This window comes from Heloderma suspectum, chromosome 1 (assembly GCF_057233095.1).
Source record: "Heloderma suspectum isolate Gila_16-S chromosome 1, 16-S_ref, whole genome shotgun sequence".
Taxonomy (NCBI): domain Eukaryota; kingdom Metazoa; phylum Chordata; class Lepidosauria; order Squamata; family Helodermatidae; genus Heloderma; species Heloderma suspectum.
The window spans coordinates 245,717,179-245,789,267 of NC_139458.1; the positions used below are offsets into that span (position 1 = coordinate 245,717,179).

The 72,089-nt window shown below is 45.9% G+C and overlaps 1 protein-coding gene across 2 annotated transcripts; it reads left to right on the forward strand.

Moving 5' to 3' along the window:
• The first annotated feature begins 36,559 nt into the window (after positions 1-36,559).
• On the forward strand, positions 36,560-53,292 carry LOC146358901 (cysteine-rich venom protein helothermine-like). 2 transcript variants are annotated; one of them, XM_084822790.1, is made up of 6 exons: positions 36,560-36,679; positions 44,866-44,953; positions 49,423-49,571; positions 50,209-50,306; positions 52,077-52,165; positions 52,894-53,292. In XM_084822790.1, the coding sequence occupies exons 1-6, from the start codon at positions 36,584-36,586 to the stop codon at positions 53,016-53,018; spliced, it is 645 nt and encodes a 214-aa protein (XP_084678916.1). In that variant the 5' UTR covers positions 36,560-36,583; the 3' UTR covers positions 53,019-53,292. The 2 variants fall into 2 exon arrangements, with proteins under 2 accessions (XP_084678916.1, XP_084678906.1); XM_084822780.1 differs by lacking the exons at positions 36,560-36,679; positions 44,866-44,953 and adding an exon at positions 45,557-45,653.
• The last annotated feature ends 18,797 nt before the right edge of the window (positions 53,293-72,089 follow it).

Consider the following 72,089-nt stretch of genomic DNA (forward strand, 5'->3'; position numbering starts at 1 on the left):
GAGCCCTTCAGGTCGGAAGGTGTCCAATATATTACTGGGGAAGAGCAGAGGGTATTTCCAAGTAGCGCCAGAAAGAGTGAAGCGGCTGGGCCAAAGCCTAAAGGACACTCAGCTGTGGATGTGTTTGATGGTGTAAAGAAAATCTGACGCTGTAAAGAACAATATTGTTTAGGAACCTGGAAAGTAAGCTCAATGGATCAAGGTAAGCTGGAGGTGGTCAAACATGAGATGGCAAGATTGAACATCGACATCTTGGGAATCAGCGAACTAAAATGGACAAGGATGGGCGAATTTAATTCAGGTGACCATTATATCTACTACTGTGGGCAAGAATCCCTTAGAAGAAATGGAGTAGCACTCATAGTCAACAAAAGGGTGGGAAAAGCAGTACTGGGGTAAAATCTCAAAAACGATAGAATGGTCTCAGTATGAATCCAAGGCAAACCATTCAACATCACAGTAATTCAAGTCTATGCCCCAACCACTGAGGCTGAAGAAGCTGAGGTTGATCGGTTCTATGAAGACCTACAACACCTTCTAGGACTAACACCCCAAAAAGATGTCCTTTTCATCCTAGAGGATTGGAATACTAAAGTAGGAAGTCAAGAAATCACTGAGATAACAGGCAAGCATGGCCTTGGTGTACAAAATGAAGCAGGACAAAGGCTAATAGAGTTTTGTCAAGAGAATACACTGATCATAGCAAACACTCTTTTCCGACAGCACAAGAGGCGACTCTACACATGGACATCACCAGAAGGTCAATATCGAAATCAGATTGATTATGTACTTTGCAGCCAAAGATGGAGAGGCTCTATACAGTCAGTAAAAACAAGACCTGGAGCTGACTGTGGCTCAAATCATGAGCTGCTGCTTGCAAAATTTCGGCTTAAATTGAAGAACGTAGGGAAAACCACTAAACCATTCAGGTATATCCTAAATCATATCCCTTATGAATATACAGTGGAGGTGATTAATAGATTTCAGGGATTAGACCTGATAGACAGAGTGCCTGAGGAACTATGGACGGAGGTCCGTAACATTGTTCGGGAGGCAGCAACTAAATCCATCCCAAAGAAAAAGAAATGCCAGAAAGCAAAGTGGCTGTCTGATGAGGCTTTACAAGTAGCAGAGGAAAGAAGGGAAGTGAAAAGCAAAGGAGAAAGGGGAAGATATATCCAACTGAATGCAGAGTTCCAGAGAATAGCAAGGAGAGACAAGAAGGCCTTCTTAAATGAACAATGCAAAGAAATTGAGGAAAACAATAGAATGGGAAAGACTAGAGATCTTTTCAAGAAAATCGGAGATATCAAGGGAACATTTGGGGAAAGACGAGCATGATAAAGGATAAAGAAGGCAGGGACCTAACAGAAGCAGATGAGATTAAGAAGAGGTGGAAAGAATACACAGAAGAACTATACAGGAAAAATCTTAATGTCCCTGATAGCCATGACAGTGCGGTCATTGAAATGGAGCCGGACATCCTCGAGAGTGAAGTCAAGTGGGCCTTAGGAAGCATTAGTAACAACAAAGCAAGCGGAGATGACAGTATTCCAGCTGAGCTATTTAAAATCCTAAAAGATGATGCTGTTAAAGTGCTGCACTCAATATGCCAACAAATTTGGAACACTCAACAGTGGCAACAAGACAGGAAAAGGTCAGTTTACATTCCAATTCCAAAGAAGGGCAACACCAAAGAGTGTTCAAACTACCATACAAATGTACTCATTTCACATGCCAGCAAGGTGATGCTCAAAATCCTGCAAGCTAGGCTTCAGCAGTAGGTGAACCGAAAACTACTGGAAGTACAAGCTGAGTTCCGAAGAGGCAGAGGAACTAGAGATCAAATCGCCAATATTCGCTGGATCATGGAGAAAGCAAGAGAATTCCAGAAAAATGTCTATTTCTGCTTCATTGACTACGTTAAAGCCTTTGATTGTGTGGATCACAACAAACTCTGGCAAATTCTGAAAGAGATGGGAGTACCAGACCACCTTACCTGTCTCCTGAGAAACCTGTATGAGGGTCAAGAAGCAACAGTAAGAACCAGACATGGAACAACCGATTGGTTCAAAATTGGGAAAGGAATACGACAAGGTTGCATACTGTCGCCCTGCTTATTTAACTTATATGCAGAGTACATCATGAGAAACGCCGGGTTGGATGAATCACAGGTCAGAATTAAGATTGTCGGGAGAATTATCAACAACCTCAGATACACAGATGATACCACCCTAATGGCAGAAAGCGAAGAGGATCTAAAGAGCCTCTTGTTGAGGGTGAAAGTGGAGAGTGCAAAAGCTGGTTTGAAAGTCAACATTAAAAAAACAAAGATCATGGCATCTGGCCCCATCACTTCCTGGCATACAGAAGGGGAAGAAATGGAAGCAGTGACAGATGTTATTTTCTTGGGCTCCAAGATCACCGCAGACGGTGACTGTAGCCATGAAATTAAAAGACGCTTGCTCCTTGGGAGGAAAGCGATGGCAAACCTAGACAGCATAGTCAGAAGCAGAGACATCACCTTGCCGACAAAGGTCCGTCTAAACATAGCTATTGTTTTCCCAGTAGTAATGTATGGCTGTGAGAGCTGGACTATAAGGAAGGCTGAGCGCCAAAGAATTGATGCTTTCGAACTGTGGTGGTGGAGAAGACTCTTACGAGTAGGGATGGCGAAGAATTTCTCCACGAATCTCCGGGAGGCCGAATGCTAACGCATTCGGCCCCCCGAAATTGGTGGGGAAATTCTCCGCCGGCCCCCTGCCCCCCCCCCGGGATGGGACTTACCTCGTGCGAATGTCCCCCTCGGCGGCAGGTCCTGGCGGCGGTTCGGTGGCGTTTCGGCGGGGGCGGCGGCCGGTCTTCTGACCAGCTGCCGCTGCCGCCATTGCAAAATAAAAAAGGAAAGTTAAAAAAAAAACACACACACCAGTGAGAGGCTACGTAACGATTTACGTAGCCTATCACGGCTAGATTTCCAAAGTCAGCCGTGATAGGCTACGTAAATCGTCATGTAGCCTATCACGGGTGACTCTGAAAAAACAAAAAGTGTGTACGCAAATGGCGGCGCCCATGGGGCGCCGCCATTTCGATCCTTAGTTTGGCATGTCTAGTCTATGTAAAGATTTACGTAGACTACGGCGAAAATAAGGGCAACGCAAATAGCGTTCCCTTATTTTCGCCGTAGTCTACGTAAATCTTTACGTAGACTAGTTGTGCCAAACTAAGGAACGCAAATGGTGGCACCCCATGGGCGCTGCCATTTGCGTACATGCTTCTTTTTTTCCCCCCAAAGTCACCCGTGATAGGCTACGTGACGATTTACATAGCCTTTCACGGCTGACTTTGAAAATCTAGCCGTGATAGGCTATGTAAATCATTACGTAGCCTTTCACGGGTGTGTGTTGTTGTTTTTTACTTTACTTTTTTTTTTCGTGGCCGGGTAGACGGGGCGCTCCTCCCCGGCCTGAATTTCGGCGGAGAGGGATGAGGTACCTCCCCCCCGGCCTGAATTTTGGCCGGGTGAGGCGGGATGCCTCCCCCCCCTCGCCTGAACTTCGGGGGGAGAAGCGAAGCACTTCCCCCCCACCGCGAAGCAAGCTGCGGGACCAGGTAAGTCCCTTTCGTCCATCCCTACTTACGAGTCCCCTGGACTGCAAGGAGGTCAAATCAGTCAATCCTAAAGGAAATCAACCATGACTGCTCATTGGAAGGACAGATACTGAAGCTGAAGCTCAAATATTTTGGCCACCTAATGCGAAGAGAAAACTCCCTGGAAAAGACCCTGATGCTGGGAAAGACTGAAGGCCAAAGGAGAAGGGGACGGCAGAGGATGCGATGGCTGGATAGCATCACCGATACAATGAATATGAACTTGAGCACACTCCGGAAGAGAGCGCAGGGCAGGAAGGCCTGACGTGTTATGATCCATGGGGTCACGAAGAGTCGGACACGACTGAACAACTGAACAATGGAGATTATGAAAAAGGAAGTTGTGTTCTGATCAGGGATGCTTTAGGGATGGGCAGCACGCAACCTGTGGGCCACATGTGCCCCCCTGGCCTTTTGTGCAGCCTCCACTCCCCCACTCACACACACACACACACACACACACAGCCACTGCTGCTGTATTTGCCATGGCAGTGGCAAGAAAGCAGAGATTTTGCTTAAAAATGAGAGACATGGAGAGCACACACCTTGCTTGGGAAGCAGATTCGCATTCCTAGAAGCCTCCTGAGAGTATGATTTTGCATCTAAACAAGGTGCATACTCCCCCACACAACTTGTTTTCAAGCAAACCCATTGCTTTTTGCCCACCACCACCCTGCTGAATTTCATAGCAACATAGAATAGTAGCGTTGGAAGGGGCCTACAAGACCATCCTGCTAAGTGCAGGAATCCAAGTCAGAGCATCCCCGACAGATGGCTGTCCAGCCTCATCTTGAATGCCTCCAGTGTGGGAGGCCCACTACCTCCCTAGGTAATTGGTTCCACTGTCGTATTGCTCTAACAGTCAGGAAGTTTCTCCTGATGTTCAGCCAGAATCTGGCTTCCTGTAACTTGAGCCCATTATTCCGTGTCCTGCACTCTGGGATGATCGAGAAGAGATCCTGGCCTTCCTCCCTTTTACAACCTTTCAGGTACTTGAAGAGCGCTATCATATCTCCCCTCAGTCTTCTCTTCTCAAGGCTAAACATGCCCAGTTCTTTCAGTCTCTCATAACGTTTTGTTTCCAGTCCCCTGATCATCTTTGTTGCCCTCCTCTGAACCCTCTCCAGCTTGTCCGCATCCTTCTTAAAGTGCTGTGCCCAGAACTGGACACAGTACTCCAGATGAGGCCTAACCAGTGCTGAGTAGAGGGGGACTAGTACTTCCTGGGATTTGGAAGATACGGTTCTATTAATGCAGCCCAAAATAGCATTGCCTTTTTTGCAGCCACATCACATTGTTGGCTCATATTCAGCTTGTGATCTACAACAATTCCAAGATCCTTCTCGCTTGTAGTGTTGTTGAGCCAAGTATTCCCCATCTGGTAACTATGCATTTGGTTTCTTTTTCCTAGGTGCAGAACTTGGCATTTATCCCTATTAAATATCATTCTGTTGTTTTCTGCCCAGTGCTCTAGACTATCAAGATCACTTTGAATTTTGTTTCTGTCTTCAAAAGTATTAGCTATCCTGCCCAATTTTATGTCATCTGCAGATTTGATCAGCATTCCCTGCTCCTCCTCCAAGTCATTAATAAAAATGTTGAAGAGCACTGGGCCCAGGACTGAGCCCTGTGGTACCCTGCTCATTACCTCTCCCCAGTTTGAGAAGATCCCATTGATAAGCACTCTTTGAGTCCGATTCTGTAGCCAACTGTGGATCCACCTGACTGTTGTTTCATCTAGCCCACTTTGAGCTAGTTTGCTCATCAGGATATCATGGGGCACTTTGTCGAAAGCTTTGCTGAAGTCGAGGTATATGATCTCCACAGCATTCCCACATTCCACAAGGGAGGTTACCTGATCCAAACATGAGATTAGATTCATCTGGCAGGATTTGTTCTTGACAAATCCATGTTGACTTTGAGTAATCACTGCATTGTTTTCAAGGTGCTTACAGATGGATTGCTTTATAATCTGCTCCAGAATTTTCCCAGGGATTGATGTCAGACTGACTGTTCTGTAGTTCCCAGGTTCCTCCTTTTTACCCTTTTTGAAGATAGGGACAACATTAGCCCTCCTCCAGTCATCTGGCACGTCACCCGTCTTCCATGATTGCTCAAAGATAATAGACAATGATTCTGGGAGTTCTTCTGCCAGTTCCTTTATTACTCTAGGATGCAGTTCATATGGCCCTGGAGATTTGAAATTCAAAGTAATTAACTGTTCCTTGACCATATGCCTATTGATCTCAAGCTGAAATCCTGCCCCTTCGGTGACAAATTTGATGGTCATGAGAAAAGGCAACATCTCTGGCCCCTAGAAGTTGACCACCCTTGTTTTACATGGAGAAATTCCTACTGTTTTGGGACAGTAATACGAACTAGGTGATCCATTGACACTTTCCCAACATTATTATCTGATGGTTCCCCTCCTGGTTTTGCAACATCCCACATGGTCATCTCTCTCAACTCCTGAAATAGGTTGCCTATGGCAGGATGTCAGCAACATTGATGTTCCCATTTGAAAGATGCTTGAGCAAAGGCCCCTCAGTGTCCCAACCTTTAGATCTGGAATTGAGCCCAGTATTCCTGTTCTGATGACTATACCAAGTTAAGTGGATCAACATTAGACAATGGTACCCCCAAAATCCTATATGAAATGCATAGTATGCTTATCCTAAGGACATTTGTGAGAGGTTTTATTACAGCACTATGTATGACTGCCCTATTCAGCTTCATCCTTTAATGGAACAATAGTGTTGACTTAACATTTAATCAGATTGTTTGCTTTAATGTTATATGACTAAAGGTTCCACCCAAACTTTCAGTTAGGTGTGTGATCAATGGTGGATCCCATAAAAACAACAAAGGATCTTGTGACATCTTAGACATGAACAGATTTGTTATGGAATAAGCTTTTGCAGACTGGAGCCTGCTTTGTAAAATACATGATGTGTTATCCTCAGTTGACAGGTATACATGGGAATAGAGAAAAGAATTATAAACAGTGGGGGCAAAAGGCCACAAAATGCCTCTGACATTTTGCAAAGCTCAAATGTACACAAGTTAGGCTCAGTGACCAGTCACACCAGCAGTAACACGGTCTTCCTAGCTTTGCTATGTTAACAATAGGAAATGCTTTTACAATGAAGGCCTGGGTATAAATGAATAACATAAAATAGACAACTAAATGATCATAGCAAAACTATGAAGGTCGTTACTGCTGTTGTGAATGGTCACTGTAGTTACCTTGTATACAGTTGAACTTTGTCAGAGGATATACCTATTGGATTTCATGGCCTTCTGGACCCATAATAAATTAGTTTTTAGGTTGCTTTTTGGACTGTTGCTTTTGTTGGCAGTATCCAATGCGACACGAGCACTAATGTAAATGATATTGCACTAGCGTAAGGGACCTCTAGCACAAAGCCAACACTGTTAGCTGGTATGATGGCATTTCTGGGGAATCCCATTGTGCAAGCTAACACGACTGGTGTTACACTAGAGTTCCCTCACGCTAGTGCAATGGATAATAGTGCTTGTGTTGCATTGGATGCTGCCCTAGCACAGCTTTCAATCTAGCAGTTTCCATAGAATCAGATGCTAATAAAGTAGTATGGGATTAAGTTCCTTTTTCACAGAGCATGAATTGAATAAAAATGCTTTTATTTGGGCCATGTGTTAATGGAAGAGAAACCAAATTCCTTCCACTAGAGAGATCTGCTTCCATTCCTGACAATGTAATGAAGTGGCAGAGCTAATTATCTGCACTTCACTTTTGTTCCCTGAGACAGGGCAAAACACTCACCGCTGGCACGGCCCCCCTTGCCCCCACAGCTGATGCCTCATGTCTCAGTTTTGCTGTGCAAATACCAGTTGAGCATGACAGTCTCCCTTTGTTAGGAATCACTGGGTATACCTTTCCCCCTATGTATTTGCCTAAATCAAGGCCCTGTTTTGCTTCTCTAAAAGCTTGCATTTTCAGTGGGTATATGCAAGTCCTCAAATGCCTTGAACAGCAGTTTGATTTGTAGACATTAGCAGGTGACAGTAATGCTTATTTGCCATGAAAGGCATCACCTTCTGATTTCTGCAGGTTACGCTCTTGTTACAAGCACAGAAGCGGACAAGGGCAAGGTTGTCCAGGCGGGGTCACTTGGAAACCCTATTCCAGAACTCATATCTGGATGGGTCGTAGAGCAAAGGTGGGCAGTGTGTGAGATCGACTTTATTTTGTATTGGCATCCCAAGATCTATTAAATGGAGATGGGTGCAAACGAGTGGCAGGGAGCATGGTAGTTCCATGTTGGGCAACACACAGCCCACAAGTGGCACAGAGGTCCCCTTGCTGTTTTTGCAACCCACAGTGTGCTCCACCACCACCACCACCACCACAATTTGCCATGGCAGCAAAAACTGCACCCTCAGCAAGGAGACAAGGCACACGGGGAGCATGCAGTTTGTTTCCAGGCAGAACACTCCCAGAAGCCTCGCAGCAGTGTGATTCTGCTTGGAAATCAGGAACGTGCTTCCTGCGGGCCTTGTTTCCCTGCTACGTTGGTGCTATGTTTGCTGCTGCTGCAGCCAGTGCAGCCGTGGGAGTGGGGTGCAGCTCCCAGTGGGTTCCAGGGGAGCAATGTGGCCCCCAGATCCCTGGATGTTGCCTAGCAAGAGGCAAATGGTGGCTGAAAGGGTGGAATGTCCCCTGAACATTGTGAGCCATACACTGGGATTGATTACCCGCATTTACAAATACAGATGTGCATCAAATTAGGAATTTCAGCACCGAACTATAAAGCCAGGCAGCAGCAGATAAGCAATTAACACAAGGCCAGCCAGAGCAGATAATTTTGTTTTATCGGCAATTTTGCTTGCTTCTGTTAAATTAATGGGAATTAGGAACTATTAGGAACTAGTCTATTACTGCAAATCACCCAGAGATCTACCAGCCCGTCCACCCACTGCTGTCTCAGATTCTGGTTCCATGTTATATTAATCACATTAAAAGTAATTACTTGTAAGCTACACTCCTTGTGTCTTACCACATATGGCACAATACATCTGTGATCTCCTGACTTTTTTCTTTGTTTTACTTTAACAAGCACAGGGGGGTTCCAAATTAGACTGGATCATCAATGCTGAGAGAAGGAATTTTAACCCTTTTCTCACCACCATTTCCCCACTCTAACCCTTCCAGATGTTACTTTCTCCTGGGGGTGCTAGTATCTTCAGGGGAATGGGGGGTGGGATAGATCAGGGAATTGAGGGATAGAGATAAATAACTCCACCACCACCCCAACACCACACTGCTCCACTCATAATTAGAGCCCTCTGTACTTGCCTTCAAATTAAAACACACACAAATATATTAGGGGATATGATCACAGATCTCCCACATTGTGTGGTTTTGCCCAGAAAATCCTGGAGACCAACTAGAAGACCTTTGCAGCAACAAAGGTAATCTTCAAGCCTAGTCTACTTATAGCAGCATTCCCCAGCCTGGTGCCCTCCAGATTTGTTGTACCAGAACTCCATCATCTCCTGGCTGAGGCTGATGGGAGCTGTAGTACAACATATCTGGAGGCCATCACAGTACCAGATCAGCTTGACCCCATAACTACTTACTTAGGGCTTCTACCGCTACATAAGCATGCTTTCTGATCCTGCAGATACTTACCTGTGTTTTTGTGTTGGCATTCACCGTGGTCCTACAGCTCCTTATCCTGTTCCTTAGGTGCTCATCCTGATCTTGCAGCTACTTACTAATATTGCTCTGTGGACATTCCCCCAAATCCTTCCGCTGCTTAACTGCTCTGTGGGCATTCTGCAGGTACCATATTGCCCTGCAAGCAGCTATCCTGGTCCTGCAGCAACTTACCTTACTCCATGAGCCTTCATCCTGCTCCTGCACGTATTTGCCAGTATTGTTCTAGGGGCATTTTGCCTTATCCTGCTCCTACTTACTTTGGCCCCTAAGAAGGGATTCTGCTCCTGCAACTTCTAACTTGAAGGATCCTGTGCTGTAACAAGGATTAATAAAGTCTAGAGTTTCTGTATTTATGTTGTCATGTCGTTCCTTTTGGTGGAAAGCAGGGGAAGTGACAGGCCCCTCCTGACAGAGGGGGCATCCCTTGTGACACACACATACACACTTCTTAAACTCCAGAAGCAAGTTTGTACTATGTATATTTTATGTCTTAAAGTTGAACTGTTTGTGGTCTCAAAGCACTGCATTCTTACACAAATGCAAACTCTTTCAGAATTAAAAAATTGGAAATCACAGCATTTTACAAACTGAATAAAGAAATGTATTTAGGTGATATTTTCTAATGTTATGTTAGCCTCTAGTACTGCCATCCTCCCTTTATTTCTTCCCTATTAGCTGAAAACCCTAGTTCTTTTTCGTTCCTGTTGTTGAGAAGGAATTCAGAAGGACACATTTCCACTCCTACATTATTATAATTCATCCAACAGTTTACAAGCTTCTCAGTGGCCTAGCTCAGGGGTGGAGAACCCCATGAGTGGGGGCCAAATCCAGCCCTCCTGGGGTTCCCATCTGGCCCTCCTGGGTTTGTTAGATTGCCACACCCCCTCCCCGTGCACCCTCCAACTTTCCCCCAACCAAGAATCATTGGGTGGTTTCCTGGTTTTGTGTAGTTTTTCCTCCATTCTGAAAGGTGAAAATACATCTCCTATGGCTGAGTTATTGGCAGGCAGAGCTTTAAATTAAAATAGTTGTTATTTTGGCCCTTCCCCTTTTGCCTTTGGCCCTGCCCACCACTGGAATGTGGCTCCCAGAAGCTTCTCTGAAACGGAATTCAGTCCTCAGGCTGAAAGAGGTTCTGTAACCCTGATGTAGCTGAAGGAACATTATTACCAACACCAATGAGGTGGCTGTTTGTCTGTTTCTGAAGTGCAAATATGGCTATGTCTGATAAGGCCACACTGGAATGGAATTGTTTTGAAGGGAGTCAGTCAATGGTCTGACTTAGGATATAGGGCTTAGGGTTTAGATGAACACTTGGGCACCTGGTACTTAAACTCTACTTCAAATTACCGTGTAATCCCCTGCGTGTGTGGTTAGAAGTAAGTCCTATTGTGTGCAGTGGGGCTCATTTCCAAGTAAGTGCCCATAGGATTGCAGTAGCACAAGCAACTTTAAGCATATCAGACATATATTTAGTCATATATTTTTGCTGTTCATATTTCGGTTCATATCCCCACCTTTGTATCTTAGGAAGATTCCAAAAGTGGATTTTTCAAAGATCAGGTTTTTAAAACGTTATGGGCCCAACCATATCCAGACAGTCCCCAGCCTCCAAAACTGGAGGCTGCTGACTATCCTATGCAGGGCAGCTGGAGCACGGAGGGGATCCGCTCCTTTGTGCTCTGGCTGCCCTGCATTTAGGGATGCCAGAGAATTCCGAGATGGATCTCAGTGAGGCCGAATGCACTGGCATTCCCCTGAAATCCATCACGAAATGAAGCCCCCCAACCCACGAAAGGTGCGTGGGACGAAGTCCCCACTGCCCCCAACCCACAAAAGGCACGCAAAACGGAGCACTTACCTGCTCCCGTCCGCGCTGCTTTGCGAATGGCGGCCGTCCTGCGGCCACCATTCGCTTCCTCTTCTCTTCATAGCCGTGATAGGCTACATAAATACTTACGTAGCCTATCACAGCTAACGCAGGGATGCCATTTGCGTCCCTGTGGAGGCCATGATAGGCTACATAAGTATTTACGTAGCCTATCACGGCGGGGGGAAAAAATCCAGTGTACGCAAATGGTAGCGGCTACCGCCATTTGCATACGCTGGGTTTTTTTTCCCCCTGCCATGATAGGCTACGTAAATATTTACGTAGCCTATCACGGCTAAATACAGGGACGCAAATGGCGGCAGCTACGACAGCCGCCATTTCCGTCCCTGCAGGGCTGCCCTACAGCCGGATGTCCGGCTGCAGTTGACCGGAGCTGGCCGGCGGCTCCACAGCTTGGCCACGGAGCGGAGCCGGCCAGGCAGGATTCCGGGGGCAAGGACCGGATCACCTCCCCCCCTGTCAAGGATTCCGTGGGGAGGGACGGAGCGCCTCCCCCCCCACCGCAGAAACAGAATGGAACGGAAGGTAAGTGTTCCATCCATCCCTACCTGCATTTTGGCTACATGGGCAATTTCATCCATCTAGCCACGACTTCGGGGAGGAGGAGGAAAAGAGCCTGGAGAACCAATAGGAAGCTCCGTGAAGCAGCTTCCACAGTCTCCACCCCTCCCTAACCCGGGACCGCCCCCTTTTCCCCATCTCTGCACTCCATTTCTGAGCACGCAGATGTAGCTGGTGCAGAGAGAACTGTGTCAGCTACAAGGTGGAGGGGGCGAGGGCAGGGGGCACGGTTTCTGGGCTCCAAAGTCAGAGCCCTAGTTCTAACCTCAGATCCCAGAAATTGAACAATCCTCTGTCCCTCTAGATGATGTCTAGGGGTCATTGGATTGCTCTCTCTTTATAAAGTATTTAAACAAAATTTGATACAGCAGCCAGAAAGAAGAAAACAACTTCCAAAGAACAAGTTCAAAATCACATTCAAAAGACTCACATTTTCACTGCTTGCTGAAAATCCAGCAGTAATAAGAGGGCTTTCCACAGCTGCAATGCCATGATAAAACACAAGCCCTTAACTAAGCGATGACCCTCAGACAGCAGTGGGCCACAGCGGAGGGAATCTGATGTTGACCTAAGAGATTTTTGGATAGGTTTATATGAGAAGAGATGGTTCTTCAGATATCCTGGTCCCAGGTCATTTAGGAATTAATGGTCAAAAACAGTACTTTGAATTGAGTCCAGAAACAAATTGGTAACCAATGAAGATGAAAATATACCAGAGTTTAACTGTGGTTAAAACTCCGGCAGTTGCATTTTGAACCAACTGAAGTTTCCAAACACCTTTCAAAGGGAGCCCCACATAGAGCTCATTATAGTAGTACAGTATAGATGTTGCTAGGGCATGAATGGCTGTGGCCAGATCTATCTCCTCCAAAAGAAATGGCAGAGCTGGCATACCAACCTAACATGGTCGCTGAACTCAATGGGCCTTACTTTTAGGGTGGCCATGTGTCCTACTTTACAGAGGGCAGTCCTGTATTTGAAGGGCTGTCGAGTCCAAGCCTGGCTCAAAGAGAAAGAACCACGAGACAGGAGAGCCACAGGGGCCTTGAAGTGGCCCGTCCACAGTGAGCACCTGGACAGCAGGCTGAGCAGGCGCAGCACAGGTCACCTGGTCACAGTCCCCCCCACTGTGGCAAGATGTACTTTAAAAAATTACAATAATTATTTCTAATTTTGCCTCTGTACATATAAATCAGGACATGTAGTTTGTCCTCTTTTGGCGGGAAGCATTTCCTCTTTTTTCTTGGCAATGCATAAGGAGCCCTCTTCATGCATTACAATAAGTGGTGAAACTCACCACGTGAGCTGGGACAAAGCCCTGCCCAGTCACCCTACCCCTGACCTCACATCGTACCGTACAGCATGAACACCTGCAGTGGGGAGGCCTTTGCATGTGATTCAAAATCCGGTGCGATTGGGGCCGTTTTGTGTATATGTGAGGAAAGGGGATTGAGTGGAAAGGGGCCATTGTAACACACAGACACACACAACCATGCTGCCCATCTGCTTAGGCACCCCTGAGATGTGGAGCTGAACCCAGCTTGGCTCCATTTTGCTCCTGTCCCTCACTCGCTTTTTTGCCTTCCCCCAAATGTCAAGCAGGTTGAGGGTTTCCTGGTGTCGCCAAGGAAGTCCACAGACATTACAGGTAGGCGGAGCGGCAGCTGAACTAATGCAGTGCTGCTCTGCCGGGAAACTGAGGAATGACAAGTAGGTGGAAGGGTGCAGGCTCGGCGGAGTGACCATCATCACTGTCAGCGTCACCATAACCACACACCCTGCCAACATCCACACACAGCACCTAATTTTGCCATCGCACAAGTACACAGTCTGGTGCATGACGCGACAAGAGAAAATACTGCATTTTCCCCATTATGAAATAGTATGGGAATAGAGGGGGAAAGTGCAGAACAACAGCAATGTCACATAAAGGAGCCAGAAAATAGTTTAGGAATGAGGAACGCACAATACACTGGGGTAGCGATGCCCTTAGTGTGAAGTGGTTTTGCATCTATGGATTTCAGGTTGTGTCTTATTCATCAAAATCATTTGTTTGTCACTATTGAACACCGCAACTCTTTTAAATAATGGTTTCCTAAAAGAAGGGGCTACTAAAAGCAACATAAGTTAATTAGAGATAAACAACAAATGGTAGCCAGCAGCTCTTGTTCCCTGATCCTCTCTATTTTTTATGATCCTCTCTATTTTTTTCTGTCTCCAGGGATCTTTTGAATACTCAACAGCCGGAGCCTGGCTTACAAAGTTTTGCTGTGTTGAATGTAATGTGTTGTCAAATTCTAAATTTTTATAGCATCCAGACGTGCATGTTGCATTTTCAAATTGTGTCTGTAAGAAGAAAGAAGAATTGTGTCCAATTACTAGCAACAAACCAGAAGTATTTATTGTGTATCTTTTTTTTACACATTGTGTTGTGAAGGCAATTGCCCTGAAAGGAGGTTTTAGACATCTTTAATATATACATTTTTAAAGCACCAGATGAAGCTCTTTCATTTACAACGCATAGCTGATGATATTTCAAATTCAGATCCCTTATTGTACCTAAAGATCAGATATTTTAAAAGTTCCAAATTGCATCAGAGTTGCGGAGCTTTTAAAAAAACAAACAGCAACAACAACAACAACAAAACAAAGAGGCAAAATTTGGCACTAGAGACTTTAGAAACTACAATGCGTCAGAGATCAAAACTGAACAAACAGAGGATGGGGTGTGGATATATTTCAAGATGATCCTATTATCCCTTTAAGCTCATGAAAAACAAATGGAAATTATTTCTTTATTTAAAAGAGGTTTGCTGAATTATCTCCAGATTTATTAGTCTTTTGTCCTGAGAAATGGCGAAAGCCTCAGCCTCAGGCAAAGCCCAAAGGATAGATTTAGGCCATTGTATAACTCAGGCTTTTGGACTTAATGATGCTGGTTTGTGCCTTGGAATTGGTACTGAACTTGGATTTGGTGTCAGTGGTGCAGCCAGGTCATTCCAGACCCTGGACCTAATGGCCTTCCCAGCGTGCGGGGCGTGAGGGCGGGGCTTCAGGTAGGTATGTGTGTAATAACTTCAGTTGTGAAGTACATAATAAATATTTCTCTTCCTCCCACCACCTACTGCCATTCCATGCCTTACTACTGCTTCTACATTCCTGCTTCTACATTCCTGGTATGTTAGAGCAAAATAGTAACAGCAGCAAAATTGTTTGCCAACCCTAATTCTTTTTAGAGAAAGAGAAATGCTCTAAGCATGTATAGTTTTGCATTTATACTCACAGAGGGAGCAATCCTATGGCCGCTAGTCAGCGCCTAGACTGCCAAGGGTTATCTGGTTTTCCGGGAACCGACCTTCCCCCCGCCCATTCCATGCTGCCTCGCAGGCAGTGCAAAGCCCCATGCTCAGCGCTCACAAGAGGAGTGCAGAGCAGCCGAAATGGGGCATTCTGGGGGGCGTTCCAGGGTGGGGAGGGCAGAGATGCCGGTACAACACATCCAATGTGTCATCCAGCAGCCTCCCCCCGCTCTGCCGTCCCACAGCTAGACATCCGAAAGCAGCTGTTTAGCTGAAAATGCAGGGGAGGAGGAGCGCAGAGGGAACGATCCCCTCCGTGCTTCTCCTGCCCTGCATTGGATAGGCGGTCACCTCCGAGTTTGGAGGTGTCCGCCTGTCCCCATAGGATTGTGCCCTTAATCTTTGCACCATCATGACTACAGCAGGAATAAATGGAGTTTGCTTATGCTATCCTGGTGCTAAACACATTGACCTCATTGCCTGTTCTGGATGGGGTTGCACACACTCTGAGAGATCAAGTTTGCCATCTAGGGGTGCTCCTGGACCCATTTCTGTCACTAGGGGCCCTAGTGGCAACAGCAGGTCGAAGTGCCTTCCACCATCTTTGATCTCTCCTGGATAGGGATAGATTGGCCACAGTTGAACAGGCGCTAGTAACCTCAAGATTGGATTATTGCAACACGCTTCATATGGGATGGCACTTAATATTGGTCCAGAAGCTGGAGCTAGTGCAGAATACACCAGCTTGGCTGCTGTCAGGAATGGCCCCATTTCTGCATATAACTTCTTTGGTGGTGGAACTGCATTGGATTTGGCTGCCTTTCTGCGACCGGGCCAGATTTGAGGTTTTGTTACTGGTATATAAAGCCCTGAACAACTTGGGACCAGGATGTTTCAGAGAGCACCTTCCTCCTCACCAGTCTGCCTGGCCACCAAGGTCATCAGATGAAGTGCTCTTGGTGGTTTCATTTGGAGCCCACTCCGAGTGGAGCCTTCAGTGTACTGGCTCCCTGTCTGTGGAACTCCCTGCCTCTTGATGGCAGGCAGGCAGGCATCAGCATTGTTTTGTTTTCGGTGCCTGAAGACATTTTTATTGAAAAGTCTTTCTTTCTGAATTTTTAGTTTAAGCTACCATACATCTAGGAATGTAGTAAGCTTTCACTACTATGGACTGTGGGCATTTTAGGAGGATGCAATTTAGGGCTTGTAATATACATGTTTTATAGGTAGCTGCTTGGTTATATTCCTAACCTGGGAGTAGCCCCATTACATTCCATGGGATTTACTTCTGAGTAAACATGCATAGGATTGTGCTGCTCATTTATTATTCTTGCATAAATTGCTGCTGTTATATCCCTATTGTATTATCTTGTATCTTAATTTTCTATTATTCTTGTATTTATAGTTTATTTTACATCCCCCCACATCAAATATTACATGCATCCCATATTGTATGTTTCCACTTATATACTAATCTGAAATCTTATTGATGAGTCTGTATGTTGACTCTGCAACATAGCTAAAATGTGAACCTACTTTCAGGTGGTACTGGGTGACCTTGGCTCTGCCTGTGCTCTTTCACATGGATTTGCTCCCACCCCACCATCACCCACATGCTGTTTAATATCTACATGTAACCACTGAGAGCAGTCACCCAGGGATTTGGGGTGAGGCGTCATTCATATGTTGATGATACACCTAGCATTGCTTTTCCTTTTCATCAGATTCAGGGATGGTGGTGAATGTGTGGAACAAGCATCTGGGATCAAACCTCAATCCCCAAAAGATGGAGGTGTTGCTGTTGGTGCCACTAACAGGGAAGAAGCATTCAACCTGTTCTGGACTGGGTTGCACTTCCTCTTAAGGAACAAGTTCACAGCTTTGGGCTTCCCTCAGATCAAGCTCCTATTTTGGACTCCCAGGTAGCATCCATGGCACAAAGTTTCATCAGTTTAGGCAGCTACATGAGCTGCAGCATTGCCTTGGTCATCCAGCCCTATTAACTCACAGGTTGAAGTATTGCAATGCATTGTACATGGGCTGCATTTGAAGATTATTCGGAAACTTCAGGTTTCAGAATTCAGAAGCTAAACTGCTGGACAGGACTTGTCAATAGGAAAGTATCTCACCAGTGTCAAGAGAACTTTGCTGGCTTCCAGTTTGTTCCTAGGCGCAAGTCAAAGTGCTCGTTTTGGGAATAAGATACCTGAAGGACTGCCTGCTCCTCTATGAATCTTCCCACTCCCTGAGATTGTCTTTAGAGGCCCCACTCCTGGGGTCCCTGTCTTCAGATGTTAGGCTGGTGGCAACTGGAGCGGGGCCATTTCTGTGGTGGTGCCTTATTTATTTTTCTATCAACCGTTGTTTGTTTTAACTTAATGTAATGTAATGTAATTTTGCTTAGCTTGTCTGTTAGCCACCTTGGAATCCAGGGTATATATACATTTTTGAAAAATGAATAAATGATCTGACTTTTAATGCCTTGACAGAGCACTGGTCAAATCCTAATGTAAGTTGCTTTCTACGTATTTGTTATTCCAGGACAGAGAATACATAGAATAAAAACAGCAGCAGCCTACCTGAAGGCTGGTAATCAGTGTATACATTTGTGTAGGTCAGAGACTCTGATCATTCAGTAAGGTCAACCAACCATTAGCTCAAGTAGATGTCGGTATTAACCTGCTTCCATGACTTCTTCCTATGATGCAAATAAGGAAACTGAAATACCACTTGAAGGCACAACAGAAAACAAACCCCTGTACAGCCCATTAGAGCACGGTGTGCCACAAGGACATTCATGTTTGTCTTTCTGTCTTTTAACTATCCTATGAAGCAGCCAGCTCAGCCGGCTCAGTGTTTGTGGACAGAGGAGGAATAAAGAGGCAAGACACCAGTGAATTCAGGTCACGTTTATTGACAGTAGAGCAGAAAGTGCCAGATGACTGTGCAGAAGGATGACCATAAGGTTCCTGCAGACCACTAGCTGTTCATCGTTCAGGCGTGCCTGGCACAGCTCATGTAGAGGGAGGGGAATGTTCCCCCATCCTTTCCCTTAAGCCACACCTTACAGGTGCATAGGGGAGGCTTCCTGAATCATCCTCTGCTGGTGCCCCACAATACCAGGCAGATGAGCCAGGATAGCCCCGAAGGCAATCTGTCACCTGCCCCCAGGTCCCACAGTCCAAAGCAGCAAGTTGCTAGTCACCATAAAGGTGTCTTGAGGTGCTCACCAAATATCTTCCCTACCTGATAATTCCCACACATCCCTGCCAAATGTGATGGATTGTCCTGTTTAACAGCCAAACCCATCAAACTAACACATCCCTGAGGTTTCAGTGCAATTTTTTTTTGACGGGGGTGGTGGGGACAAACTTGCCTGGCCAATTTTCAAGACAAATGCCTACCTGGCTCTGACAAAGGGGCAATCAGCTAGGCCTGCCATGAATTTACGGAGAAGGCTCTGAAGTGTGGTAGAGGAGGAGGAGCTGACTTATATAGTCCAAAGCCCCTATGTGTGATATTAGCAGAGCTGAACGTGTCCCACCTCCATCCCCCCAGGCTGCAAAATTCAATTGCCCTCCACCCAATGCTGTGCCAGATGGGTGGGGTGGAATTATGGAAGTACAGATGGTGTTAAATCCATTCCTTCTGTTTTTCAAAGATTGTCAGGTGCCTTTCATTCTGTCATCCACCCATGCATGGAATCAGATTTTTTTTCTGATTTTGCACGAATGCGCATGCGCACATATTCCCCCCAAATGTGCATTTTCACGTTTTAGCGTATGGGGGGAAATGCACATTTTTGGCCAGGATTTTTAAATTTTGTGTATTTTTCTCTGACAAAATTTGCACAACATTTGGGAAAGTTAGAAAACCGGTTCACGAGTCCGTGCAATCCATCCGACAGGGGAAGAGTTGGTCCGCTGTGGAATCTGTGGGTCAGATTCATGAAAACCCAAACTCATTTGGTTCCATTGTGGATCTCTCCAACATCCCTAGGTGGAACAGCCATATGCTAACACTTCACTATCCATAACACCACCAAAATGCCAGTAGCCAACATAGAAGATCCTGAACAAATGCCCAAATGTGCTTTAGGTCTCACAGTTTATCTCCAGCACTGTTCACACTGGAAATGTTTGGCAAAATCACATGACAGTAATTCAGACTGCTGGTGGATGAGGGTTGCATTTTTAAATGTTCTTTCCTGTTAAAAGCACATACAAAACAGGCATACCAGTAATAAGGCCAGGCTAGAACCTTTCTCCATTATTGTTTTAGTTGTCTACGCACTGCTCCCAAAAATAGCCAGTAAGGAGCTTTGCTTACCTTCAGAGCTCTCTTTCAGTGTTGCTTTTAGAAATGTAGGTGAAGTGAGCTCCCTCTCTATTGGACATCATCCTGTGATGACATCACCAGCTGACTTGTCTGCCACCATTCTCCTTCAGCAAAATGTGTCCCTCCATACGCTTGATACTTTATCTCTAATAATGCTTTTCCCCAATATACCTGACATAGACATTAAGCTAACCCACCTAGAAGTATGAGAGGAGTTCCCGTTCTGAATCAGATGGCTGTGTTTATACTGAAGCCAGTCCTCAAGGATGATGGAGAGATTAGCGAAGGGATTGAAGTTTGAATACAAGGAGCTTGAGAAGTTCGAAACTGGAGTGAATGGTATGGAGGAGTGTGATCTTTAGCAAAGAGTGAATGATAACTTCAGTCTCAACATCTGAGGTGAGCAGTTTGAGGAGTGCTGAACAGGCATCTCCAGATAATTGTTGCCTATGCAAATAAATACACTGACCTCCTTGAGTCTAAAGCAGGGGTGGGCAACCTTTTTTCTGTAAGGAGATGCATTCCCTGATGGGTAATCTGTTGAGGGCCACATGTTGGTTGTGAGTGTGGCTGAAGCCAGGAGTAGGCAAGGCCAGAACCAAAAGTGGGTGGGTTGCCTCTTTCCTCTTTCTGCTACTCCCTTTTCTCTTTCCCCTCTCTTCTTCCCCATCCAGTGGGCTACCAGGGAAAGGAACTATAGCTTTTGCCAGAGGTCTGAACTGGTTGCATGCAGAGGGCTTCTGAAATTAGGCTGAGGACCGCACGGAAATAGGCAAAGGCCACATGTGGCCTTAGGGCCACAGCATGCCCACCCACAGCCTATAGGGATCTTCAGCCATGGGTCACTGTCATGATAACATTGAGCCCCCGATCCTGCTGTGCTGTCAAAGCTATGTAAAAAGGCCATCAGAGCCATCCCCACAATTTCACAAAGAGGACCTTGAATGAACTCTCCAGAATTGTCACAACTGTACATTTTGCCTATATCACGCTCAACAAGTCATCTTAGCCCTGGAAATTTAAGTAATTATTATACCATATTGCAGAGGACAAAATAGTGCTGCATTGGCAATTGTGTTTTAAGATAAAATTAACATATGTTTTTTATAAATGATGCCCCATAAAACTGAGCTTGGCAGCAGCAGAACAGACATAAGCCAAATGCTGAACTAATCCAGATCCTTTTGGAAGAATAAAATTCAGCTATTGTTATATATGAAAAGAGGTCACACCTATTCCTAAGGCCTTGCAGTTTCCATTACAGGAAGAATTCCTCATCTACAGCACAGAAGGTCCTTTATACCCCCATTCTGATTTAGCTGAAAACTAGTAATCAATATTAGCTTTTCAAAAAGCTATTTTAAATATTTTGACACTCAGAAAATAGGGGTACTTCCGGATGGAGAGTTCCTAGTTCCTACCATTCAAAAGGCATTGTGCAGCTACTCCACCTTTCCTTTTTTAATGTATTTTTTCCAGTAAGAAAAAAGAAGGAAGAAGCAGTGAGAAAACACAGGAGGATTACAAATGGAGGATGATGTAAAATACCATGAGGGAGCCAGGGTGACTGCAGGAAAAAAACCCATCTGGAAGCACCCTTGATCTCAACATTTTGCACTGCAAGCACTCCCCCCTTCCTTTGAACAGTTAACTGAAATAAAGAACACAAACCCAAAGCAAAAAGTAACAGAAAATAAATAAAAACTGAGGAAACCGAAAAATAGCCTCTACATTATTATTTTTTTTTAATTCAACCACTGTTTTCCCTCAGTAATCGCCTTTTGCTGAGGACAAGTGGTTCCTGACAATGTACAACCTTAGGATGTTAACAGACTTAACTTTTTTTTTACAGCCAGTGAAGCCAGAAATATCTTAGGAAATGAAATTTATTGCACAAAACGATTCCATACTTTGACTCAAATCCCAAACCCATAAATTCCCAATCATAAAGTCCCTGTGTGACTCACCTTCCAAAGCAGGAAGAAACTGAGGTGCATATAAACTTCGCTTGATTAAAGCAAGAACATCCATTCTCATTCAAAGAAACCGTCCATAAAGGTAGAAAGAATTCTTCTCATCTTCTTCAAAATATCCAGGTAAAATTCAGACATCTTTTAAAAAAAACTCCCTGTTATGACTTATGAGGAAGGTCATGAACTTGTTTAACTAGAGAACATCATAAACATTGCTTTAGGGCATAATCCTATGGTACTGCTCTTCGTTGGAGCTTGGAGACTTATGTTCTGCCAGGCTTTTGCTGGCAGAGTAGAAGGAATGATGGAGGCAATTTTGCCTCCTGCTCCTCCTCAAAAACAAAAAATAATTTAGATGGGCCACTGAGCCCATCTAGCTAACTTACCAGTTGTCAGTGTGGATGGGAGACAGAGAGGCCATAGGATTCTGTGGATTCAGGCCTCTTCTCTCTCCTCCCCACCCACCATAATGCCCCCTTTCTGACCTCCTTGAGCTCCCCTGAGGTGACCTTGGAAGAGTAACCACCTTGGTGGTTTCCACAGTAGCTGCAAAGGGGCAGGGGAACAATCCAATATTGGATTCCCGCTCCTGAGGTTGTCGGAGTTCCTATGGCAGGGGTAGACAACATAGTGCCCATGGGCACTAATGTGCCCCCAGACACCTTTCTTGGCAACCACCAAGATGCCTACCAATCCCACTTCTTTTTTTAATTAACACATTTTCTTACTGAGAGCTGAGATTGATGGAATAAATTTCCGTGGGTGCTGAAAACTTTGGGTTCAAAGGAGTTATTTAGTGCGTTGGGGCTCAGACCCCACCTCTGCATTATACTCAGTCTTTGGGGCAGGTTACTTGTCCTTTCCCATGGCAGCCATTTTGTGGTGGTGCCCAGGACACTTTCTCAAATTGCTAAATGTGCCCATGGCTCAAACAGGTCCAACATATCCTATGGACCCTGAAATACTCTCCTGGGGACCATAGGATTGCTCTCCCATAGTTTTATGCCCACAATAGATGGGAGACTGTCTGGGAATTGTATGTACATCACCTTGGGGACCATCAGGAAAGAAAGGTGGGACATAGATGTAATAGTGCACCTTCTCCCTTATCAACTTGCCTGGCCATTAAGGTAATTGGATTGAGGTGCTATTAAAAAACCCTTCAGCAACAAACCAGCTTATTTGCCAAAGGACTGAATAAAAACATATTTGAGTGCCGGACAACGTTCTGATTTCTCAACTTCTATCAAAGTGGGGGCCTAACTAAACATCCCATGCCAAGGTGTATGATGAAAACCCCTTTTTTATTATGTCAAGTAGTTTTTACTAGGGCTGTGCACTACTTCGGTCCAAATCCTGAATTCTGGAGTGAAACGGGGTGATTTGGACAGCTTTGGTCTGAATCTGAAGCGGGTCCAGAACAGTACAAAGTGCTTCAGATTGCTTTAGATGATTCTGAAGTCCAGACAGCTTGTCTGAGCAAATGTAACAACTTGCTAGAGAAGGGAGGAGGAGTTGGGAAGGGGGGAAAGTGACATCTCTAGGTGCTAAGTGGGTTGAACTCTTAACCCAGCATTTGTTTCCTTGCTTTGTACTGCTTGTTCTTTTGCTCCCCCTTGTCAATTACTATTCCTTCTCTTCCCATTTTCTTATTAAAAAACAAAGAATTTTTTTTTTAACCCTTTTCTCTTCTGTTAGACTTTAGTGTTATTTCCCTTCCCCTCACCCCTTAGCTTGTAGGTAGATTTTTCTTTCTGTATCTGCTTTCCTTTTGGTCGTGTGTGTGTGTGTGTGTGTGTGTGTGTGACTGCATGCGCTGTGTGAGTGCATCACACACATTACTGTGCACAAGCAAACAGTCCAATATACGCTGTGGGGCAAAGTACTCCACAATACACATAATATGAAGCATCGTCACTTTTGCTGATTTACCAAGACACTTTGCCTGTCGCTTGTTTTCTCTTGTGTACTTCAAATGACCATAAGAAGAATACGATCAGGCTAGGCTATATGTATTTTTTTAATGTTTGCTTCATCTTACCCTTCCTGGGGAAAAGGGCTGCCAAAATGATCAGGGGGGCTGGAAGAACTCCTCTATAAAAGGCCTCAGTGATTGGGCTATTTAATTTAGAAGAAAGGCAAAGAAGGGGGGGGGGAGTTTATAAAATCATATGAAATAGAGAAAATGCAGCAGTGCAATTAGTAAATAAGCCCCACTGAGTTCAGTGAGTGTGACTTTTCCAGGAAATGTGTACTGCAATTTGCCGCCAAAGAGAGGTTTGACTTTTATTTCTTCCCTAATGAGAGCCTCAGGTCAGTGGCAGACTCAGGACAGACAAAAGGAAAGTACTGTTGCACTACATCAGAGATTAGGGATAGTGACCTCCTAATTGTCACCTTAAACACCTTCTGATCAGGATCTCTAATCCCCAGTTTTTTTACCGTTTGTTTTAGTTTTGGAGAAAAGGAAACTACTGGACCAAACTGTCTGAAATTTGGCAAGTTAAGTCACCTCCACAGGGGCTGCCAGGTGCCCAGCTTTCATGCACTTCTGTGGAATTTAATGTACTTATCACAAAAACTAAAAAAGTAATGGCTGTTTCCATTTTCTAGTGCAAGTCAATGGGTAAATGTAACATCTGAATAATTCGGATGTCTGAATCTTGTTTCAGATCTGGAGTCTGAAGTGGGTTGGGTCAGGTCCGAATAGGTCTGAAGCAGGACAGGTCTGACTTGGAAGCTCTGAATCGGCCTCTGAAGCAGGTTGGGCGGTCCGTGCACAGCCCTAGTTTTTACGAGGTTGCAAAGAGGAACGGTATCTATCAAAAGAGTATTACCTCATCCTATTCTGCATTTTAATGGAGCTAGCAAAAAATGGCATTTAAGCTGCAATCTTATCTTATACACATTTATCTGGGAGTAAGTCCCACTGACTCACTGGGGCTTGCTTCTGAATAGATATGTAAAGCACAGTTTAGAAGTCAGACCAAAAAAATCTAGCATGTCCTGCCAGTCTACCACTTCATTCTGCCCAATAGCTCCACACGGTAGGGAGTTTTAAAATTTGTATTATTATTTGAGGCGGTGCCACACTGCCCGTGCAAAAAGGGCTATATCACATGCTCCACCCATTCCCATCCTTCTCTCAGAAGTGATGCTGCCCACTTTTGCCGTTTCCTTTTACCTCACTTCCTCCTCCTCCACCACCTACTGCCGAGTGGACTCGCTCCGGCTGGGCTGCAGCCACTACCCCTAAAACTCTACTGCCTCCCTCCCTCTGGAGGCCACCATCTTTGTTCAGGCAGGGAAGCTGTGCTTGGTGTGCTCATGCAGCCACAGGTGCCACTGCCCAGCACATTGTGAGATGAGCTCGGTGGGCAGGCAGCAACTCTAAGGGGGAAGAACAGAGGCAGGGCCAATGGCTGGCGCAGTCACTCCCTCATTTGCTGGCTCACCCTCAACTTGCCAGATAACAGTGTAAAAAAAGCATGGGGGGAGGACACAGCCCAGAGATTCCCCACACACGCACACACTCAGCGACTCAGAGCAAGGCCCAGAGACTCTGGGTGGGGCCCGGACTCCTGGAACCCTACTTGTAGACAAGCAAACAAACTGCAACATGCTTCCCTTATTTCTGTTTCGTTTCTCTCCCACCTATGTTGCCAGCTTTAAGAGCAGTTTCATTTTCAGGCTGCTCTTGCTGTTTCAGAGAGGAAAGCAGCACAAACAAACAAGGAATAAGCCATGCTTCTTGATCAAACATTACACTAAGCCATGGGTTAAACTAGGCAGACTTTGTATGCCAACAACAAACCATGGCTTCTATTTGTGGCTTGTAGCTGGTTAACAAACCATGGCTTCTATTTGTGGCTTGTAGCTGGCTAACAAACCATGGCTTCTAATGATGACAAGCTAGAATGCATCTGGAATGTTGGAATAGCTAGAATGCAGTAGAGTGGAAAGTAGTTCAAACCAAACAGGAGCCAAAAATTACTGGCCTGTCAGTTGAGCCGATGTCCCTGCTTCCTATCTCTCCCTCTTCTGATGAAGGACCATTATAAATGAAAAGATCCAAAATGTGTTGGATCAATAAATAATTTCTTGTTTACCCCAAGTTTCTTTCTTTCTTTTTTACTCTTGGCCTAATTTTGATGATCCCATATTGTTGGATTTATTTGTCTCCTTCTTGATGGAATGGGTGCCAGGTGACAGTCTGAGGGGAGGCAAAGGCTGGTGAAGGTGACTTCCCAGGAGGGCTGAAGATGCTTTCCTTTTCTGCCCCCACAGCAGCCTGAAGGAATGGCTGCTGGATATTAATAGCATTAAACTTGAAATTAGAATTTAACTTAGCAGCAGCATTAAACTTGATGTGGGAGTCTGGGCTCAGACTGTAGGGAGTTTTCACATAAGCCACAATGCACCTGCATCACAGCTAATACAACAAGAAGTTCTTTTGGATCTTAGAAGAAAGTGAAATCTGAATCAGCCCCCCATCAGTAGCCACAGATGTAGACAAAACACACTCGAGTGGTGGGTTAAGAACAGACTTTGCATATATAACAAGCTTCCATCCCGAGGTAAGTTGGCTGAGGTGAGCCTCATGTCAGCATCCCTTGAGGGAGGAAGTAGGAAGATTAGAGAGTAGGGGGCGGAGACAAGGAAAAGGCAATATGTTCTCCCAGAGGCTCCTCCTACCTGACTCAGGTACATATTAACCCCTCAAGTCCAGGTTAAGTGACTCATGGCCCAAGCCCCTCCAACACCACTTCTCGAGGGCAATGGGTCACGGCACTAATCCCAAGCCCATCAGGTGGCGCTGGTGCAGTTCCCCCAGCAGAGGCTTTGTCAGCACATCTGAGTCTCTTATCAGGTGATGCCTCTTGTCACTGTGCTTCGTCCCTGGCCTCAGTTTCTTGCTCGATGCCAGCTTTAGGCACCCCTGCTGTCTTCTTATAGCACTGTGGCTTGCGTGTTCTCCAGTCCCATGTCGGTGAATAATTGTCTAAGCCAAGTCACTTCGTGACATACATTGGTTGCTGCCACGTACTCTGCCTTTGTGGAAGACATGGCCACAACTGCCTGCTTCTTACTGGCCCAAGTGATAGTCCTGCTGTTGTATGTGAACAGGTTTCCTGCTGTGAACTTGCGGTCTGGCTCATCACCTGCCCAGTCTGCATCCACAAACCCGATCAGCCCTGCAGGTGTGCTGCTGGGCAGTTTGAGCTTTGTACGTGTGGCACCTTTCAAGTAGTGCATCACACGCTTCACTCTGTTCCAGTCGCGTTGAGACAGCTTGGCCACTTTCCTGCTTAGGATGCCCATGGCTGCACCTACATCTGGTCTGGTAACTGTCGCGATGAATAGAAGCTTACCAATGGCCCTTTGAAACTGCTGATTATCCGGCAGTGGGACGTCGTCATCTCGCCCCTTCAGGTGATCTGTGGTCATGGGAGTCTTTATTTATATTATTTATTAATTTAAAATATTTCTAGGCCACCTTTCAGGGCAGAAGCCCTCCCAACGTGGCTTACAACAATAAAATACATTAAAAAAGTTAAAATATTTAAAGTGTTAAAAACATAAAAACAATAAAAGTCAACAATTAAAACAACAATTAAAACCAACAATAAAACCAACAATGATGTTAACAGCAGCAACAGTAGCAGTCATATCAATAAGCCAAGGTAAAATAATATGTTTTCAAGGCCTTCTTAAAAGTCTGCAATGACAGAGCATGGCAGACCTCAGATGGCAGCTTGTTCCAGAGGTGTAGGGCCACTACAGAGAAGGCCCTCTCATGTGTGTTCACCCACTCTCTCACTGGTGGGCAAATGAGAAGGGCCTCTCTTTCTGATCTTAAAGTGTGGGCAGGCTGATATGGGTGTAGGTGGTCCTTCAAGTAACTTGGTCCCAATCTGTTTAAGGCTTTAAAGGTCAAAATTAGCACGCTGAATTGGGCTCGGAAATGCACTGGTAATCAGTGCAGCTGGTGCAGTATAGGTGTTATGTGATCAAATCGCCTCGCCCTCACCAATACTCAGGCAGCCGCATTCTGCACAAGCTGGAGTTTCTGAACCATCTTCAAAGGCAGCCCCATGTATAGCACATTACAGTAGTCCTAGGGATGGGGGGAGAAATCCTCCAGGGACCCCAGTGAGGCTGGATTCAAAAGAATCCAGCTCCCCAGAGTCCGTGAAGGATCAGAAGGCTTACCTCCGCCTCCACGAGGAATCCTCGCCAGCCAGATCCTCCCTGCTGGCCGGCTCCGAAATGCCAGCAATACGGCCGCCATTGCTATATCACTGGTGGGCCAGATTGACTGTGGCTGCAAATGGCGTCTGGGATGCCATTTGCGGCTGTAAAGGCTTTTGCGGAGCGGCACCAGCTGGGGAGGATTCCAGGGGGGAGGAACGGATCGCCTCCCCCCCAGCAGACCCCCCATGGATGCAAGTGAGTGGGGTTTCATACACCCCTACAAGGACTGACACAGTTCTACAACTAGGTCAAGGATATTTGGGAGCGATAATATCAGCAGCTCAGGTCATCTCCTCATTCCAAGCAGTGACCAGGACCTCGGCAGGACCACCGCAGGTCTTGACCCCCTTCGCCTCTGCCATTCCAAACTCCAGCAGCATCTCCTCGATCTTCTGTCTTTGACTAAGGAGGAAGCTCCTGTCATCCCGCTTCTTGACCTGTATACTCAGATAGTGTGCTATTGGACCCAGGTCCTTGATTTCAAAGTTCTGCTTCCGTCTGAGCATAATTTCCGTGCCATCATTTTCCCACTCATAGCACAGGACCAAATTGTCCACATACACCAGTATGTATGCCCACTTGCCCCCTTTCTGTCTGGTAGAGAAGCAGGAGTCTGTTTTCCCCTTGGTGAAGCCCAGATTTACTAGAAGCCCAGTAATTTTCTTGTTCCAGGCCCTGGCAGCCTGCTTAAGTCCGTAAATGCTTTTGTGCAGCTTGCACACTTTCCTTGCTCCCTCTGGATCTACAAACCCTGGCGGTTGCATCGTGTACAGGGCTTCCTCTACTTCAGAGTACGGGAATGCTGTTTGGACGTCCAGATGCCTAACTGGCATCTCCCTGCTGGCTGCTACGCTCAGCATTGCTCTAATGGTGGTGCGCTTTACCACCGGGGCGAAGTTTCATCATAGTCCTCCCCAAACTCTTGAGTACCCCTTTGCTACTAACCTGGCTTTGTCGCGTTCTCCTTCACTGTCTGCGTTGCGCTTCACCTTGGAGGTCCACTTTCAGCCGATTGCCTTGTGGCTGGGGGGAAGTTCAGTCAGGGTCCAGGTCCCATTTTGGTGTAATGAGTCCATCTCTTCCTATGCCGCCTTCTTCCGCCTGTCTGCTCATCCTTGGGCAAGGAGGCAATGTCCTCCCAACGCGCTGGCTCTTGGATCCCCTGTGCTCTGCCTGCAAAGTAGTAGTCCCGTACCTGGCTGGTGGCGCGCCTTTGGCGGCCCTCTCTGACCTCCTGGGTTCCTGCTGCTCTGCTGCATTCCGCTTGGGCTCCCCGGTGTCACCAGCCCCACTGCCAGGATTACGTGAGTTGGCTGCCCTCCCACCTTCCTCAGGTGTTGTGGGCTCCCCTTCTTCACTCTCGGGTGTGGTCAGGTCCACCTCTATCCACTCCATAGTCCCAGGCCTCACAGTCTCATCGAACCGCACACTTCGGCTGGCTAGATGCTGAAGTCTTGGGCAATACGTATCCTGTAGCCTTTATGGTGGGGGCTGTATCCTGCCAGGACCCCTTCGATGGCTCTGTCAGCCAGCTCGGTCGTTCTCTGTTCTGGGACATGAGCACAGGCCTTGCACCCAAACACTCTCAGATGGCCCCCCTTCGGCTTGGCTCCATGCCACAGTTCGAAAGGTGTTCTGCTAGTGGCCCTGGTCGGCAGCCTGTTCCGTATGTAGGCCGCCGTAGACACCGCCTCTCCCCAGAATTTAAAGGGTAGATTTGCATCTGACAGCATGCTTCTTACCATGTCTAGGAGTGATCTGTTGCGCCTCTCAGCCACACCATTCTGTTCCGGCGAGTAGCTGACCCAGAGAGGTCTCTGCCTTGAACCCAGAGGTATGCTTCGATCTCTCTTCCGAGTACAAATGGTGCCCAATCTCTTGCAGAATTTGTTCTTGGTTGCTGCAACAAACTCCTTCAGCTTGCTCAGTACTTGATCCTTATGCTTGATGATGTACGCTGTTGTGAACCTGGAATAATCATCAACGAAGGTGAGGAAGTACTCACCCCCTCCAGGGATTATTGCCTCCATCGGTCCACAGAGGTCAGAGTGGATGCGCTCCAGTGGTTCTTTAGCTCTGCTCTTGCTTGCCTTGGGCAGTGGGGCTCACATGGACTTGGTCTTGAGGCAAAACACACAACTCATCCTTTACCTTCATGCTGGGATCTGTAAGTCTGCAGTGAGTTCCTTGGTCATCAACTCCTTCACTGCTGCCATGCTTCTGTGCCCCATGTGTCTGTGCCAGAGGTGGATACAACTGTCGTGGGGGGGGGGTCTGCCCTCTTGGCCTCTTCTCTGCTGCCAGCAATCTCATACATAGAGTTTCTTACCCTGGCATTGCCCCACAGCCTTCCTTCTCTGGAGATTTGGCATTTATTCCCTTCGAAAAGTAGGACAAATCTGCCTGCTGTAAGTTTTCTTACTGAGAGCGAGTTCCCTTCCAGGTCTGGCACAAACAAGATGTCTGTTAGCTTTGTTTTCCCACCATGCAGTGTTGCTATACATTCTGTGATGCCTTCTCCTATTCCAGCTGCTTTTATCTATTTCCCATTAGCCAGGCAAACATAACCCTGCTTTTGGTGACCCTGTTCCTCAAAGAACTCCCTCTGGCTAGTCATGTGGCTGCTAGCTCCCGAGTCCAGCACCCAAACTAGGTTGTGCCTCTGAGCTCTGGTTACTCCAGGGTAAACAGACTGGCAGGAATGAGCCCCTTGTGGCTCACAGTTTACTCTGTCTTGCCCTCTGTTGCTCTTTGACTTCCTCTTTTGGCCATTTTCAGGACAGTCTGTTTTGAAATGTGTCTTCACCCCACACCTGCTCTGATTCCCTCATGGCCTTTGACTCTGGCCTAGCCATTGTCCTCTTACATGAGGCATCAGCCATGTTTTCCATCCCGCGATTTCACTGACTAATCGGCTTGGCCTTTACATAGTCCAGTTTTAGCTCTGCTTCAGGGCGTGCTTCCAAGGCTGTTATGAGGGGTCGTAGGAGTCATCTAGGCTGCACAAAATGATGGCCACAACATCCTCCTCTTGGGTCTCTGAGCCAATTGCCCGCAGCTCCTCATTAGGGATGTCAGAGAATTTCTCCACGAATCTCGGGGAGGCCGAATGCCAGCACATTTGGCCCCCCGAAATTGGTGGAGAAACGGTCTGCCCCCCCCACCCCACCCGGGACGGGACTTACCTTGTGCGAATGTCCCTGGTGGTGGCGGCTCTGGCGGCCGGTCTTCCGACCGGCTGCCGCTGCCGCCATTTCCAAGTTAAAAAAAAAAAAAACCGTGATAGGCTACGTAAAGATTTACTAGTCTATCACGGCTAGATTTTTAAAAAACACCGTGATAGGCTACGTAAATGTTTATGTAGCCTATCACAACTGAGTGGGGAAAAAAACCCGCGCGTATGCAAATGGCAGCGCCCATGGGCGCCGCCATTTGCATACGCGTGGGGTTTTTTTTCCTTTCACTCAGCCGTGATAGGCTACGTAAACATTTACGTAGCCTATCATGGCTGACTGCAGGGATGCAAACGGCAGCGGCTACGGCCGCCACCATTTGCGTCCCGGCAGGACAGGATTCGCGGCAGGAGGGATGGGGCGCCTACCCCCCACTGCGAATCAACGTTCGGGTTCAGGTAAGGGATTTTCATACATCCCTATCCTCAATAACTTGCAAGACTGCATTCATATGGTGTTGCAAGCTGGCTCTCGAGGCTCATTTTAAATAGCGTCCTCATCAAGAAAAGCTTTGCATTTATGCTGGTAGGCTGGTGCACCATCTGCAGAGCCTCCCACATTTGCTTAGGGGTGTACAAAACCCCACTTACCTGGCTCCACCGGGTTCCGCTGGGGGGGGAGGCACTCCGTCCCTCCCCCCGGAATCCTGGCCAGCTGGCTCCGCTCCACGGGGTCTCCGCAGAGCCGCTGGCCAGCTCCGCCAGCATCCGGACATCCAGCCACTGGGTAGCAGGGACGCAAATGGCGGTGGCCGTAGCCACCACCGTTTGCATCCCTGTATTCAGCCATGATAGGCTACGTAAGGACTTACATAGCCTATCACATCTGGATTTAAAAAAAACACAAAAAACACGTACTCAAATGGCGGCAGCTACAGCCGCCACCATTTGCGTTCCTTATTTTTGGCCGTCTTAGTCTACATAAATATTTACGTAGACTAAGACGGCAAAACTAAGGGGGAATGCAAATAGCATCCGCTACGCTATTTGCGTTCCCCTTATTTTCGCCGTCTTAGTCTACATAAATATTTATGTAGACTAAGACGGCCAAAAATAAGGATCACAAATGGCGGCGGCCATAGCCGCCGCCATTTGCGTACGCGTTTTGTTTTTTAACCCAGACGTGATAGGCTATATAAGTCTTTACGTAGCCTATCACGAATGGGGGAGGGAACAGACTGCAAATGGCGGCAGCTGCGGCAGCCAGTCGGAAGACCAGCCGCCGCCAAAGCCGCCGCTGGAGCCACCGCCATCCAGAACATCTGCCCCCCCCAGGTAAGTCTCGTCCTGGGGGGGATCCACAGGGGGCAGGGGGGGTGGCAGGTCGTTCTGCCACTGAGTTCAGGGGGCCGAATGCACTGGCATTTGGTCTCACCGAGATCCGTGGCAGAATTCTCTGACATCCCTACATTTGCTTAGCTGTTTTCTCATTTCTGATGTTGAGCAACTGGTCATTTTGGACTGATGGAGCAATTGTTGCCCTTGCTTTTCTGTCCCTTTTTGTCCCAATTCTGGGGGTTTTCTGCGGGCAAGCCAGTTCCAGAGCCTCCCACAAGTCCTCTTTCACAAGCACCATTTCCATCTTGAATATCCATATCTGGTAGTTCCCAGTGCCTAGTTTTTCCATGGCTGAATGTACATTTCCTTCAGCCTTCACTCCACCCTCTGAGATTTTTCTCCCTTGTCTATCTGATGGGCAGTACTCACAGGTTTCCGGGTAATTCCTTGCAAAATGCTTTTTCTTCTTTATTGGCTGCTGGGCCACATAACCTAAGTCCAAATCAGCCCCCATCAGTAGCCACAGAAGTACACAAAACACACTCGAGTGATGGGTTAGGAACAGACCTTACTTGAGATATAACAAGCTTCCATCTCGAGGTAAGTTGGCTGAGGTCAGCCTCAGCATCCCTTGAAGGAGGAAGGAGGAAGAAGAATAGAGAGCAGGGGGAGGAGACAAGGAAAAATGCAATATGATCTCCCAGAGACCCCTCCCACCTGACTTGGGTACATATTAACCCTTCCGGTTTAGGTTAGGTGACTCTTGGCCCAAGTCCCTCCAACAGAAAGGGCCTTGTAAGATGTTTTTAAACAAGTTCTTTTGGGGCAGATCATATACACATTTTCCCCTTTATGTCACCTATTTAGCTAAATAAGGCCCATCTGGAGGCAGCAGAATCTTCACTACATTAGTTCTTGCTGAAATAAGCAGGAAGTATTTCTTATAAAATACTACATGCATCAAGGGGAAAGGAACCAGTGAATTATTCATTTGTGGGTGGGGCTGGGGGTCAATTAAAACATTTCTGTGCCATTTTGACTGAAGCAAAGCAGCTTGCAACAATGCAAAGACAATAATAAAGTAGGTATAAAATCCTGCAGGAGATGAAAACAGTAAATAGGGAAGATCTTTAGAATTTAAAATAGAGCAGATAAATAAAATGGATAGAAAAGCAGTATAAAATCAATATATCACAAGCAGTAAATAATAATTGAAAAACGCACTAAAGCTGTAGTCCTATACACATTTACCTGGAAATACATCCAGTTGCACTCAGGGGGCTTACATGTGAGTAGATTGCATTAAAATCACTAAAATTCTTGGAGAACAGGAAAGATGTAACATGTTTCCTGATCAATAAAAGCACTGACACTTCCCTCCCATACAAAGAAAAGGCATTTCACTATCAAAGCACCATCACTGGGGAGGCCCTATTCCCAGTCTCCACCCACCTGATTTCTTCTGGTGCCATCTGGAAAAGGGCTTTCCATGCAGATCTTAAAGTTCAGACAAGTCACTTCGGGTTTATAGGTCAAAATCAGTCACTTGAATGGAGCCCAGAAATGCAGTGCAAGCCAGAACACCTGCTATTTGTTCAGCACAGCAGAGACCGTCTGTACTAGAATGGTTGATTTGTGACAAGGAAAGAGGACAAGCTGCTTGGACAACTGGAGCATGCTTTACGGGCAATTCCCAGAGTCTAATGGAATATAGAGACAAAGTCTCAGGCTGTTGACAAATATGGGTGGTTTTATTCCAAGAAGTAGCCCTACATGTTACTGCCCTGAATATGGGCCTTGGGGGGGGGGGGTCAGTTTTAATACAGAAATGCCTGCAGAGATCTCTGAAAAAGTATCCATGATGACTCCTGTGACTGGTGACACATTGCTAAGAAAAAGAAGAATTGCATCACCAAAAAAGAAGACAATAGAGGACACCAATATGAATTATATCTGCATATGCAAATGTATATGTTGTTACAAATTTAGAAATAATAACTCTAATTTAAATGGAAATACAATACAGAGACCTGGGTCACAACAGGAGGCTACTGGAAATTTTAGTCCCCCCAAAACACAGTCCCATTATACTACAGGCATTATCCAATACAGTTGCTCTGCTCTGCTGGTTCCATTGCATTCATGGGACTCGCTTGTGCAACAGGGAAGGAGCAGTTCTAAAAGTAACCACAGAAATAAATGGAAACGTTTGTTTCTGGAATGGGAGTGGTCTGCAGAGCTCCCTTTCTGGAGCTCTGCTGATCTGTGCCCTTCCGGAAACAAGTATTTCCATTCTTTCAGATTGCTTAGGGAACCATTAGCATGCAGGCAGTACCGAATACTACCTGGAGGGAGCAATCCTATGGCCGCTAGACAGCAGCTAGATGCCCATAGGATATCCTGTTTTCCAGGAACTGACCTCAGAGCCCATGCTCCGAGGTCGGTTCCTGGAGAACCGACCTGCCCCCACTTCCACGCTGCCTCAGAGGCAGGGCGGAACAGCCCCATCCTCCGCGCTCACAAGAGGAGCGCGGAGCAGCTGAAAAGAGGCGTGGCTGGGGGCATTCTGGGGTGGAGAGGGCAGAAATGCCTGTATGATACATCCAATGTGTCACATAGCAGCTGCCTCCCCCGCTCAGCCCTCCCACAGCTAGACAGCTGCAATTGGCTGTCTAGCCGAAAATGCAGGGCAGGAGAAGTGCAGAGAGAACGATCCCCTCCATGCTTCTCCTGCCCTGCTTTGGATAGGCGGCCACCTCCAAGTTCGGATAGGATTGCACTCTAAGAGTTTTTAAATATTTTCCAGTAATCCACAACTCATGATGAGACTCATAGATCAAGAAAGCAAGGGCTTCCAAAACAAAAAATGCGTCCTCCGGATGGGCTTGGGAATAACAGCTCATTCCTCTTATGTGTTAGGCCAGTATAGGTGTTCTTATCCTAGAATCTCTATACCTGCCACACATCTGGGGCATCCTGCTTGGTGGGTATCTCCAGGAATGTAGGGGGAGAGTACAACAAATACACTAACAACAATATATACAATAGGATCTATCTATCTATCTATCTATCTATCTATGCAACTGAAGAAATGCAAAGGATAATATCAGCCAGACTAAACTGTGATAGATAATGGTTCAAATTCTTCAGTAATAGGGGCATAGTAAAAAGTATATGGTTTAAGCCAGCCTTCCCATTCTGGCACTCTCCAGATGTCTTGGGCTATAACTCCAATCATCCCTGACCATTCACCCTGCTGGCTGAGGTAAATGGGATTTGTAGTGAAAAATGTCTGGAATGTACAACATTGGGGAAGGCTGGGTTAGCTATGAAGATGCTAACAACTCTTGTGCTTACTTTATCAGGCAAAATATCTGTTTCAGTTTCGGACCATCAGCTGCACAGTGCAGGTCCAACCAAAACAAATATCAGGCACCTTGCCAGCAATGTTGCTAGCATGTGACTGCTGGAGGAGCAATGCCAAGTGAAACCCCAGGGCTGAGAAAGCGCGGCCCCCAGTCTTGGCCTGTTAAATCATACCTGTGAAAAGCCTCAATGCTGGAGTTGAGAAAGGAATGTCAAAATGGGGATTTTAAAAACAATTACCAATAGCTTGATTTGCATGTTAAAATTCCAGACAGTTTTTTTTCCACTAGGGATGGAGTGTGCACCTAGTATTCATGGACTCCTGTTTTTAGGGGGTAGAATTAATCAAACTTTAATCCCCTAAAATGTTGTGAGATCTTGGTAAATGTAAGCCCAATGCACATGTACATATTATGCATGTGCATGTATACATAGAGGAAACACACATAATCATATAAGTCAAATATGTAATTTATAGTAGTCACAGATGATAGCTGAGACCTGTTTTTCTTTGCTTTTCAGCAATGGTCCTGTTCAGTTTGTATGTGTGCCTGGCTGCAATGTTGCACCAATCTGGTGGTGAGGTAAGACATTTATGACTGTCTATAAAAATAGAGTTCATAGAACTCTACAGCTGGGCTTCCCAATGATTTTGCTAAGTTCATCTATATGAATCAAATCCAAGGAAATGTTGCCTAGGAAAACCACCTTTGCACCCACCTGCAGGGTTTCTTCAGTTCTGTGTTGTCCCAGCTTCACAAGCAGAACCTGTCTGCAAAAATATGTCTGTTCATAATGCCTTCCTGTCAGGCTCCCCGACTGGAGCTTCCAAGCTCGAAGAGATGTGTGGAAGGGGGTTCATGGTCAGTAAGAATTTCCTCCAGAAAGTGAATTTTTCAATGCTTGATATCTTTCCTTGAACAGCTATAGAACATCTATAGAAACCTGTCAGCACAATCTTATAATCATACAGTGAAATGTAAAAGTAGCATAACGTCTCTTCATTTGAAGGCCTCTCCTGATCTTTCTGGTTTTATGACCACCAACGCTGACCGACAAAGGGAGATCACTGGCAAGCACAATGACCTACGGAGAACAGTGCAACCCGCTGCCAGCAACATGCTGAAAATGGTAAGATAATTCTAAAAAGAGAAAAGGACTATATTTGGGCCTATTAGCAGTACTGTCAGTTTGAAAGTTTATTGCATTAATTTGTTAGGAGCAAACAAATACCTTTCTGACTCACACAGTCAACTCTTAATGAAACATGTCTGCTGATTCTGGCCATCATTTTCCTTTTCCTACACACATACTTATCTTTGTTGTTTATATTCCTAGCTTGTTTGAAGATCGATCATTTCTAAATGATTTGTCTTATCATATTAAATGAGTTGCCTTTTTGGTTTTAATCAAAAATTGTATTTAATCCAAATCCAGTTGGATATACTTCATTATAAAAGGAACAGCAGAAATACTGGTAAATAGCCTAAAACTATTTAGCAACAAAAATAGATCTGTAATCAAGAACAGTAAGGACAATGCATGTAAGACAATGCTAGAAAGATGTTCTGGGAACATAATGACTTGGATCCAGCAGAACTCTTCTGAGAATGGAATGAGACCACTTGCAGAGCTTGTATCCTGTGGAACTCCCTTGAATGGAAGTGGTGGGGAGGATGCGATTTTTGCCAATTCTCCTTTCCCTCTGCAGTTCCCTGTGCCATTTCCTATGCTGTTCCAGAAGCCCTCACAACACTCAAAAGCAAATTTCCAGGGGGAAGGGGAGCTGAGACCTGGGAGCACCCTATTCCATGAGCAGAGGCCCACACACAGGACTTTGGGGGAAATGTTGTTGTTCAGTCGTTCAGTCGTGTCCGACTCTTCGTGACCCCATGGACCATAGCACGCCAGGCCTTCCTGTCCTGCGCTCTCTCCCGGAGCGTGCTCAAGTTCATATTCATTGCATCGGTGATACTATCTAGCCATCTCATCCTCTGCTGTCCCCTTCTCCTTTTGCCTTCAGTCTTTCCCAGCATCAGGGTCTTTTCCAGAGAGTTTTCTCTTCGCATTAGGTGGCCAAAATATTTGAGCTTCAGCTTCAGTATCTGTCCTTCCAATGAGCACTCAGGGTTGATTTCCTTTAGGATGGACTGATTTGACCTCCTTGCAGTCCAGGGGACTCGTAAGAGTCTTCTCCAGCACCACAGTTTGAAAGCATCAATTCTTCGGCGCTCAGCCTTCCTTATAGTCCAGCTCTCACAGCCATACATTACTACTGGGAAAACCATAGCTTTGATTAGACGGACCTTTGTCGGCAAGGTGATGTCTCTGCTTCTGACTATGCTGTCTAGGTTTGCCATAGCTTTCCTCCCAAGGAGCAAGCATCTTTTAATTTCATGGCTACAGTCATCGTCTGCGGTGATCTTGGAGCCCAAGAAAGTAAAATCTGTCACTGCTTCCATTCCTTCCCCTTCTATATGCCAGGAAGTGATGGGGCCAGATGCCATGATCTTCGTTTTTTTAATGTTGAGTTTCAAACCAGCTTTTGCACTCTCCTCTTTCACCCTCAACAAGAAGCTCTTTAGATCCTCTTCGCTTTCTGCCATTAGGGTGGTATCGTCTGCATATCGGAGGTTGTTGATAATTCTCCCAGCAATCTTAATTCTGACCTGTGATTCATCCAACCCGGCGTTTCTCATGATGTACTCTGCATATAAGTTAAATAAGCAGGGTGACAATATGCAGCCTTGTCGTACTCCTTTCCCAATTTTGAACCACTTGGTTGTTCCGTGTCTGGTTCTTACTGTTGCTTCTTGACCCTCGTACAGGTTTCTCAGGAGACAGGTAAGGTGGTCTGGTACTCCCATCACTTTAAGAATTTGCCACAGTTTGTTGTGATCCACACAATCAAAGGCTTTAGCGTAGTCAATGAAGCAGAAATAGACGTTTTTCTGGAATTCTCTTGCTTTCTCCATGATCCAGCGAATGTTGGCGATTTGATCTCTAGTTCCTCTACCTCTTCTAAACCCAGCTTGTACTTCCGGTAGTTCTCGGTTCACATACTGCTGAAGCCTAGCTTGTAGGATTTTGAGCATCACCTTGCTGGCATGTGAAATGAGTGCAATTGTGCAGTAGTTTGAACACTCTTTGGCATTGCCCTTCTTTGGAATTGGAATGTAAACTGACCTTTTCCAGTCTTGCGGCCATTGTTGAGTGTTCCAAATTTGTTGGCATATTGAATGCAGCACTTTAACAGCATCATCTTTTAGCATTTTAAATAGCTCAGCTGGAATACTGTCATCTCCGCTAGCTTTGTTGTTACTAATGCTTCCTAAGGCCCACTTGACTTCACTCTCGAGGATGTCCGGCTCAAGTTCAGTGACCGCACTATCATGGCTATCAGGGACAGTCAGATCTTTCCTGTTTAGTTCTTCTGTGTATTCTTTCCACCTCTTCTTAATCCCATCTGCTTCTGTTAGGTCCCTGCCTTCTTTGTCCTTTATCATGCCCGTCTTTGCACAAAATGTTCCCTTGAGATCTCCAATTTTCTTGAGGAGATCTCTAGTCTTTCCCATTCTGTTGTTTTCCTCGATTTCTTTGCATTGTTCATTTAAGAAGGCCTTCTTGTCTCTCCTTGCTATTCTCTGGAACTCTGCATTCAGTTGGATATATCTTCCCCTTTCTCCCTTGCTTTTCGCTTCCCTTCTTTCGTCAGCTACTTGTAAAGCCTCATCAGACAGCCACTTGGCTTTCTTGCATTTCTTTTTCTTTGGGATGGATTTAGTTGCTGCCTCCTGAACAACGTTACGGACCTCCGTCCATAGTTCCTCAGGCACTCTGTCTATCAGTTCTAATCCCTGAAATCTATTCCTCACCTCCACTGTATATTCATAAGGGATATGATTGAGGTCATACCTGAATGGTTTAGTGGTTTTCCCTACGTTCTTCAATTTAAGCCGAAATTTTGCAAGAAGCAGCTCATGATCTGAGCCACAGTCAGCTCCAGGTCTTGTTTTTACTGACTGTATAGAGCTTCTCCATCTTTGGCTGCAAAGGACATAATCAATCTGATTTTGATATTGACCTTCTGGTGATGTCCATGTGTAGAGTCGTCTCTTGTGCTGTTGGAAAAGAGTGTTTGCTATGATCAGCGTGTTCTCTTGGCAAAACTCTATTAGCTTTTGTCCTGCTTCATTTTGTACATCAAGGCCATGCCTGCCTGTTATCCCGGTGATTTCTTGACTTCCTACTTTAGCATTCCAATCCCCTATGATGAAGAGGACATCTTTTTTTGGTATTAGTTTTAGAAGGTGTTGTAGGTCTTCATAGAACTGATCAACCTCAGCTTCTTCGGCATCAGTGGTTGGGGCATAGACTTGAATTACTGTGATGTTGAATGGTTTGCCTTGGATTCGTACTGAGATCATTCTATCATTTTTAAGATTGTACCCCAGTACTGCTTTTCCCACCCTTTTGTTGACTATGAGTGCTACTCCATTTCTTCTAAGGGATTCTTGCCCACAGTAGTAGATATGATGGTCACCTGAATTAAATTCGCCCATGCTTGTCCATTTTAGTTCGCTGATTCCCAAGATGTCAATGTTCAATCTTGCCATCTCATGTTTGACCACCTCCAGCTTACCTTGATTCATTGATCTTACATTCCAGGTTCCTAAACAATATTGTTCTTTACAGCATCGGACTTTCTTTTCACCACCAGACACATCCACAGCTGAGTGTCCTTTCGGCTTTGGCCCAGCCGCTTCACTCTTTCTGGCGCTTCTTGGAAATACCCTCTGCTCTTCCCCAGTAGTATATTGGACACCTTGCGACCTGAGGGGCTCATCTTCCGGCGTCATCTCTTTTAGCCTTGTGATACGTTCCATGGGGTTTTCTTGGCAAGAATACTGGAGTGGGTTGCCATTTCCTTCTCCAGTGGACCACATTTTGTCAGAACTCTCTGCCATGACCTGTCCGTCTTGGGTGGCCCTGCACGGCATAGCTTATGGCTTCACTGAGTTACGCAAGCCCCTTCGCCACAACAAGGCAGTGATCCATGAATTGGGGGAAATACCAATGCCTTTTTAAGGCATTTTTATTATGTCTTTTAAAAAGGCATTGGGGGAAATACCAATGCCTTTTTAAAAGACATAATAAAAATGGTTCAATTCTTCTAATGTCAACTAGAAGATATTCAGCTTCAACTAGTACACCATCCAGCTGTGAGACCTGCTGGACCTGGACCCTGTTCCTCTGCCTGGCTTTCTGGTGGCCTGAGTATGTGCCTGGGAGGGAGGATGTTAGGCCAATTGGGGGGACCTGGGGGGGCAATCAATGTAGTGACGGGTAGAGGGAGATATGACGTTGTGAGGAGGACTTGCCAGGTAAGGGGAACAAGGCCCAGACAGTTAATGTCCGTGCCATGTTCCGGTCATCACCGCACCCGCAGGTTTGGTGGTTGCCCTATCAGCTTGCCTTCTGGTCTCCGGATGCTGCTTTTAAATGCCAGATGGGTTCAGAATAAGGGCCCCCTTATCCATGACTTAATAGCGGATGAGGCTGCCGATCCAGCATATATAACCGAGACCTGGATGGGTGAGCAAGCAGGTAGGAGTCAGTCTCTCCCAGCTCTGCCCACCAGGGTACTTGGTCCAGCATCAGGGAAGGCTTGAAGGCCAGGGAGGGGGTGTTGCTGTGGTCTATAGGAAATCCATCTCCCTCTGCAGGCTCCCTGTCCATGTGACTACTGGTCTGGAGTGTTTGCACCTTGTGTTGAGTCAGTGGGGCTGATCAGGAAATCTGCTGGTGTACCACCCACCCTGCTGCTCAACAGGCTCCCTAGGTGAGCTGGCGGAGGTGATCTCGGGTGTGCTGCTGAGATCCCCCAGACTGTCGGTTCTGGGGGATGTCAACATTCATGCTGAGGGCACTTTGTCTGGGGCAGCTCAGGATTTCATGGTCACCATGACAGCCATGGGACTGTCCCAACATGTCATTGGCCCAACACATATAGCAGGGCCTGGTTTTTTCAACTGGACATGGAGATGGTGAGCTGAAGGTGGGAGACTTTGTATCAGTCCCATTGTTATCAGATCACTGCCTGTGCCTGCTGAAGTTTACTTACAGCAGCTTTTCCCCTCTGCAAGAGTGGGGGACCTATTAAGATGGTCTGCCCCCGGATGATTTCCAGAGGGCTCGGGGGGGGGGTGCGTTCTGGTTGATATAGCTGGTGCTCTTGTTGAATCCCTGTTTGATCTATGGAATGCAGAAATGACCTGGGCAGTTAACATGTTCGCTCCTGAGCACCCTCTCTAGAGTAGAGCTCATACTCTATATGGTATACCCCGGAGCTGAGAGTGATAAAACAAAATAGGAGACAGCTTGAGTGCAAGGTGGAGAAAAACTCCTAGTGGATGCAATCAAACTCTGGTACATGCCCATGGCCAGGTATATTCAAAGGCAATGAGAGCAGTGAGGAAAAAATATTTCACTGCTTCTATTCAATCGTCCATGTGCCGCCCAGCGGAGCTTTTTAGGGTTGTCTAGAGCCTTCTACATTCTGTCCCTAAGGACTCTATGGAGCCATCTGAGGCCCGCTGTAATGCACTGGCTAGGCACTTCCAGAATAAAAATCTCTTGCATCTGCCGGACTTAGACTCCAGTATTACTGCAGGTGAGACTGATGAGGTATCCAGAGCACAGTCTTGTCCAGTTTTCTTGGATTTCAGTTGGTACAGCTTGAGGACATGGACAAGGTGCTTGGACAGGTTCATGCAACCACGTCCATATTGGATCCTTGCCCTTCTTGACTAATAAAAACTAGCAGGGAGGGAAAAGCCGGCTGGGCTAGGGAGGTGATTAATGCCTTCTTGCAAGAGGAAGTGGTTCCGGGCTGCCTGAAAGAGGCAATGGTGAGACCACTCCTGAAGAAATACTCCCTAGACATGGAAAACCTTAATAATTATAGGCCGGTTGCAAATGTTCCATTCCTGGGCAAGGTCCTTGAGCGAATGGTGGTCAATCAGCTCCAGGCACCCTTGGATGAGGCCAATCATCTGGATCCATTTCAGTAAGGGTTCAGGCCAGGTTTTGGCACATAAACAGCCTTGGTCGCCCTGTATGATTGATGACCTATGTTGGGAGAAAGACTGGGGGAGTGTGGCCCTGTTGATTCTCCTTGATCTCTCAGCGGCTTTCAATACCATCCACCATGGTATCCTTCTGGGATGCCTCTCTGAGTTGGGAGTGGGAGGCACTGCATTGCAATGGTTTCGCTCCTACTTAGAGGGTCGGCTCCAGAAGGTGGTGCTTGGAGAACACTGCTCAGCCCCATGGATTCTCCAATATGGAGGTCCACAGGGGCCAGTTTTGTCCCCCATGCTGTTCAACATCTAAACATAAAACCATTGAATGCAGTCATCCAGAGTTTTGGAGTGCGTTGTCATCATTATGCTGATGACACATAGCTCTGTTTCTCTTTTTCATCTTCTTCAGGTGAGGCTGTAGATGTGCTGAATCGGTGCCTGTCTGCAATAATGGACTGGATGAGGACTAATAAACTGAAACTCAATCCAGACAAGACTGAGATGCTGTTGGTGGGTGGTTCTGCTGATTGGATGGAGGGTGTTCAACCCATTCTAGATGGGGTTGCACTCCCCCTGAAGGAGCAGGTCCATAGCTTGGGGGTCCTCCTGGAACCATCTTTGTCACTTTGTCACTTGAGGCTCAGGTGGCCTCAGTGGCACAGAGTGCCTTCTACCAACTTTGGTTGGTGCCCCAGCTACACCCCTACCTGGGCAGGGAGAACCTGGCTTCAGTTGTCTATGCTCTGGTAATCTCCAAGTTAGATTACTGCAATGCACTCTACTTGGGGCTGCCTTTGAAGATGGTTTGGAAGCTGCAGCTCGTGCAAAATGCAGCGTCCAGATTGCTAACAGGGATCAGAAGGTCAGAACATATAAGACTGACTCTGGCCCGCTTGCACTGGCTGCCTATAAGGTTCCAAGCTGAGGTCAAGGTGCTGGTTTTAACCTATAAAGCCCTACACAGCTTGGGACCACAATACCTGATGGCACGCCTCTCCCGAAATGAACCTACCTGTACACTACATTCAGCATCTAAGGTCTTCCTCTGAGTGCCTCCTCCAAGGGAAGCCTTCTCAGTGGTGCCCCCGCCCCCATCTGTGGAACAAGCTCCCTGATGAGGGCTGCCTGGCACAAACATTATCATCTTTTTAGTGCAAGGTTAAGACCTATCTCTTTTCCCAGGCACATGATGAGTTTTAATCGGTCCTGGATGTGTCTTTAGTGATGACTGATAGTTCAATGTTGGTTTTAGTTATATGTTGTTTGTGTATATTGTTTCTGTGCTTTTCTGTGCTTTTTTAAAAATGGCTTTTAAACGTTTTATATTGTATTTAATGTTTTAATTTCTGTAAACCTCCCAGAGAGATTTGGCTATGGGGCGGTATAGAAATGCAATAAATAAATAAATAAATAAACTATGTATTTAAACAGCATTCAACCAAACGTGAAATAGTCTTGCAGCATTCGGCTGCAGCAGTGACAGCTACCACCAATAAATGCACAAAGAATTTATGGCCAGTATCGCATTTGGAACTGCCGCAAATGCAAATTTCATTATGCTAGCATAAGCTACCTCTAGCACAGGGGTGGGCATCTTTGGGGAGTACAGGGAGTGACTTCCATCCCCTGGAATCCCCCGAGGGCTGCACACCTGCTGCAACACTGCCCACAGTGTCACAAAGACCCTTGATGGTGTGCTGCCAGCATTTGGTGGCAAACCGCTACAGAGGCGAAAAGGGCCACATTCAGATTAAAAACAAGCTAAATTTGGCATGTTTGAGTCTCCATAGCAGTTTACCACCGAATTTTGACAGCAATCTGCCAAATTTTTGCCTCTGCACTACAGGGGATGGGGTGACAGCAGGGGCGGCAGGGATGCACTCAAGGCCATGGGGGTTCCTGAGCTGCGTGCTGCCTATCCCCGGTCTAGCGCAACAGCAATAGCGTTTGCTGTAGCAGTGAGTTTCTACAGAAAACCTGTTGCTCCAGCAAATGCTATTGATGTTGCGCTACAGGTAGCACAATGAACTTTGCATTCGCACTAGTGATGAATATGATGCTGCCCTATGGCTTTTCTGGGCAACTATACCCTTCACAAATCCCAGTAAAGCTAGCACAAAACCAAATTAAAAATTGAACTTAAAATGTAATTAACTTCAATCCGACAGGATTTGATCTGCTCACAATTCTACCATCTCTCAACTTACTACCATTTTCTTCTGTGCCGTATAGAGCTGGAACTCTGAAATTGCAGGAAATGCAGAGCGTTGGGCAAACCAATGTACTTTCATACACAGTTCACAGGACATGAGAAAAATAAGTAAGTAAAGGACCTGTCTTCAGCAAATATAAATGCATATAAACTGGAGTTTTGTTCGGAACTATTGCATGTCTGTTAAATGCTTCCTTTCCCAGAGGGGCAGCCATGTTAGTCTGTTGCAGATAGGGATGTTGAAGAAATCCGCTGCAGATTCAAATGAGGCCAGATTCTTTTGAATCTGGCCTCAGGAATCCGTGGCAGATCAGCACTACTTACCTCCACTCCAGGAGGATTGCAGACGGAACGGCACTTTGCTGCTTCTTGCCAGCCAGAGCCGTTCGCCTCCTCCCTGCTGATCACCATTTCTTAAAAAAAAAAAAAAAAAGGCAATCGGCAGGATGTGCCCATAGACTTATATGCAAATAGAGCCTTGAATCTTGCTTATAAGTCTATGTGTCCATAGGCTTATATTTAAGATTCACGGCTCTATTTTGCATATAAGTCTATGGGTACATCCTGCCAATCATCTTTTCTTTCTTTTTTTAAGAAATGGTGATCGGCAGGATATGCCCATAGACTTATATGCAAAATAGAGCCATGAATCTTGCGTATAAGCCTATGGACACATAGACTTATATACAAGATTCATGGCTGTATGGGCACATCCTGCCGATCGCCATTAAAGAAAAAAGAAAAAAAGAAATGTCAATCAGCAAGGAGGAGGCGAACGGCTCTGGCCGGCAGGCAGCAGGGCAGCAAGGTAAGCTCAACATTTCATTCAAAAAGGTTGCTTGTAATCTCTTAGGGAGGGATGCAAATCAGTAATCCATACTGCCAAACCACAGGGAAACAGGATTGTTAATTTGGCTTTATAAAGCTGGAAAGATGCAGGGACAAACTTACCACCCTTAGAGAAGAAAAAGCAAATATCTTCATGACAATATTCTGTCCCTTGCTAAATGTCATTGATTTATGAAAACAAATACCCAATTATTGATAAGATTTAGCTTGTTCAGTCGGGTGGCCACCTACTTCCACCTCCCTTTGCCTTGATGACTAAGACTTAGGGATGTGCGAACCCACCCCCATCCAGGATTGGCTGGCACCCACTGAAGCACTGCCCCGCTTGAGCCCCCTGGACCCGTGCTTGAGCCTCCACAAGCTCGATGGGCCACCTGCACTCACCCTGGGCCCTGTTTGTGAGTGACTGCCATTCTGCTGAGGTTGGTTTTTTTAATGAAAAAAGGAGCTAATTTAAAATGTGCACATTTAAATATGCACACATTCAGGCTGGGAAAGTTTGATCTACACAATATTAGAGCTCCTTTTTGTAAAAAAAAACAAAAACAAACCACACACACACAACCCTCAGCAAAATGGCGGGCACTTGTGGACGGGCCCGAGTGAGTGTGGGGAGCATCTGGGAGTGTGCGGGCAGAGGCAAGCAAGGACAGGGGCTTGGCAGGTGCAGTCCAGGGGTGCAGGCAGGGCAGAGCCCGATGGACTCCTGGACCCAGTTGCACCATTACTATTTAGACTAGGGATGTTGGAGAAATCTGTTTCAGGGAGTTCAACAGGTTTTCCTAGGCTAGGCCCCCTGGACTTTGTTTTGGTTCATCTGCAGCGAGTCAGGCCAGTTTGCAAATTTTCTGGGAATTTTGCACAGGGGGGCAGGGAAGGTTCCACAGATTGCACAAATTTCTGAGCAATTTGTGCAAATTATGGCTGAATTTATGTGATTTGCATAAATTTGGCCTTAATTTGCCCAAATTGCAGAACCTTAAAAAATGCACAAAAAAGTTCTCAGAGTTCAGGGAAAACCCCACAGCTTGGCTTGCAGATGCAAACTGAGCTGTACATGCCATGGAACTCGGTCAAGCCAAGAAAGACATCCCTACTTTAGACCAGGGTTTCAAAAAGTGTGGTCTGCAGGCTGCATGTGGCCTGCCAAGCCATTTCTGCTGGCCTGCCAGACCCCCCTGGAAACACTGCTGCAGCACTGATTACTCCTCAGGGATCAGACATAAGAAAGGGATTTCTTTGCTTGCATTACTGCTAGCAAGAGAAGCCCCCCAGCTTACCATAGCTACTGCTAGCTAACAAAAGGCTTCCCTTGCTAGAGCTGGCTCTCACTAAGGAAAGCCTGGTTTTTTTCGTGTCACTGAGAGCAAGGAAATGTTTTCCCTTACCTCTGATTTCTGATGAGAGATTTGAGATAAGGGAAGGGTTTCTCTTGCTACCATTAGCTAACGTGTGTATGTTTCTGTGCAGGCACATTTGTGTGACCCCCTGGCACAGCCCAATGTAGCCCTGGGGGCCAAAAAGGTTGTGCACCCCTCCTTTGGACCTATCATAATTCATAATTAACTAATTATCCTCACAATGTTTTGCAAGAAACAAGATCTTGCAAAGCTTCTCTTAAGCTGCAGAGTAAACTCTTGTGCAGTCATGTTGGAAGTAATTCACATTACAAGTATCTGAAGGGTTGGCTAGTTACTCAGCTGTAAGGGGAAGGCACTTCGTACATGTATAGTAGCATGTATTAATTTTATGCAACTAAAACATGAGTTTGCAGCTGAGCTCTGGTTCAACTTAAACTCATTTTAAGTAGGTTATTTACCTCCACTTTCCCTTTTAAATAGTAGAAAATTGGGATAACGAAGTGTTCTGCCTTGCAGGCTTTAACACTTTTTGCCAGTCTATGTCCACAAAAACTGACATTCCAAAGGATACTGACTCTGAACCAGGAGTTCACACCAGCCATCATGGGTTACATATGCTGCCACACCTGCGCCCTATGAATTTCTCAAATAGAGCAATGCATTCTGTAAGTGCACAGAAGCATTTTTCAATTATATGTAACTGAACATTTCTTTAATAGTGTGTAAAAAAATGGTTATATTAGTTCTGGATTTTGCCAAAGAGAAAGCTCAATCATACATAGCAAATTACTTCTCAACTGCACTATAACCTCACCGTCTACCACTTTTTAAAAATTCTGTGTTGCTTTAGCTTTCCTGGAAGAATTCCAGGCCTGAAAGGTAAAGTGTTCTCCCTCCAGCAAAAAGGGACCCAATTCTTCTACAGCTATTGCTTGTCATCTGAGATGGATCACTCTATGAAGGCACAGATGAAGGCAAACATGGGCATTTCTGGAGAGCTCATAGTTCTTCCTGACCCCTTTACAGAATATGCCTTGATCAGGGATTTTTTAAAAATGATGATCACTGCAGCTTCCCCTACAAGGAACACGTGAGTGTTCAGTCAACGTACTGACAAATACCAACAAGGCTACCACATCTTCCCTGTAGCAAGACAGTACTATTCATTGGGCATCTAATTCTGCTATGGAATGAATATGCAAATGCATTCTTCTTCCTGCACATGTCCAGTATTCTGTAGTGCCCTTTTCATTGCACACTGGCCTCCTGTGTTATAATGCAAAGAGGACCAATCAATGCAACAGCCTTGTTTGGATTCTAAGGACGTTGTTGTTTCTGTTGTTGTCATTTAAAACCAATCAAAGCAAATATACCTATTCCCCACAGTATTGTGTCATTCGCCTACTCCACTCACTGTCCTGTTATGTGGAGTGGGCTACAGTGCAAAGACGACGTATGAGACTGTTCCACTAAAAACTACAGACTTAAGCTGTCAACAAAAGCTTTACAGAGATGTTAATGCTAGGAATCAGTGGGGCAGCCACCTAGCGTTGCATGTTATTTGAAACCTTGAAATGTATTATTGATCAATGGAAAGCTGCCAGCTCCTCTTTTCATTTGATCTCATTGCTTCAAAGGGCTGTGCACTTTCTGTGCCTAAAAAATTGGTTGCCCAGATTTTGTACCAAGAAAAGTCGTATTCTGTAGCCAGTACCAGTTATCAAATAAGCACCTGTTTGTTCAGTCTGCGTAATAGATTCTGCTACTGCTAATCATGGAAAATGAAAAAGAGGTTTGCGGAGGACTCAGGACTTGCATACTGACAATAGGAATTCCTCCTACATGCCCAGACCCTTTTCCCAGCTTGTAGGATTTCACCAGGTTTGTGTACACACTTCCAGAGCTTCACAGATTCTCAGGAAGCTGATTTTTTTTCTGTGCCCAATCCAAAGTTCTGCCATGATATCACAGGAACATGGAATATCTTGTCCAGTGTCTCTCATTATAATGCCCAAAGAGAGAAAGAAGCCAGATGAATATTCTGTCTTACTTTTGAAGAGGACTGACCAGTTAATTTCTTGACTGGGCTGGGTGCACTGTCACAAAGTTCCACAGCTTTTGTTTTTGCAGAGCTTCCCACCAGAGAGAAATTAGTGCCAAAATAGTAGCCAACGTTTACATTCAGTGGCAGCATTTTTTGTCTCCAAATGAGATCCTAGCATTAGGGGTAAGGTCCTTATGCGTTATGGAAAAGAAACTAGGTCCTAGTTGGTATCTTTCTTTTCGTGAAGCTTTTGACAATCTCTCTCAGTTGCAGAAGTTGTGAAGCATTTGGGGTTTGTGGAATAATTTTCTTTCTGATTGCAGATAGTATAACCTGTGGTGAAAATATCTACAAGTCGAGTGTACTTGATCCATGGTCATACGTAATTCAGAAATGGTATAATGAAGTAAAAATCTTTCATCATGGTTCTGGACCAACAACAAGTGGAGGAGTGATCGGCCATTACACTCAGGTACAATAACACAGGCCATAATTCATCCAAATCTTAGTTTTTATTGACAGAATTTGGCTAGTTGTCTTGAAAGTGTTAGCAACCTATACTTAAATTGACAGGACAAATGAGCCAGAACATCACAGCACAGCCTTCTTGAGTCACTACAGTCCTGTTTCTCATCTGTCTGTGTGTCCCCACCCCCACCTCCCTTCTCAGGGATAGCCTTCAATGGTTAGCCAGTAAATTGCCTGTTGTTATACTTTTTCAATAAAAGTGTCTTTTCTGGAAAAGCTCTGATCTCCCCAGAGTACCTTACGAGAGCACCCCACTATCCAGATAATGCCCTAAAGCTACACATGCTGATTTATGTATTTTGGAATAAACCTGGGCCAGGTCTACAGTCCTCTGACAGAAAAGAGCCAGGGGGCAGTGGGAAAAGGTTCCCATAGTATATTTACGTGAAATTCCTCCTAGTCATTCATGTTCTGGAAGGGCTTATTTCCTGAACACAGAGAATTTGTTTGCAGACATGTGTAGAGTCATGTATCGTGAGCCCAAGTGGTATGGCAGCACTACGTAATTCACCCTCACATTGTGTTTGACTACGCTTTCATTTGCAGTGCGCTCACATTCATCTTCATTTGTGTATCTGCAGGTAGTTTGGTATAATTCTCACGAACTGGGATGTGCTATCGCCTACTGCCCTCATCAGCCAACTTACAAGTACTTTTACGTTTGCCAGTACTGTCCAGCGTATGTATTAATTCAGGGATTTACAGCTTCTTGGCAGTACTCTTATTTTCCCTCCTGTGACATGAACATTTCAGTTTAGCATGAAAGCCAACCAGCATTTTCCAGGTTTGACCAGTAACATCATGCTCTGTTGAGAAACCTGTAAGGGGCTGAAAAGCCCTCTCCATGCCAAATTCCACCCTGTCACTGCCCCTGTCGTTGCAGATTTCTCCTGGCTGTTTGGCCCTTACCCACCATTGGTAAGTTCTGTCAATATGAAGAGACTGTGTTACGTTAAAAGTTACATAGGTCCTCTTCTGCTGCCTGCAGCCATATGGGACTTTCCTCCCCTTGAAGTGATTCCCTGTGGCTGGAGGCTGCATGTGTACAACACAACTGCATGGCAGGGGCCAACTCTATGGGAGTTTGGACATAGCACACAGATGGCAACTGTAGCTGCATGTGATGTGGACTGACTGTAGCATGGCTCTCTGAACAACAAGTACAATCCTGGCCTCCAAACCACTTCATAAGGATCTTCCCTTCTGAATCCAAAAGCACCAACAAAATGAAAGCCAAGTCCAAGGCTGAGGAGTTGTGTCGGTGTAGTTCCTTTCAGTACTGGCTTTCCGCTTTTTAAACAAAACTTCATGAGTTAAAGAAGGATTGGACTCTTGTAAAAAATGTTTAAGGAAACAAAATCCATTTACTCGTGTGCAGCACATAAACGGACAATAACTTAGTTTATGTATTCGGATTGGTGTCCCCAATCTCACACACATTGCTGCCTTCTGTATGGGTCACCAACACTCCTTCTCATTAATTTCTTTTTAAAAACCAGCAGGGAATAGCTCTGGATGGACAAATTACTAGCAGAGCTTATCCCATCATTATCCTTATTCCACTTTTGGAATATTAGAACTATGGCACAATACCATAGTGTTTTTCATATGGCACTTCCAGGAAAAAAACTGAGCAAGCACCAAGTCCTTTTGCTTGAGGCATATCCAACCACATTTGGCATAGAGCTTTGTGCCCACACTGGCAGTTGGGAAGGAAATCAGACCCCATTATGCAATGTTTGCACAAAGCCAGCGACAATAACTTTAACTGAATACATTCCTTTCAATAGATTAGCTTCTAATGTACAGGGATTTAGCCCATCTGCTTGGTGAGAAATTGGGAGAATGAATGCTGCAAGCCAAAGGTTTACAGCAGATTGATCCTGCTGCTTCCAGCAATTGGGTTCACAGCCGAGCACTCTTCCCACTTGCTGGGCCACTTCAGTGCCTCGTGACAAGGCTCCCCCAAAGGCATGTTGAGGGGTGCTCCACACCTGCTTAATCCGTAAAACTCAATCCTTGCTTAAAGCAGATGTGGGTGTCGTGATAGAAAAAAGCACTGCAGAAAACACTGGCAGGCAAGGGGAACAGGAGACTTGCCAAGAGGAAGGCAGAATCCCCTGGGTCACCACTGACAGTCAGATGATGCAGCAAAATATTATTTCTGTGCCCTGTTATGCAGCAACAATTGAAGCCCCACATGGGCAGTGACCAACACAGCTCTAACAGGCATTCCCTTTGCCATCTGGTCTCCTCCTTCTCACCCCAGCCTGGACACAAAAGGCCCCCTGTCTGGTTGAAGGGCTGCTCTTCATCTCACGATAGTAGTGCACAGTAGTGCAAAAGAGTGGGCAACTGGAGGAATTCAATAATGCCAACTCTCAACAGATGATCCTCACCCAGGATGCCCTGCTGATTGTGCCTGACATATTTTCATTTAACATTCCAGGGGGAACTATGAACACCGGAAATACATCCCGTATTCAATAGGAAGACCATGTGGGGATTGCCCACATGCTTGCGACAACGGATTATGCAGTAAGTTTGAGAATGATAAACTATTGCAAAGAGAAAAGATCCGAGGTATGTGGGGAAATGCTGAGTGTCCTTTGAGAGGGGTGTGTATTATGCAAGTAATCCAAACCAGGAAGTCATAGCTTTGTCCTTCTGAACACAATCCCAGTGCCATCTAGGAGACAAGAGTTTCCCTCAACCCTGGAAGAACTGAACAGACATCCCTGCTCAGCTATGAATTCCCTGGGCTATCATGGGCCGCATTCAAGGCTTCCAGAAGGGCCATGGGAATGTTATCACTCCGCCTTGAGCAGAAGACACTGAAGTATTACAGTGATCATTAGACAGTTGTTTCCAAACTTCTACCTTCCAGGAATGTTCTCCACAGTTATAGGTCTGCCAAGGAACCCCTAAAAGTCTGCCACAGAAACATAGGGTATTGTGGAGGATTCATGGCATATTCAACTGCAGTACATGCTCCATTCATGGGAGGCACTTCCAAGGCCTCTTTGAATTCACTGTGCTGCAACCATTTAAGTGCAGACTCTCTTTTTCTTATCATTCAAAAACATTTTAGTAGAGCTACCAGAGGGCAGGAAAGAAATCATGAGCTGCTAAATGCAAGAAACGTGGTGATCCTTGGCACAGTTCAAAGAGATAAATACTCGGATTTTAAAAGCTAGCATAATTAAAACCTTCTCCCTCTCCCTCTCCCTCTCCCTCTCTCTCTCTCTCTCTCTCCCCATTTTTAGCTAATCCCTGCAAGCACACTGATAAATACATCAACTGTCAGGATTTAAAGAAACAAATGGGATGCAACAATCCTACAATGAAAAGCTGCAGGGCTTCTTGTGAATGTACAACAGAAATAGTATAAGGTTCCAGAATGAATTGCACATGCAAGTCATTTGTTGGCATTAAAACAATATCATTGATCCTTTACCAAATTAGACTGTCATTTAGGTTTGGTTATCTCTGGGCAAAGATTGTAGACTACTATAGACAAAACAGTTTTATTAGCAAATTGTCTGCAACAGATACTTCTTAGATGTTATCTTTCTAGTCATTAAAAAAATAATCCACCTGAGATTTTTCCTCTTTTTGTGATCTGTAGCCCAATTTACTAAACTAATAAAGTTTTTGTTTCTGAGAAAAAAGAAAATGCTTTACTTCTGTGACTATGAAATATAGCAGATTGCAATTTCACCATTTATTAGAAGAATTCTTTTACACCATTAATAATTAGGCACCATTAGTGAACATTAATAATCAGTAAATTCCCCAGCTCAGTTTGGACTGGGGCCAACAACGATGAATGACATTGGAGAGCATTCCTCCATGAGCCGTTCCAAGACCACCCAGTAGCACCAGTAGCTGCTCCAGCTGTAGCTGCTGTGGCAGCAGGATCTTGAGGCCAAAGTCCAGAGCCCACACACCCCCCCATGACATCCCACAGAGTGGCAGGTGATGAGAGCGGCAGCAGCAGCCAGGCCCAGCATCAGCACCTGGGCCAGAATGGGCATGCCGGAGCCCACTGGGGTTGATGCTGGTCGCCACAGCATCCTTTTTTCTTATGTTTAAAGATACATTATAGTCAGGTGTGTGGTGGCTGGTGTGGTGGGAAACTTTCTCTGGCTTCCCCTGGCCCGTATCCAGGTGGGAGTAAAATAATAACAAGACCCAAGTAAAAAGACAAAAGCACCCCAGTGGGGCGATCTTTATTTCTGCTGCTGCAGGATTCTAAGTACACTCAAGCAAAAGTGGAAAAGGGGATAATCTGTGACGCAGCACAGAAACTCTGATACTATTACTTAAAACCAGAGGAGTGATTAACTTTTGCCGCTGTGCCAGGGATGCGCAATGGTCAGCTCTTACCACATTACTTAGCACATTACCTTATAAGGGGGTAGAAGGTATCATAGCATCAGTTCTGCAATTTGTCTGCTTGTGTGTCTGCATACGAGCTTCTCTAAAACTTAGCAATGGCATTACTCGAACTCATGGGAGCATATGTCATGAACAGTCCTTGCTAATTCTTGTACAGTTTTGCACATACAGTTTTATACATCACTGGCCAGGGATGTCCATCGTTACAGATGCTCACTTTATTATTATTTTTTTACTTGTAAAATATATTATCCTTTTCTAGAACAAAATTATACTTATTCTTAAGTAAATGTGTTTAGTATAAGTCCAACAAAAGCCAACTCCATTTTATTCCTGCAGTTATGGTGGCAATATGATTAAGTGAGTTTAAAATGCAAAACCGCACATGCTCAGCGTATGTCTGTCTTTCCTGCTTAGCAATTTCTTGTTTGTTATGCTGCAACATATCAAGAATGTAAAGGCAGTTGTACAACATAGAATGGTGGGGTGGAGGAAGTAGAGATACGTTAGTTGTGTGCTTCACAACAGAAGCAATACGCATGGCCATCTAACCGCCCCCCTTTCATAAGACCAGTAAGTCCTGGGTCTAAAAGAGGGGTGGGCAAATTGTGGCCCTCCAGATGGTTTGGTGTAAAACTCCCATGATCCCTCACCACTGGCTATGCTGGGTAGGGTTGATGGGACATGTAGGCCAAAGCATCTGGAAGGCCCCAAGTTGCCCACCCTTAGCCTATAATGATCTAGCTGCACCTCTCTGTGGTAGGTGAAGAGAGCTCTGTCTGTTTCTGTCCCTACCTCCTCCTCTTCTCTACCTACCTAATTTTTTCCAGGGATCCTAATCTCCATACTAAGAGAGCTTGGTCCTGAAGATGAAAAACTATGTTTACAGCCTAGGTGTCGGAAACCAGCAGACAGAGGGCTTGGAAGGCCCAGTGGGGCCAATGCTGGTTGGCATTGCTGGCAGTCCTTTGCCTCTCTCTGTCTCCCTTTCATTTTTAGATGGCAGTAGTCATCCTGTGAAATGAAGCACTAGCCAAGTCTGCGGCCTCTCACCCTCTTTTCCCCAGAATGCTTCTGTACCCTGATATATTGGGCCTAGATGCATACTGGGGAAATGAAGGTGGGTGGAGACATGCCTTAGCAGAGATCTGTAGCCCATGGCATGTGATATCCTACCTGCAGAATCTTGCTGTGTCCAAGTTAAAATCCTCTATCCAGGAATATCTGTACCATCCTCCCTGGGTGTTGTATAGGTAGAAGGAATGACAGGAAGAATAGCAGGCCTCAAACTAGGGATGGCGGAGAATTTCTCCACGAATCTCTGGGAGGCCGAATGCCAACGCATTCGGCCCCCCGAAATTGGTGAAATTATCCGCCGCCCCCCCCCCCGGGATGGGACTTACCTCATGTGAATGTCCCTCTCGGCGGCGGGTCCCGGCGGCGGTTCGGCAGCATTTCGGCGGGGGCGGGGGCGGCGGCCGGTCTTCTGACTGGCTCCCGCCTCCGCCATTGCAAAATAAAAAAGGAAAGTAAAAAAAAAAAAACCACCCATGATAGGCTACGTAACGATTTACGTAGCCTATCACGGCTAGATTTCCAAAGTCAGCCATGATAGGCTACGTAAATTGTCACGTAGCCTATCACGGGTGACTTAAAAAAAAAAAAAAAGTGCGTACGCAAATGGCGGCGCCCATGGGGCACCGCCATTTGCGTTCCTTAGTTTGGCACGTCTAGTCTATGTAAAGATTTACATAGACTACAGTGAAAATAAGGGAACCAAAACTGAATTTTGGCCTGGCGAGGCGGGGCGCCTCCCCCCCATCGTCTGAACTTTGGGGGGAGAAGCGAAGCGCCTCCCCCCCACCGCGAAGCAAGCTGCGGGACCAGGTAAGTCCCTTTCGTCCATCCCTACCTCAAACACGACTGTTCTTTATTCTGCACACACAGAAGTAAGGGCTTAGCAGAAACTCCACCACGACTGTTGCTGCTCCCAACTCTACAGGAGTTGCCAAGGGTAAAAAACAATAACTAACCCACAGTACCCCCTAGAATACATAACATTCCTTCCCCCTTAGCTATCATAGTCATTCAAGCAATGAGGAAGACCTCTTTCGTGGCACGGTCTCTGCAGTCGACTAGTGGGTGTAGATTGCTCAGATGACTCCCTTTCAGTAACTGCTGTATGTAGGAAGGAGTATTGCTCCTTAATCATAAGCATGGAGCAGAATGCTCCAACGCTGCATGTGGGGTGATACTATGCAGGGAGTAGGCTTACCAGGAGATAAGATTCCTAGGAGAGGCCTGTGGTCCATGTGTATTGCAAAAGCATGGCCATAGAGATAGTGGTAGAACTTTTTGACTCCTGCAGTAACAGCCAGGGCTTCTCTGTCAATTTGTGCAAAGTTTCTTTCAGTGGATGACATAATCCTTGAATAATAAGCAATTGTTCCCTCTGTATCATCTAGGAATGTTTGACTTAGCACAGCACCAACCCCGTAAGAAGAAGCATCAGTAGCAAGGATTACTGGCTTCTTTTCATCATAATGTACAAGCACAAATGTTGGACATACTGGAAAGCATTCTCATGCTGGCTGGTCCATTTCCATGAAACTCCTTTTCCCAGCAAGCGAGGCAGTGGCTCAGCAACAGTAGCCTTTTGTGGAAGAAACACATGGTAGAAATTAGGGATGTCGGAGAATTTCTCCACGAATCTCCAGGAGGCCAAATGCCAACACATTCGGCCACCCAAAATTGGTGGGGAAATTCTCCGACTGCCCCCCGCCGCCCCCTGGGATGGGACTTACTGTAGCCGAATGTCCCTCGCGGCGGCGGGTCCCGGTGGCGTTTCGGCGGCGTTTCGGCAGTGGCCGGTCTTCCGACCGGCTGCCACCGCCGCCATTTCCAAGCTTGTGTGGGGGAAAAAAAAAAAAGTGATAGGCTACGTAAAGATTTACGTAGCCTATCACGGCTAGATTGTCAAAGTCAGCCGTGATAGGCTACGTAAATCTTTACGTAGACTATCACGGCTGACTTTGAAAAAAAAGTCATTTGGGTTCCTTATTTGGGCACGGGTAGTCTACGTAAAGATTTAAATAAGCTACGCTATTTGCATTCCCCTTATTTTCGCGGTAGTCTATGTAAATGTTTATGTAGACTAGACGTGCCAAAATAAGGAACGCAAATGGCAGCGCCCATAGGCGCCGCTATTTGCCTACGTGCGGGTTTTTTGTTTTTTTTTAACTCAGCCACGATAGGCTACGTAAACATTTACGTAGCCTATCATGGCTGAATGCAGGGACACAAACGGCGGCGGCTACAGCCGCCGCCATTTGCAGACCCGGCCGGCCAGGATTCGCGGCAGGAGGGACGGGGTGCCTCCCACCAGCCAGAATTTGGGGGGGAAGGATGGGACGCCTCCCCCCCGAACAGAATTTGAGGGGGAGGGACGGAGCGCCTCCCCCCCACCACGAATCAAATTTCGTAAAAGGTAAGTGACTTTTGTACATCCCTAGTCATAGACCCTCTTTTGGGAGAAGACTGAGCCAAAGTAGGAATTGAGCACTTCTGCCTTTTCTTTGTCATCTGTTATCGTTTTGCCATCCTTATTTAATAGCTGAACCACCATTTCTTTCCTCTGCCTTTTACTATGCACGTAACTGAAGAAAGCCTTTTTGTTGTTTTTAGCATCCCTCGCTACCTTTAGCTCGTTCTCAGCTTTAGCCTTCCTGACACCATCCCTGCAATTCTGTGCTACCTGCCTGTTCTCTTCCTTTGTTACTTGGCCTTCTTTCCACTTGCTATATGTGTCCTTTTTGGTTTTCAGGTCATCCTTAAGCTTTTTGTGAAGCCACATTGGCTTCTTCTGTTGTCTTTCACCTCTTCTTCTTGTTGAATTGTTTGTAATTGTGCCTTGAGAATTTCCTTTTTTAAAAGCTCCTACCCATCTTGGACTCCTTTTCTCGTTAGCGTCGCTTGCCATGGGGCCTTACTTAGCACTGTTCTGAGTGTATTAAAAGCAGCTTTCCTAAAATCCAGGGTATGCGTTTGACTACACTCGGCTTTTGTTTCCCTTAGAACCAAGAACTCACGTACAACATGGTCACTTTCCCTCAGAGTTCCTGTAACAGCTACTTTACCCACTAAGTCATCTCTGTTGGTTAGGACCAAGTCAAGGATAGCCGATCCTCTAGTTCCTTCCTCTACTTTCTGTAGGAGGAAGTTATCCACCACACAAGTCAGGAATTTTCTGGAGGGGCCATGTTTTGCAGAATTAGTCTCCCAACAAATATCGGGGAAATTGAAGTCCCCCATTACTACTACATCATGCTTCCTTTAAAAACATTGGCTATTTGCTTTCCAAAAGTTTCATCCTCGTCTTCTCCTTGATTGGGTGGCCAGTAGTAGACTGCGACCACCATTTTCCTTTTATTCTTTGCTCCATTTATTTTGATCCAGATGCTCTCGATGGGGCTACCAAGCTCATCCTCCTGTATTTCTGTACAGAGATATGTATTTTTCACATACAGTGCAACCCCACCTCCCTTTCTGTTCCTCCTGTTCTTTTTGAACAAGTTATATCCTTCAATTGCTGTATTCCAGTCATGAGAGTCATCCCACCAAGTCTCAGTTATACCTATCAAGTCATAATTTCCCTCCTGTGTTAAGAGTTCAAGTTCATTCTGTTTGTTTCCCATACTCTAGGCATTAGTATATAGACATTGAAGGCCATGTGCTTCATGGTCTGGCTTTCTTCCTATGTGTGTCTAAAGACTATTATTGGGCACTATCAGAGCTGTTCTCTCTGTTGCAGTGCATGCGCCTACATCCATTGTTACCCCCAACATTACATTTCCCTTCCCTGTAGGATTCAGTTTAAAGCCCTCCTGATGAAGTTCTTCATGCTGTGGCCAAACACATTCTTCCTAGCCTTTGTGAGGTGCAACCCGTCCCTAGCCAACAGCCCATCTTCCAGGAAGTATAGCCCGTGGTCCCAGAATCCAAATCTCTCTCTTCGGCACCACCTTCGTAGCAAGTCATGCACCTGGAGTATTTTTCGTTCCCTTTCTATCCCTCTTCTAAGTACTGGAAGGATGGATGAGAAAACTATCTGGGCCCCAAAGTTCTTGAGTTTCCTTCCCAAAGCTTCAAAGTCTGATGTGATTTCTTCGTAGCTCCGCTTGGCGGTATCATTTGTTCCCACATGGAGGAGAAGAAAGGGATACCTGTCAGTGGGCTTTATGAGTGCAGGCAACCTTTCAGTCATGTGTAGGGATGTACGAAAGTCACTTACCTTTTGACAAAATGTGATTTGAGGTGGGGGGGAGGAGCCCCGTCCCTCCCCCCCCCCGAAATTCTGGCTGTGGGGGAGGCGCCCCATCCCTCCCCCCCAAAGTTCTGGCCGGGGGGGAGGTGCCCTGTCCCTCCTGCTGCGAATCCTGGCCGGCCGGGTCTGCAAATGGCAGCAGCCATAGCCACCACCGTTTGCATCCCTGCAGTCAGCCGTGATAGGCTACATTTACATAGCCTATCACAGCTGAGTAAAAAAACAACAACAACCGCGCCACCATTTGCATTCCTTATTTTGGCACATCTAGTCTACGTAAACATTTACGTAGACTACGGCGAAAATAAGGGGAACGCAAATAGCGTAGACGTACGCGCAGGTTTTTTTTTTTACTCAGCCGTGATAGGCTACGTAAACATTTACGTAGCCTATCATGGTATTTTTTAAAAATCTAGCCGTGATAGGCTATGTAAATCTTTATGTAGCCTATCACGTTTTTTTTTTTACTGGAAATGGCAGCGGCGGCAGCCGGTCGGAAGACTGGCCGCCGCAGCTGCCACCGCCGCCAAACTGCTGCCAAACCGCCGCCGGAGCCACTGCCGCCAGGGAGATTCGCCCAAGGTAAGTTCAGTCCTGGGGGGGGCGGGGGGCAGACCATTTTGCCACTGATTTCAGGGGGCCGAATGCGCTGGCATTCAGCCTCCCCAAGATTTGTGGCAAAATTCTCTGACATCCCTACACGTGTCTAATCCGTCCTCCCAGGAGACAACATACCTGGCGAATCCACGGGTCTTCACGACATACTTGGGTCTCGATCCCACGCAGCAAGGAGTCTCCCACTACTACCACTCTCCTCTTCTTGTTGTTGTAGGCTTGGTTTTCATCGCCTCTGTTTGACTGACCTTCAGCCTCTTTCTCACTCTCATGTAGGTTCCCCTGTGATTCTTCCTCTGCAGGCTGTCCTCCAGTCTCATCCGCAAGTACCTGGAATCGGTTCCACAGCTCCACTGCTTCCACTGGTGCAGAGTGGCATCTAGTTCTTCTTCTCCTAACTGTCACCCTATTCCAAGGAGTATCCTCTACTCCATTTTTCTTCACCTCAGCATTTCCCACTGCCTCATCTTGCTGTTGCTCTTCAAGCTTCTGGTCTTCCCTTTGCTGCTGTAGTTCCCCCATTCTGTCAAAGAACGCTTCGTGTTCTCTTATTCCCCAAAGGGTCGACAGTCGCCACTCCAGTCCACTTACTTTTTCTTCCAGCAGTGTGATCAACTTGCACTTGTTGCAGGTGTAGGCCATGTTGTTCTCAGGCAAGAAAACAAACGTTGCACACACCTTGCAGGTCACCACCACTGGAGAGTAGGGATGTCAGAGAATTCCACGACGGATCTCGGTGAAGCCGAATGCACTGGCATTCGGCCCCCCGAAATCCATCGTGGAACGAAGCCCCCGCCCCCCCAACCCACGAAAGGCGCACGGGATGAAGTCCCCGCCGCCCCCACCCCATGAAAGGCATGCGAAATGGAGCACTTACCTGCTCCCGTCCACGCTGCTTTGCGAATGGCAGGCATCCTGCGGCCGCCATTTGCTTCCTCCTCTTCATAGCCGTGATAGGCTATGTAAATACTTACGTAGCCTATCATGGCTAACACAGGGATGCCATTTGCATCCCTGTGGAGGCCGTGATAGGCTACGTAAGTATTTATGTAGCCTATCATGGTGGGGGGGGGAACCCAGCATACGCAAATGGCGGCGGCTAACACCATTTGCGTATGCTGGGGTTTTTTTCCCCCTGCCGTGATAGGCTATGTAAGTATTTACGTAGCCTATCACGGCAGGGGGAAAAAAACCCAGCATACGCAAATGGCGGTGGCTACCGCCATTTGCCTACACTGGGGTTTTTCCCCCTGCCGTGATAGGCTATGTAAATATTTACGTAGCCTATCATGGCTCAATACAGGGACGCAAATGGCGGTGGCTACGACAGCCGCCATTTGTGTCCCTGCAGGGCTGCCCAGTGGCCGGATGTCTGGCTGCGGGCGGCTGGAGCCAGCCGGTGGCTCCACGGCTTGGCCGCGGAGCGGAGCTGGCCGGGCAGGATTCCGGGGGGGAGGACCGGATCGCCTCCCGCCCCATCGAGGATTTTGGGGGGAGGGACGGAGCACCTCCCCCCCACCGCAGATTGCCCAGCGCGGAGCCAGGTAGGTGTTTCGTACATCCCTGCTGGAGAGTCTTGTCCTTCCATTGCCTCTTTTCCCTTTTTGCATCTAGCTTTGTGATTGTTCTAGACTAGCCTGTGCCTGCTCCTCTTCTCAGTAGAGATTAAAAGCAGAGTCCCACTGGTGTGGAAGTGTGTGTTACAAGACAAATAAATGAAAAAAAGTTAGTTGAAAAATAAAATGAAAAAAAATAAAAAAAATGTTAGGGGCCTCCCCCTTGACCTCCCCTGCTGATCTCCCCTGGCCAACTCCTGTTGTTATAGAAATTTCAGTTGTAGTATGTCTGTTATCCCATGATTTTATAAGCTAGGCTATGTCTGTTTTACCTCAGTGTGAGACTGCCATGCTAAACAAAGACACAGCGCCTTATCAGAGACTCAGGAATGCTAAGAATGTATTTACTAGAGTACAAGGCTACCTCTCTGCGCATGCCTAGATATGTCAAAGGTGCTGCCTGTCTTCTGTTTCCCTCTCAGCTAGACAAAGAGATTAGTACAGCGCAAGCATAAGACAGCCCCAAAGGTCTTGCCTATATAAACTTTTGAATCACATCACTTGATTGTAACCTTTGATGGAGCGTTAGCCCCAAGGGTTGCCTTATTCTGCAGAATAAAATCGTGTTGGACCAGATCTCTGCCTCCTCTCGTTCTTGGTAAATGAATTGGAAAGTCTACCAGGGAAAAGAACACAATTTTTGTAACAAATTTGGCGACCGCGACAGGACAGCCCTGTGTGACCTGGGAGCTGGGCAAACGCTGGATCAACCCAAGCGGAGGGCGCCCTGGACCTTGTTTGGTTCACCGTGAGGTTTGAGGCAGCTGTTGCCTGGCAACCCAGCTAGCAAAGGACTCCTGAAGAGACGAGGCGAGTGGCGGTCTTTGGAGGACAGGACGAAACGCTGTCCGACTCTGGGGTCGTTTGGAGGCTGAGCTACGAGGTAAGTTGGATCGCACTGTCTGGGCCGTCTGGGGAGTGCAAATCTCCCATTCTTGTCTAACTGAGCCTTGCTTAAGCAGCAGTTGGGAAAGAAAAAATAAAAAAAAATTGGCCGACAGGATAGGATCAAAACTTTCGTAGGAGAAAATAGCCAAGACCCACTGGGATGCATGCTTAAGAATTTTAAGTTGTTTAATGACAAAAGATGAGCTCATAAAGTTTTGTAATGGGGAATGGGTGACATTTAGTGTTGGCTGGCCAACTGGGGGAAGCTGAAAAAAATGTTGGGTCCAAGGTATATAATAAAGTGATTGTTGATAACCATGGGGATCAGCTGCCTTATATTGATGCTTGGCAAATGTGGATATTGAAAAATCCTGACTGAATAAGAAAACATAAAGGTCAATATTGTAAAGTCATGATGGTATGCTCCGAGATGAAGCCCAAAGCCCCTGTTCTCCCTGACTCAAGCCCCACGGAAAGAGCTTGGAGATTAAGAGATCCTGCCCAAGGCTCCCTGGGTTTCCCCTGCCCTAATCGGCCTGTTAGGTTGGGAGGAGAGGTTGCTGGGGGGAGGAGGGAGAGAAGCCCCCCCACGGAGAACCCATCTGTTACATCCCCACGTCTCGCTCGGTCTAGCTCCTTCTAAGTTGAAACATCTTCCAGTGTATTCAAGTTTGTTAGAGGAAGCAAGAACAGCTACAACAACAACAAAAAAGTTGTAAACTCTGAAGAAAGAGATTTGTTCGAAGTCTTAAAGACTGTGGCAAAATTAAAGGAACAAAGACAGAGCAATGTCTGGGTCTGTGTAAGCTTATCTCTGCCAGTCTATTGAGAGCAGAGCTAAGGGGGGGTTGCCCGGCCCCACCAGAAGATGTCTGTAAGGACCTAATAGAAACAGTAAGATTTGCAAAAGAATTGCCCAAGTTAAAGCATCACAGCTGGAAAGCTGAGCAGACCTTGCTCTTATCTGTCAAAGAATCTAAAAGAGGTGTAAGGTTACACCTTCCACTCTTAAATTAAAGAAAAGACAGACAGCCTTTGCTAACATCCCATTTTTATTGCCCAAAGCTTTTTGTTTGGATCCATTATTGTTTAGATTTTTGAGAGGCACTCTGCACATGGATTAGAATTTTAGACTGTTAGAGATTTGCCATGAACAGTACTGTGAGGCTTGTCATAGCCATAAACTCCGGTTGTTGTAAATTGTGTGTTTGTTTGTGATCAGCTCAGTGCACAGTTTGATTTGTAACTTCAACACTCAGATAAAAAGCTGTATTTCCAAGGCTTTGAGAGATTCACAGACTACAAAGGAAGCAGCCTTCAAAAAGTTCAAAGAGAAACTACGAAAGTTAGTTTCCGTTTAGAAAAAAAGGGGGCCAATAAATTGTATTAAAAAGTGAGAGAGGAAAATTCCCCCTCCCCTTCTCCTGTGGCATCTCTAAGCCCAGCTGTGCTTCTAAAGCCTGAGAAAGTTCCTGCCCCACGTGTTCCAGCTCTTTCTCAAAATCTGAACTGTCTGGACACTCTAAATGCTCAGAGGCAAGCTTGTCACTCTGTCAAAATTCATAAAGTGTGGAGTTGCCGATGCAAAAATGGTGGTGGCTTAAAACTTTTTGCATATATAAAAATGCCCTTCCCTTGATCTTAATGGGCCCTGGCTGTGTAGCCAGAAGAACAGTATGATTGCCAGATCTGCTCCACCATGCCCTGCAATGAAAAAAAAAATGTTTTTCAGTCACGCTGTTAGATTTCAATGGTGTAAAGCAGAAAAGGCAAGAAAAAAAAAAAGAGAAAGTTGCAGAAGACTGATGGGGCAGCAGCAATGTCTCTGCCCCAGTTGATGGAGATTACTTATAAGGTGTTTGTAAATCGTGAGAAAGTAGAGAAGAAGGAAGCAGATAAGAAGGGCAGACAGAACGCAGCTTTGATTGCAATGGCAATCACAGGGCAAGTCCCTGATTGGGCAGATAAAGTTTTAAAGAAAGATTTTGGGAATCAGAGAAAGCTGCATTTGGGAAGAAATGAATGTGCTTACTATAAAGAGAAGGGACATTGGCGAAAAGACTGCCCAAAGCGAAAGGGGAAGAAGAGGGGGGCGATGGTGGCCATAAAAGGGAAAGAGGACCAGCCGTGGGTGTCCTTGCTTCAATATTCAAATGACCTTCTTCTGGCCACCAAGACAGAGGACTCATGTGCTAAAGCTACTATCTCCCTCTTGCAAGAATTAAACTTGAAAAGCTATAAAGTGTCAAGAGAAAAGGCTCAGATTTGCCAGACCCATGTCACCTTCTTGGGCTACCTGATTCAAAAAGGAACCAGAGACCTGAGCACTGCTCGGTTGGACGTCATACAGAAGACACAGAGGCCTACAGACCCTCGAGAGTTGCGAGCCTTCCTTGGGCTCACCGGGTTTTTTTTACAATGTGGATACCTGATTATGGAGGGAAAGCGAAACCCCTGTATGAAGCTTTGACAAAAAAAAAAAAATATCATCCACTGAAAATGGACATATAAAATGGAAAAGGCTTTTCTTAAGCTGAAGCAAGCCTTGGTGTCGCCACCTGCTCTGGCCTTACCAGATCCCGACAAACCGTACCGGCTCTATGTACATGAAAATAAAGGAGTGGCATCAGGGGTTTTCACCCAAAGGACAGGTCCTTCCTGGAGACCTGTAGGATACTACTCGAAGACTCTGGATCCAACCGCAAAGAGATGGCCTGCTTGCTTAAGGGCCGTGGCAGCAACTGTGCTTTTATCAGTCACGCCAGTCACGCTATGAGATCTCCCTGCTTTCAAGCCCAGGCCTCATCCTGCCACCTTGCTCCCTAAGCCAGATCTAAATTGTCATGACTGTTTAAAAATTTTAAGTCAGGTGACTCTGATCAGGCCTGACCTCACTGATTCCTTGTTACCAAAGCCAAACCTTAAGGTGTTTGTAGATACACAAGATGTGCAGTAGTTACTCTCGAAAAAGCGCATGGAAAGAGTGCCAATCCCGAAAAAATAAGAGGCAATGCTTTGGCAGATAAAGCTGCAAAAGAAGCCGCACAAATGAGAAGTGAGGAGGTGCATTATGAAAGAGACCTAATCCCATATTTGAGTACAGATTTGGTTCCAATCTACTCTCCAGCTGAGCATGAGAGAGCTCTTGAATACAAGGCAAAGCAAACTAAAGATGGATGGTAAATAGTCCCAAGAGGCAAAGTGTTCATATCCAGGCCTCTTCTGAGCTTTATAGTAAGAGACTTGCACCAGGCTACACATCTAAGAAAAATTGCAATAGAAGATCTACTCGTGAGACACAGTGTAGCCCCTAAATTAAAATGGCCACAGGCCTTGCCAATCGCCTTAACTCGAATACAGTGCACCCCCAGGGGAAGTATTAAATTGACACCGTTTAAAATGTTATATGGGCGCCCACCTCAGATGTTACCTATGGCTGATAGCTTAAATATAAACTTAAAAGTAAGGGCTTTAAAGATCCATGAATATGTTACTGCCTTGCAGTCTGTTTTGTCTTGTCTTCACAGGTTCGCAGCACCATACGAATCCTTGCCTTTAGATGCTCCAGTGCATAATTTCAGTCCTGGTAATTAGGTGCTGATCCAGTCCTGAAAAGATGAACCACTTACTGAAAAATGAAAGGGTCCATTCCAGGTTCTACTCACCACTCACACGGCTATAAAAGTCGCTAAAAGAAAGAAGTGGATCCATCACACCCACATAAAAGCATCACCTGCACCAGAGAGGGTCACACTGGAAGCTGACCCACCTGAAGGCCACCGTTAAAGTAGCAAACCACTAAAAAATAGGGCAACTTATAAAACAAATGAGTAAAAACTGTGATGACACTGTAATAACAACTGTCAGATTCAGAACCAAACAAGGTAGGGGGTGAACTAGTTACAGGATTGCTTACCCTGGGTTTATACCCAGAAATTATTGCAGAAAAAGTATCCTAGGCCTCACTTGCCATTTAGAAGAGACCATCAGTGCCACAGCCATAATGGTAAGGGCCATGCAATCTGAAATTGAAGATCTCAGCCAGCTAGTGGCCCAGTATCAGTTTGTTTTAGATTATCTCTTAGCACGCCAAGGTGGCTTCTGCACCCTAGTGAAGCAAGGGTGTAGAGTAAAGTTCCATGATTTAAACAAAACCATAAAAGATGAAATTGCCAAACTACAAGATATGATTGGACAGAATTATTCAGGAACAAGTGATCCTTGGTTATAGTTGACTTCCTGGCTCCCTGATTTTGCATGGTTAAAACAACTTGTAATCAATGCAGTCTTGTTTGTTATGATACTATTGATGCTGGTTTGTGCCTTTAAGTGTGTAGTCCACTGCTGGACCAAAGAGAGGTATGAGATTTAAGAAAAGCCTTTTGAGGGGGGACTGTTATAGAAATTTCAGTTGTAGTATGTCTGTTATCCCATGATTTTATAAGCTAGGCTATGTCTGTTTTACCTCAGTGTGAGACTGCCATGCTAAACAAAGACACAGCGCCTTATCAGAGACTCAGGAATGCTAAGAATGTATTTACTAGAGTACAAGGCTACCTCTCTGCGCATGCCTAGATATGTCAAAGGTGCTGCCTGTCTTCTGTTTCCCTCTCAGCTAGACAAAGAGATTAGTACAGCGCAAGCATAAGACAGCCCCAAAGGTCTTGCCTATATAAACTTTTGAATCACATCACTTGATTGTAACCTTTGATGGAGCGTTAGCCCCAAGGGTTGCCTTATTCTGCAGAATAAAATCGTGTTGGACCAGATCTCTGCCTCCTCTCGTTCTTGGTAAATGAATTGGAAAGTCTACCAGGGAAAAGAACACAATTTTTGTAACACTGTTTGCTCCCCCTGTCCGCTCGCTCTGGTTGCTTGCTCTCTGGGAGCTTGCTTGCTTCTGTAGTCCCTGGACCAGCTGGAGCAGCTTGCTCTGCTCTGCTCTGCTCTGCTCAGCTGGGAGGCAGGAAACAGACAAAGTCATTAGAAATGATAATAAGTCCTGGATTTATTGCAAAATAAAAATATTTTTTCATCCTCTCCAGTTTGGAGTATAACATCTTCTTTGCTTCAAGGAAAGACATAAAAGGCAACCACATTCCTAAAAATACATCCTTGCAACAAGGCTTCATACACCCAAGATGAAGGTAACAGTTACTCTAGACTACTGCTTCAAATAGAAGAATGACTGTACAGAACAGTCAGAAGTTGCTTTTCTTCACAGCGGAGTTTCATGGAGTGCAGATTTCATGGCGGGCAAAAACTCAGATGATGACACTTCCTCTGCAATTACTTTGAAGTGTGCCTTTGAATTCTCACACATATCATCTTGAATCAACATTGTAACATAATGAAGCCACTCTTCCAGGAAAATAATAGCAGGTCATCACATTATTGACAGAGGCTGCTAATGGTTTTCCTTGTATGTTCACTGAGATCCTATTTGCCTTGTATTTGAACTAGAAAGGAAGCTATTCATGAAAAGCTGTTCATGACAAAGAACCTCCTGTTTTGGCCAACTGTCCTCCAGTCCCTGGCTGTTGAGGGGACAAGGCACTGAACTCCAGTGGAGCCTAAGGACATTAGGTAGACAATAGCAGGCTTTAGTGCATGGATGCCCAGCTGGAAGGAGAACTGTGTGTTGAAATGGGTCCTGCTAGACGGTTCTCCTCTCCCATCCAGCAATGGGAGCTGCGCATACAGAATCCTTTCAAAGGGCTTAAAATTCTGCAAAGCAGCTTGTTTGGGAAGGAAAGTGGGGGACTGGCTCTTTCAGCAGATGCTAACTACCATATGTATATGCCAAAGGTGTTATGCTGCTTGATCCACTTAGAAATGCCCCACTGAATAGTGTGGGATTTGATCCCAAGTACCTGTGTGCAGGAGTGATAACAGTTCAGGGTTCACATTCTTTTGATGCACCTTTCTGTGTGGATTAGCAATTCTTGTTTGTCAGTGCTGTACCAGACTCTGGTAGCTATTCTGCTGTCAGTAGCTGCTGGGGCTCAAACTGGGGGCTTTGGGATCTGTGTGCAACTGCCCTATGTGGTGAGTCACAAAACTGCAGGTTTCAGAATCTGCCTAGGCAATCAAGTACCCTCAGCCCCTGGACTAACCCACCCACTGGCCCATGCACCAAGCTGTCCAGTGGAGTCTGCTGGATAGGAAGAATTATAAGAGGGCAACCCGTTCCACTTAAGCCTTGCTCAAATAACAAGATCTTCTAAGATTTGGGATGTTCCTGTATCCTTTGGTTGGCCTTTGGTCCTCACCTGTGGCTTGCTTCTAAGTCCTGCCTCCTGGTTTCTGTTCTGCTCTTGATGTATTCTTCAATGCTGACTTCCATCTTTGTTGCACATCTCCAATTCCCTGACGCAACTCCTGGTCCCTCATTCATCTCAGACTGCTGCCTATAGCTTAGCCCTGGCATCAGGATCAATATGTAATATTGTAACTGTAGGGTTTCAATCTTCAGAGTTACCCCTTGGAGCAAGCCCAGTTCTTTTCTGTAGACCGTGAATTAGTCAGTCGTTAGGGACATTCTGACAAAGCACCTCACTCAACAGAAAGGCACATAAGGGGGTTGCGAGGACACACAATGTAGCCATGGCCCCGTACATGGGCTGAGGGCCTCCACAAGAAAGGGAAGTCTTGCATGGAAGTGCATCAGGCTGCTTCATATGCTCACTGAACATGCGACGGGTGACGAGTGGGGCTAGCCCATGTGACCAGGCAGCCCCTCACACATGTGAAGGGGGAGTATGAAGGTTTGAAAATTGAGTGTTTGTCAAGTTTCGCAATTGGGTGTTAAATAACTATACCATATTTTACAGCAGGCCAGATAGTGCTGCATGCTTTTCTTAGGCCACTGTGTTTTAAAGACTAAGTCAAAGTATGCTTTTATATGTGATGCCCCCATAAAACGGTGCTTGACGAGAGTAGTGGAGAATTGAGCTCAGCCATTCCCATATATGGGGAAGTTCATTGGTACAAATGTAGTGGTCATAATCATGTTCAATATTACATCCAGCGGAGGGTGGTGCCTGGATGTAATATTCTGTGGGGCTGTGATTCCAGTCTAGGTTTCAGTCTGAACTCTAAAGGAGCTATCCAAGGTGCTGAACTCCTTTGGGGATTAGGGTTCAGCACCTTGGATAGCTTCTTTAGAGTTCTGGCTGGCTCTGACTAAAACCCAGAATGGAATCACAACCCCACTGTAATCGGAACCACCAGCCTCCACTGATTTCATCTATCTTCCTCCTTGGGACAAGATCTCTCATATCCAATAACAGCAATTGTGGACAAAGTGGTTCATCAGTTTATGCTGACACTACCCTAAAATTACTGAAGAATTTCCAAATAACTGGATAATCCCAGAACATATCCATATGTCCCTGTCCCCCCATCCCCCCACTTAATAGAAGAACATTTCTAGCAACTTTTTTCAATAAGCTGGAGTTAGCATCAAAATAAGGTTTAAAGTGGTTTTCTTTTAAGCTTATACTGCAATAAAATATTGGTCCTATCTGCTAAAGGCTAATACCAGATGTTTTCTATAATAGAAGTCCCAGCTGCTGATGGCACTTTTGGACACAAAAATGCTTTGCAGTAGAGTCTTTCCTATCACTGACCCATAAGCTAACAGTAAAACCCTATACATGTGTATTCAAAAGTAGGTCCCACTGAGTTCCATACGGCTTGCTCCAGGTAAGTGGATATAGGGTTGCAGCAACTGCCATAGTTTAGCATGCTTTTTTTTTTTAGTAGTAACAAGAAAAAACTTCCACATTTTAATAACTGTCTGTGCTGATGCCACTATCCCTTTGCCACTGAGTTAAACAAGATCTAACTAAACCACAGGAAGGAGGGAAAAGCCCCTTGGCTAAATAGGAGGACAGGAGACCACAACATCACAAATGTCAAGAGCGTATTAAGGTAGGCCCTATGATCAACAGCACTGAAGGTGGTCCACCAATCAAGAAGAACAAAGCCTGTGAAGGAACCCTAAAATCTGACCCAAAGGAGGTAATTGGAAATGATGGTGAACATGGTTTCGGTAGAGTGCAATGAGTAAAAACCATAGCGGAGAAGGTCAGAGCTGGATCTTCATAGATTCTTAGGCTATCCATTCTTAGGTCACAAGCCATGCCCTCAAGGAGTTTGGAAGAGAGTGGAAAGAAGGAATGGGATGACAGCAGGTGACAGGTATGGTCAAAGAAGGGTTTATTAATGGTGGGTGACTGATGCATACAACTATCTGGCTGCATCAACCAAGTATTAAAACTATGAGGATTGAGCCTTCATTGCCTCAAGGCCAGGGTGGTTCTTTTTCTCAGTATGAAAGGATAGGGATTCCCCACACATTTCTTTCTTGCAATGGTGAAGACTGCAAGAAAAGCAGCAGCTGTTCTACACAGCCTGCCTCTATCAGAGATCAGACTATTGCCTCACTGGCATGGACTGCATATCTTAACCCAGCTTGGGCAGACAGCCTCATGATAACTGTCAAGAAATCCATTTTCTTTCTGTGTCTTAGCAGCCTGTAAAAGTAGGGATGCCAGATGAATCCATCCAGGCCGGGGCGCGTGTGTGAAGTTTGCTGAGGTTTCAGCTGGTCAGGTCCCTGGATCCCGGCTTGCTTACCCACGAGCTGGCCTGACTCAATCTGTACTGAGCTCAGACAGCTCACAGGTTTGGGGGTCTTTTTTTCTTTCTTAAATTGCAATTTACAGAAATTTCAGCTGCAATTTGCGTAATTTCCCTGATTTGCACCAATTGCAGCCAGAATATGTTTAAATTGCAGGAGCAATTCGGGCAAGGCAGAGCAAATTATGGCTGAAATTTCCATAGATCATGTGAATTGCAGCTACAATTTGTGTAAATGGCAATTTAATGGGGGAAACAATGGGAATGTTCCTGGATTTGTAGGAAACCTCACGGCAAGGGCTCTGGGGAAATCTGGTGAGCCATGTATTCCTGTGGCAACCATCCCTCAATAAAAGTTCCATGCTTTAAGGCTGAGCCTGCACATACTCGTTAGGCCATCTGTGGGTTGTATCTCGAACTGTCCCTGTCTTCAAGGTCAGAGTGGAACTCTCACTAACTGGCTTGAACAGGTTCTGCTGAGTGTTGGTGGGAACTTTCTGCCCACCCCAGAAAGCCTCAGCAGGCTGTTTCAGCTAGCTTGTGACTGGCCAATAAGAAAAAAAGCCTTTGCTAAAGGCTTTTGTGTATAAAAGCAGGAGCTGTAAGAAGTATCCCTTTGTCTTCAGCTGGTTTCATTTTGCCCTTTCCATTGCCTGCTTTGGATTGCAGGCTGTCTGTGGTCCTGTTCTATGAAACACCTGTGCCGCTGGAATGAAGTCCAGAGCTTTCCTCTGGGTATTGCTGCTGTTTAAGGATTCAGGCTTAGGGCTTTGAAAGAGAGGGTGCCATCTTGGGCCCTTGTATCATAAGACTTAGGAGTGTCCTGTAAGGTCTGGGAGTCCCCGGGCTCAGGCTGAGTTGGACATAACCCTTGCTGGGATGGTCTTCAATCCAAGCAACCCTTTGTCCCTGCCTACACTTGGGCACCCCTTCCTCCCTTCACAGTAAGCATGAATCCATGCCAGAAGGCCCT

Coding starts and splice junctions, on each gene's coding strand:
- LOC146358901 (XM_084822790.1), top strand. CDS start 36,584: ATGACCACCAACGCTGACCGACAAAGGGAGATCACTGGCAAGCACAAT. Junction 36,680..44,865: donor CCAGCAACATGCTGAAAATG/GTAAGATAATTC, acceptor TGTGCCGTATAG/AGCTGGAACTCTGAAATTGC. Junction 52,166..52,893: donor TTGCGACAACGGATTATGCA/GTAAGTTTGAGA, acceptor CCCCATTTTTAG/CTAATCCCTGCAAGCACACT.